This window comes from Talpa occidentalis, unplaced genomic scaffold (genome assembly GCF_014898055.3).
Source record: "Talpa occidentalis isolate TD23 unplaced genomic scaffold, MPIMG_talOcc4v2.1 talOcc4.3, whole genome shotgun sequence".
Classification (NCBI taxonomy): Eukaryota; Metazoa; Chordata; class Mammalia; order Eulipotyphla; family Talpidae; genus Talpa; species Talpa occidentalis.
In genome coordinates this window covers 136,856,191-136,907,160 of record NW_023603184.1, presented here as the reverse complement: position 1 = coordinate 136,907,160, position 50,970 = coordinate 136,856,191, and the positions used below count along the sequence as shown (strand labels likewise).

At 52.6% G+C, this 50,970-nt stretch overlaps 4 protein-coding genes across 5 annotated transcripts; 2 read left to right on the top strand and 2 right to left on the bottom strand.

The window, feature by feature from the left end:
• Nucleotides 1–30,648: 30,648 nt before the first annotated feature.
• TMBIM1 (transmembrane BAX inhibitor motif containing 1) lies at nt 30,649–38,849 on the top strand. The gene is made up of 11 exons (XM_037524025.2): nt 30,649–30,871; nt 32,368–32,459; nt 32,903–32,967; nt 33,161–33,214; nt 33,702–33,752; nt 34,279–34,318; nt 34,545–34,582; nt 34,725–34,812; nt 35,131–35,226; nt 36,087–36,140; nt 36,522–38,849. The coding sequence occupies exons 1-11, from the start codon at nt 30,682–30,684 to the stop codon at nt 36,666–36,668; spliced, it is 915 nt and encodes a 304-aa protein (XP_037379922.1). The 5' UTR covers nt 30,649–30,681; the 3' UTR covers nt 36,669–38,849.
• On the bottom strand, nt 38,745–41,799 carry LOC119256201 (probable hydrolase PNKD). The gene is made up of 3 exons (XM_037524026.2): nt 41,590–41,799; nt 40,673–40,841; nt 38,745–39,653 (listed from the first exon to the last, which is right to left on the bottom strand). The coding sequence occupies exons 1-3, from the start codon at nt 41,654–41,656 to the stop codon at nt 39,461–39,463; spliced, it is 429 nt and encodes a 142-aa protein (XP_037379923.1). The 5' UTR covers nt 41,657–41,799; the 3' UTR covers nt 38,745–39,460.
• A 204-nt stretch (nt 41,800–42,003) lies between these two features.
• Nucleotides 42,004–47,312, top strand: AAMP (angio associated migratory cell protein). 2 transcript variants are annotated; one of them, XM_037524023.2, is made up of 11 exons: nt 42,004–42,225; nt 42,654–42,809; nt 43,505–43,624; nt 44,107–44,246; nt 44,894–45,038; nt 45,328–45,411; nt 45,513–45,628; nt 45,768–45,871; nt 45,992–46,082; nt 46,285–46,439; nt 46,839–47,312. In XM_037524023.2, exons 1-11 carry the CDS (start codon nt 42,105–42,107, stop codon nt 46,912–46,914), a joined length of 1,308 nt encoding a protein of 435 aa, XP_037379920.1. In that variant the 5' UTR covers nt 42,004–42,104; the 3' UTR covers nt 46,915–47,312. The 2 variants fall into 2 exon arrangements, with proteins under 2 accessions (XP_037379920.1, XP_037379919.1); XM_037524022.2 differs by having other exon boundaries at nt 42,651–42,809.
• Nucleotides 47,313–47,651: 339 nt separating this feature from the next.
• GPBAR1 (G protein-coupled bile acid receptor 1) lies at nt 47,652–48,691 on the bottom strand. Its single transcript, XM_037524021.1, is given in 2 exon segments — nt 47,652–48,205; nt 48,208–48,691. Coding segments are annotated over 2 exon segments (990 nt in total). The 3' UTR covers nt 47,652–47,699.
• Nucleotides 48,692–50,970: the final 2,279 nt, after the last annotated feature.

The window sequence follows — 50,970 nt, the reverse complement described above, 5'->3', positions numbered from 1 at the left end:
GGAGTTGGGGGGGCAGATGGCTGGGGAGGGAAGCAAGGAAGTCCTGCTTGTTTTCTACCCTGTGTCCTGTATGCTGACCTGAGAGAGGCTAGATAACCTGACTCCAAAACACACATTTCCTCTCTCTGATATTCTCTGATTACATATTTGATCAAGAGACTGAGCCCTCAGTGTGGAGATTATACCAAGTATAAGATAATGTATGTAAAAAGAGTTGAAAACTGACCCCTGCACCTCAAAGTCAAGAGATACAGCTTAAATTACCCCCAAACTGAATTGGAATCCCAACACCTAATCCTGAGTTTCATTCAGAAACCCCAGGCAGATGGGGTTTTTCTCAAGTGGGTACATCTTGATCACGGGAGCCAGAACCTATAACCTGCTTCCTCCTCCTCTTCGTCTTCTTTTTTTTTTTAAAGATTTATTTATGCGGACAAGAGCTGGGGTGCAGGCCAAAGATGAGGGGTGGGGGAGAAGTGTGTGTGAGAAGACTCACCAGAGACAGAGTGTGGAACAGAACAGGTAGATCTACTGAAATACACTGCTGAGGGGAGCAGTGGGCGAGACAGGAGAGGTCTGCTGTGCCATGTGGGTCACCTCCCTGGCCAGGGATTGAACTTGTGCTGCAGTGACTGCGGATAGCTTCAGAGTACTGTGACTTAACCAGGGAGGGCTACCAGGGAGGCCCCTTCCTCTGTCTTCTTACCCACAGTGCAGCTTCTTCTCAGTGCCTGACTCATAACGGACTCTAAAAAAATTCAGATAGAATTGAATTAAATTTCCCACTGTGCCTGCTGCTGAGGAGTCTGAGGAATGAGAAGATGGATAAGCTAATTTGCAGAAAGCCCTTCTAGGACAAGGGAGTTGTTTTGTTTTGTTTTGTTTTTTAGTTTAATTTTTTTTTTTTTAATACTGGGAGTTTGTGTCTTTACATGCAAAGTGAAGAATTATGAAGCATCATCAAAAGTCATTGCAGGGCCTCCCAGGTGGCGCAGCTGTTGAGCGCTGGGTTGCGAAGCTGCCCGCAGCCTCTGCGGCGCCGGTTCGATCCCCGGCTGCTCCCCGGCCACCGGAGGAGGGTCCCACATGGTGCGCAGACCTCTCCTGCCGCCCGCTGCTCCCCTCAGCAGTGTACTTCGGTCCTTCTGCCTGTTCTGCTCCCTGCTCTGGCTCTGGTGAATTCTCTCACCCTCCCGGCTTCTGACTGTACCCAGTGCATGTATAAACCAAACAAACAAACAAACAAATAGATAAATAAATAAGACATGCCTCTAGAAAATTTAAAAAAAAAAAAAAAAGTCATTGCAAACACACCTTTCTCCTGGTAAGTCTGTGCCAGGCATTATATTGAGAAATTAACACAACCCCTGTCATCTGAAACAGGAAATGCAGGCTTAGGCATGGCCTGCAGAGAATACAAAGGTGACTGAATCCTAAATCTCAAGCCACAAGTTAATAAGATTACAGATAATGATCCAAGATACATATTATGAAATATACCCAGCACAGGACTGGGAATAAGGATTATGGGTGGGTGTTTTAGGAGACACACACAGGCTCAGGACTCACACATCCTCCCCTTGCCTGGACTGTTCTGGAAGACTTCCAACATCTGTTTCAAATCTGCTTTAGTTTCACCTCCTCACCCATGAGAATCTTCCCAATGGACATCCACCTCATTATTTACCATCTCCTTTATTTTATATTCTATAAGATCTACTAGCTTGTATTTCCCTGAATCCATTATATTGTTTCCACATCTTTGTGCCTGTGCACATGTTGTGCCTTCTGCATGGAGGGCTGTTTATCCTGTGCACAAAGACTCAGATCAGGTGTGTTCTCTTCAAGAAAGCTTTATTTGCCTTTCTACCCCCTCCCCTGATACCCTCCCCCCACCACGAGCCTAAGCATGTCCCTCTATTCCAACTCTAGGTCTTGGATGTATGGCCATTATTCAATTCATTACCTAGGCTCTGTATTTTTTGTTTGCACATCTATCTATCTCAAGACTAGAATCTCCAGGACTTTGCTGTTTTTCATAAGAGTAAGAACTGTGATTACAATGATTCATCTTTGAATCTCCAGTGTCTGTCACATTGTCAGATATACTAAATACTAGCAAATGTTCTTTGAAATGCCCACTCTGATGGGCATCTGTCTCTTCAGCCTCCTCAGATGCTGCTTCCCTTACCCCCAAAGACCAGCCACCCTGTTCTTCAAATGTGCCAAGCTCTTTCCCAGCTCAGGGTCTTTGCTTATACTCCCTCCACTTGGAACATTCTTTCCTGGTTCTTTGACAGCTGGCAGCTTCTCATCTTTTGGGTCTTGACTCAAAGGCCAACTCCTCTGATAGGGAAATAACCTGTATTTTAAGCTGATTGGTGGTTATGTGGCTTATAGCCAAGTCCAGTGTCAGGAGATACTTGACAATGTCTGGAGGTGTTTTTGATTGACACGCTGGGGGTGAGGTGGGGTGGGGACGTGCTACTGACATCTGGTAGGTAGAGGCCAGAGTGCTGCGAAACATCCTACAATGCTCAGAACATTTCCGATCACAACCAGCCCCAAATGTCAGTAGCACGGTTGAAAAACCCTGGCACACGCAGATGTGAAAACCACCAAGTTGTCCACTAAAAAAGTATGTGCTCATCATATGTAAGTTTCACATCAAATGCAAGGGAAAATTCTGGCCTTTCTGAGAGCCTTCCCCCACCGCTTGTCACTCTCCGTGATCCTACTCCACCGCCTTCCTTCACAGCACTTTCCACAACCTGGTGCTATTTTATGCTGTCACCCAACTGGAATTTGAAGCCATGAAGTTAGGACAGGACCTGCCTGTCTCCACATCGCTGTATTCCCAGTGGCATGCGCGACGCCTGGCCCAGAGCTGGGGTCCAGTTAGGCATTTGTCAAACCAATGAGTGAATTATAGAATCAAAGCATGAATGAATGACAATCTGACTATAGCCTCTGAGCACTGTGACTGCCAGCAGACGGCAGCACCCTTGTTCTGACCGGTGGGTTGGGTCCCTGCTGGGATCTCCTCAGGGGTCATCCCCCACTCTGGAGGGCAAGTCATGAACAGGGAGTCAGAACAAGCCCGTGTCTCACAACAGCAGGGAAGGATAGAGAAGAGCCATGTCTGAGGAGCCCACACACTCCAGGTTGTTGGTCACAACCTCACCTCTTCCCCTGAGCAGCGTGGGTGGAGGGGGTACCATGGAGGGCAAGTTCACCTCAGTGCCTCTCCCAGGGGAGACCCATTAATAACCGGAGTCAGGTGACTGGCGGTCTTGCAGTCTGGCTAGTGATGAAGTGGCTTTAGAGCTTAACTCATAAAGAGCAAGTTCCCTTTCAGGTCCGGGGCTGGGGAGGGGGTGCTCGAGTTGGCCCCCGGTCCACTCATATTCCAGTCTCTGTCCCTGGTGTCTGAGTCTTGCCTTCCCAAACTGGCCTGCGAGCTTCCCTGAGGATGGAGAGCCCACCTTCTTCTCCTCAGAGCCGGATGCCTGGTGCTCGTCTGGCATCAGGAAACCGTAAGTATTGGTGATGATGGTGATGATGATGGCGACCATGATGATGGCACAATCATGAAGGAGCTGAGATGGTTGGAGCTGTTTGAATGTCAGAGAAAAGAGAAATTGTGTTGGAGGAGGGTGGGAAAGTTAGTCCAACTCAGAGAAATGAGGTAATTACACCAAGTGGTGGTAAGGTTAACCTGGCCCCCCTTGGGACACCCCCGCTCGCACCCATCCAGCCCCTCACCTGTTGCCCCACCCCCAGTTCACCATCCCCTTGTGGGCTTCCCTCTGAGGCCCTGTGGTGTACACCCTGGAAGCCTGGGTGGAAACAGATGCCCCTCACACCCACTGCCCTCCGCACCCTGCCCTGGCCCCACAGAATAGGACCCTCCCTCCCAGTCCCTCTTTTCTTCCTGCTGTCCTGCTTCTGGAGGGGAAACCTTTGCCGCCTACGTTTGTCACGTGCTATTCCAGGTTGAGTTTATTGCTCTCCTATTCCAGGTCAAGTTCATTGCTTCTCCTACCTCATTTATAAATTCTCCCCACCCCTCTCATCAGTCCAACCACTGATGAAACCCAGACTCAGAAGAGTCAGGCACTGGTGTCTAGTCTTCCTGCCGCCATCTGGTAATTCCAACTAGTGTGCTTCACATCCGACATCTTAGCTCGCTGCTTCTCAAACCTTAGGGAGCCTAAGTGTATGAAACCTGGTGTCTGAATCCTGCCTTCCCAAACTGGCCCCTGAGCTTCCCTTAAATGGAGAGCCTGCTTCATCTGCAATCACTCAGGGAGCTTGTTACCATACGGAATCCTGTACCCCTCCCCAAGGGATTCAGGCTCAGTCCATGTGGCTGGGGCCCAAGAGTCTGCATTGGGTGATTCTGAACTCCGCCTTGGGCTCAGTTCCTGACCTCAATTCCAAGACTGTCAATGCAATTCAACAGCCTACGCATATATTCACACCCTGGCTTCCCTTGAAGTGTCTCTACTTCTGAAAACCTAATTTCCAGTGTCCATTTATTTCTGGCCCCCTTGTCTCTATTCCGCATGCTCCTCCATCTCCAGGGCCTCCAGCCCTCCAGCACCTCCTGCCCAAGTTTCTTCCCTCCTAGTGTGAACTTGGGTTCAGTCCCTTAGACCATGCAGCCATCAGCTCCTTCACCAACCTTGTGCCACCAACCTTAGCCTAGCAACCTCCAGACCTGCCTACACCAGCCTGACCATCCACCTTTTCTTCTCCAATCTCCTGGACAGGGCCAGAGAAAATGGTGGTCCTGTGTGAATCAGAATCCAATTCAGGCCTCCCTGGGGTTTCCAATACCAATGCTTGGCAATGCTTTTACTTTGCTATGGTGTCCTCTCATTATCCACAGTTGCTATTGAAACCTCAGACCCAGCTCTAATTCCTTTGCTTTCAGCCAATATCCATCTCAGAGGAAATAATTTCTGTACACACCATTCCTTAAAAATTTTGCTACTGGGCAAATTTTGCTCCCTGGTGGCGCCGTGGGTTTAGTGCAGCGCTGTGAAGCTGTCCACAGCCTCTGCAGCATGGGTTCTAGTCCCAGTCGGCCAGGGAGATACCCACATGGCGTGGCAGACCTCTCCTGCCTCACCCACTGCTCCCCTCAGCAGTGTCTTCAGTCAGTCTGCCTGTTGTGGTCCCCGCTCTGTCTCTGGTGAATCCTCTCACCCTCCCGCGACTCTGGCCTGTACCTCAGTTCTTGTATAAATAAATATAAATCTTTAAAAAAAAAAACTTGCTACCGGGCCTCCCCGGTGGCGCAGCGGTTGAGCTCTGGGTTGCGAAGGTTGCGGTGCCGGTTCCATCCCCGGCTGCTCCCCGGCCACCAGAGGAGGGTCCCACATGGCGCGCAGACCTCTCCTGCCGCCCGCTGCTCCCCTCAGCAGTGTACTTCGGTCCTTCTGCCTGCTCTGCTCCCCGCTCTGGCTCTGGTGAATTCTCTCACCCTCCCGCGCTTCTGACTGTACCCAGTGCATGTATAAACAAAACAAACAAACAAACAAACAAATAAATAAAACATGCCTCTATAAAAAAAAAAAAAACAACTTGCTACTTAGATATAAATTGTTAAGGGCTGTGCTTTAGCCCCTCCGCCTATGAGCAAACTCCAGTATCTCCCCGACTTAACAACTTCCTTGACCCTCTCCAGACTCCGTTCTACCTTTATCTCAACACAGCCTAGTTTCCTAAAAGGCAGTCTCTGTGGGTGCGGTCAATGGCATTTCTGTTCTCAATTCTTCATGTCTCCTTGAAAACACACCCTTTACCGTGTGACTCTGTGCCGATAGGGGTGATACATCTCTTCACGCCCCTGATAATGGCTGTGGTCTCGTTACTTTCTTGGCCAATGGAGTATCAGCAGACACAATACAAGCAGAGGTCTTAAGCGTGTGGCTGAACTTGGTCTCTATGTGAGTACCTTTTGCCATGAGACCATCCCTGAGGTAGCTGTGGGTGTAAGGACATGATGAAATGACACATGGAGCCCACCTGACCCCACTCAGCTTGGGAACCGGCCCAGCCGAGCAGAACCAGCTTAAGAAGGGCTGAAACTCAGTCTGCCACAGACACAAGAGTGAAAAACATGCATATTATTGTATGCCTCTTGGCTTTGCATTTGCCTCTCAGTGTTGCATTTGCTCGTTAATGCAGCACTATCCAACAATAGCTGACAGAGACAGTGGGAAGCAGAAAAATTAGTTACTGATGGTGCAGAAAAGAGCTGGTACTTGAATAACATTAGCTATTTGGAAAAGAGCAATTTAGACCTGTGCCTCGCAGAGTCCACCAAAACACTCTGGTGAGTTAACATGTTAAGACATAAAATTAAGCCATACAAAGTTAGAAGAAAATTAAATACATATCAATCTCTGGATAGTGATGGTGAAGATTTTCTCAAGCTGTGGTTAACAGCAAAAGAGCTGTTCTCATTTTCTTTAATAGGCATCTATTACTCTTAAGCTCAGACAAAAAGCAACTGGAGACTTAACAAGAAAAAGAATTGCTATTCTTTTGACTACTTCAAAAAATTTAAGCTTTCTAGTATTTGTTAAAAAGCACAATATGAACAAAAGAAAAGGTCGAAAACTTGTGGAAGATATTTGCCTTAAATTCGTCAGAGTTAACCTACTTCATATATAAAGACCTTAATAATTGATAAAACAAAAAAACCCCAGTAATAAAGAATAAAGGAATAAGTGTAGCTGGTATCTATATATCAACTCAAGCCTTAAGAGAATCAAGAAAACGAAAGCTAATCAATGAGATGGTTTTGATCTATCAAAACAGCAAAGATTTTAAAAATAGTTATAAAATTCTAAAGGTTTCTCAGAGTATGGGAAAATGGGTGTTCAGGGTATTGGCAGGCCCAGTTTTCTAGAAAGCAATGTTCAGTATTCATCATATATGAAATGTTCATATCCTTTGACTCAGTACTTCTGTTTTAGAGCTCTATCTATACCAAAAATCTGCCTCCAGGGAAATAATCTGAAATGTACACAATGATGAGACAGTGTAAACAGCCGACAGGTCTAGCACAGGGTTTTGTGAACCTCTGTGTCTCTATGAAAGGGTATTATAATTAGAACCCAGTGCAATATGTGATCCCGATAGGACCCTAGATCAGAAAAAGGACACAAGGGAGACAACTGGAAAATTTGAATAAAGATTGTAGAGAGATTATTAGAATTGCGTCAATGTTAATTTCCTGGTTTTTTTTTTTAAAGATTTATTTTATTTATTTATGCATACAAGAACTGGGGTGTAGGCCAGAGGTGCAGAGTGTGTGTGTGTGAGAGGATTCACCAGAGACAGGGTGGGGAGCAGAATAGGTGAATCTACTGAAATACACTGCTGAGGGGAGCAGGTGGTCAGACAGGAGAGGTCTGCTACACCACATGTAGGTCAGCTCCCTGGCTGGGATCAAACTCATGCTGCAAGTGGCTGGCGATAGCTTGATAGCTGAGACTCTAACCCCTGTGTCATCAGGAGACCCAATTTCCTGGTTTTGATACTGATGCTATAGTTAAGTGGGATGTCAACATTTGGGCAAGCTAGATGGGAGATGTACAGGACCTTCTTGTACTTTTTAAAAAATATTTTATAAATCTAAAAATAATTTCAAATTAAAAAGTAAAAAAGAGAGTGGGCCTCCCCGGTGGCGCAGTGGTTGAGCGCTGGGTTGCGAAGCTGCCGGCGACCTCTGCGGCGCCGGTTCGATCCCCGGCTGCTCCCCAGCCACCTGAGGAGGGTCCCACATGGCGCGCAGACCTCTCCTGCTGCCCGCTGCTCCCCTCAGCAGTGTGCTTCGGTCTTTCTGCCTGCTCTGCTCCCCGCTCTGGCTCTGGTGAATTCTCTCACCCTCCCGCACTTCTGACTATACCCAGTGCATGTATAAACCAAACAAACAAACAAACAAATAAATAAAACATGCCTCTATTTTAAAAAAAAAACAAAAAAAACTTTAAAAAAAGTAAAAAAGAGAGAATACAAATAGACTTGTATTCATATTGATGAAAGTTTTTTTTTTAATATATAATACAGGTGTGGCAGATACTGGTGGCCAATTAGTACCCAATCTCCACAACCTTCTTTTCCCCTGTTAATCCCTCTCCTATGAACAGCTCCAAGCGAGCCCCTTCCTTGCCCTGGTAGGTGGATCTCATTGGTCCAAGCTAATTGGTTCACTCATTGCCTAGCCAAGTGATTGGTTCCACCTCAGGAATGTGATACAGTTCTTACCATCAGGTAATATTAGCAAATATTTAAATAGCACAAATCATGTGCCAGAAACTGTTCTAAGTATTTTGTTAAGATGAACTCTCAGCAAACCTATGCATCATATATGGTTATAATTCCCAATGCACAGATAAGAACACTGAAGCTCTGAGCGATCAAATCAGTTGCTCCATGTTGCACAAATATGAACTGGGGTGAGAAACTGGCTGGAAGCCTTTTAGGAAGGTTTTCCTAGTTGCTAAAATGGTATGAACAGTACAGTACTCTTTTCTTGCTCCAGGATGCTATCATCCGCCTGTGGTGGCTGGCACTACAGCGGCCATTTGACTTGAGGGAGCCGCCTGTGAGGATATTCCAACACAGTGAAGATGACAGAACAAAAGTGAGGTTAGAATCCCTGTCCTCACAGACATAAATGTGCCCCTGAATTAACCAGGGTTACCCTGCCCCTGGACTTCTAGTTAAGTGACATAAAAATTATCTTTATTAAGTCACTTATAGTTGGGTTTTCCAAGATTTACAGCAAAAACCACCCAACTATGGGTAAATTTAATTTTTTAATAAACAGTGGGGGAAAACAGGAGATGGAATTATATTTGGTATATTTGAAAATTTTGTATAATTGATGTGTGCTATAAACAAAAATGCTTAGAAAAAAGTCTAAAGTGTTACAGTGATGGCTTTTGATGGTCTCACCAGAAATCACTTGTTTTCTTTTTTAAACTTTGTTTTTATTTATTTGTTTGTTTGTTTGTTTGTTTGTTTATACATATAAGCACTGGGTACAGTCAGAAGCACGGGAGGGTGAGAGAATTCACCAGAGCGGGGAGCAGAGCAGGCAGAGGGACTGAGGTACACTGCTGAGGGGAGCAGCGGGCGGCAGGAGAGGTCTGCGTGGCCGGGGATCGAACCGGTGCCGCATAGCCTGCGGGCAGCTTCGCAACCCAGCACTCAACCGCTGTGCCACCAGGAAGGCCCTCTTTTTTTTAACTTTGAAAGTATGTTCTGACCGCCTGTAATAAGAACGTATCACTATAAAAGATACTATTTTATTAAAACGAAGTTCCTTGCTGCCTCTACTTTTCATTCATTTCCCGTTCATTTTCAGGACCCTCAACGGACCTTCTGCCCTCACCACTCATCCTAACTTGCCAGTGACCCTTTGAGCACCAGGCCTATCTGCCGCTGTTCAGTCCTTGTCACTTACCTCTGGGCAGGGCCTTCTCTCTCTCTCTTTTTTTTTCTTAATTTTTTTATGCATACTGGGGTACAGGCCAGAGGTATGGGGGGGAGGATTCACCAGAGAGAGTGGGGAGCAGAACAGGCAGACAAACTGAAACACACTGCTGAGGGGAGCAGTGGGTGACTAAGAAGAGGTCTGCTGTGCCATGTGGGTAGCTCCCTGGCTGGCCGGGGATCAAACTCATGCTGTAGTTGCTGTGGATATCCTCATAGGTTGAATCTTAACCCCTTGTGCCACCAGGGAGGCCCAAGGGTAGAGCCTTCTCTTTCCCTTCTGGTCCCTTTCACAGCCTCCTCCAGTTCTCCTCCCACACTCACTACAAGCTTTGCTTTCTGCTGTCACCACTCACTCCGGGGTTCACTACTCATCCCTTTTCTCTTCCCGCTCTATGTGCACTGCTTCCCCCGCCGTCAGGCACCACTCAGTATACAACTCACTACTCCCAAAGGAAGAAGCCACCCAGGATTCCCTCGCCAGGCCTGGATCTAAATGCCCAGTCTTTTTTTTTTTTTTAAAGATTTATTTATTTATTTATACATACAAGCACTGGGTACAGTCAGAAGCGCGGGAGGGTGAGAGAACTCACCAGAGCCAGAGCGGGGAGCAGAGCAGGCAGAAGGACCGAAGTACACCGCTGAGGGGAGCAGCGGGCGGCAGGAGAGGTCTGCATGCCATGTGGAACCCTCCGCTGGTGGCCGGGGAGCAGCCGGGGATCGAACCGGCACCGCAGAGGCTGCGGGCAGCCTCGCAACCCAGCGCTTAACCGCTGCCCCACCGGGAAGGCCCTAAATGCCCAGTCTTTTGTGGTGACTTCGGGTGCAGTGGGGCAGATGTAAGTGGGCCACAGTCTCTTTCTCTGCAAAGGGACCGGTCATCGGCAGGGGGGCTGTTTTAAGTAGTCGCTATGACTGCCCTGTTTATTCCAGGCACTCAGGAAGTGTTCGTCAGTGTTATTGTGTCTCGTGTTACATCAGAGTGTCTAGTCTTTGTGGTTGCTCAAAAAAAACATTTTAGGAATAAATGTCCAGGGTGAGATCCTTCCCCTCCACCTCCCACTGTTGTGACCCAGATGTGGGCCCTTAAGCCCTAACATCTGGCTCCTGGCTGGCACCTCCAGCCCCATCCATTTACACAGTTATCAGACCAAGACTGCAGAAGCCCAGCTCTGAATTGGGTGGGCCCCTGCTGAAAGCTCGATCTAGCAATATGCACGGCGTCTGTTTGTGCTCGCATTCTGCTCCACGTGACCTCTCAGTCGACCTGCGCTGTCCTAGGTGTCTTGTCTCCTGACACCTGCCCTGCCAGAGAAACCCTGCAGAAATCTAATACACTCCCAGGAGTAAGTATAACTAATTAAGGCTGGGATTCTCAGTCTGGGGAGTTTGGCAGGCTCCCCCAGGGGAGGAAGGATGAAGCATGAGTTCGTCCCCAGGGAAACTACTATACCCAACTTCTGAATACAAATCTTTTTTTTTTTTTTTTTAAAGATTTATTTATTTATTTATACAAGCACTGGGAATAGTCAGTAGCACGGGAGGATGAGAGAATGCACCAGAGCCAGAGGGGAGAGCAGAGCAGGCAGACTGACGAAGTACACTGCTGAGGGGAGCAGCAGGTGGCAGGAGAGGTCTGTGCACCATGTGGGACCCTCGCCCAGCGGCCTGGGATCGAACCTGCGCTGCCGAGGCCGCGGGCAGCTTCGCAACCCAGCGCTCAACGGCTGCGCCACCACGGAGGCCCCTGAATACAAATCTTTTGAAGCTAAAAATAAATTCAACCTCCTCTTTGAAGCCCTTTCTGATGACCACATACCCATGCACTGCCTGGTCATGATTCTGTCTCCAGACCTGGTAACGTGCCTTCCATGTAACAGTCAAAAACAGAAAGGAATGGTTTGAAGAGCAACTGTGTGATAAATGAAGTTACTGGGGTTTTTTGCACCCTCCAGCTGCTAGTGTGGATGCCCTGGGCCAAGGGGTGTGGGTGCAGGCACGCACCTTTGATTATGGACACCTGGGCCCAAATTGCACAGGCACGTGCATGTATAAATGTTCACATCGGTGCCTAGAGGTGAGGGCTAAAGGCAGCAGTGGTAGCGCGGAGCGGAGGACCGCTCTGAGGCAAGACCATGACTGAGAACGCCAGAGAAAGTGGGAAGATTCGTGGTGGGGCTGGGGGGCTTCTGAGCCTCCAGGCTTCCTTGCCTTGCCTGCTTCCCCCCACACACCCCCGCCTCCCAACCTGGTGTGCCTGTGTACCTGATTCCCTGAGAGAGCCTTAAAGCCTGTAAAAATCCACCAAGAACTCCAGGACTTTCTTTATTCACCTGCCCAAAGCCACAGTGAACCTGCCCTATGCCTGCTGCCTCTAGAGCAACCCTCACTACTCTGTGCTTTGAACGGTGGAGGAACCCAGTGGGGGAGTCACTACATCTCATTTATAGGACTGTGGCCTCCCTGAAGGTGGAAGATGCCCTGTCTTCTCACCCTGCTTCCCAGCACCTTGCTTGACCCAAGCAGGTAATAAGGATTTGCTCAGTTTCAGAAGAACAGCATGAGTGTGTGTGATTGTTTTTGCTCTAGGCATGCGCCAAATCCTGGCGTGTGATATTTCTTTCTTTTAATGACTCCAAGGACGGTATCAACCTAGTGCGCCTGTATACCTGGCACATATCAGAGATGACCTCATATCAGAGATGAACAAACTGAGCCCTGGAGAGGTTAAATGTCGTACCCCATAACAGAGCTACTGAGTGACAGAGTCAGAATGTAACCCTGGTTTTATCTGACCCCAAAGTCCACCTCTTTCCACTGAGAGTGTGGCCAGCCTGGGGAGGGAGCAGATCAGTTAGAGTCTGCTAGGAACAGATGACACATTCACACTGGTAACCAGAGGAGACTCTATAAAAGGGCTACTCCAGCAGGCCGTGGGCAGGACACAGAAGCACAGGGAGCACGCAGTTCCCCAGGGCCAGTGAATGTGGGTTCTGTCACCACCTCTAGGCCTCATGGAACTTGGAGGGAGAGGGCTGTGTGGATAGGGCCACCAGACTAGGCCGTGACCTTTGGGTGAGGGATGAGCAGGGCCTGGTGACCCTTCAGGGAGGGAGAAAGAGGACAAATGCCCCACCCTGCTGGCCCCCTGTCCCATGGCACTCTCCAAGGGCCGAACTCAACTGAAGCCAGAGACCAGAGTCTAGTGAGTTACCCACATAGGCCAGCTCCCAGCACAAAGGAGAGAGTGGGAGGAGTGTAGGGGCAAATGGAAGATGAGGCCAAAGATCTGTGGGTATGGGTGTCCATAGTGTGTGTGGTGGGGTACCTGACCTCAGAGGCAGAGGCTGGCCATCCCTTTCATCCTATGATGGAGACAGCACCCCACAGCCTCCCGCTCTCAGTCTCAGCCTCCAGCACATTCTCCATGAGGAGCTTGGGTATTTCCTTAAAATACAGCCCAGATTGTGTCCCTCCCCAGCTCAACAGCTTCCCTTAAGGTTTAAAATGTAAAGTGCTTAAAGGCCCAAGAGGTCCTGAGGGTCTGGCTCTGCCTGCCTCCTCTAAGGCCGTGTAGTGGTGCTCACTACTCTCCAGCCACATGGTCCTCTTGAAGTTTCTGGAACACCCAAGCTCTTTCAGGCTAACTTTTGAAGGGTGGCCTTCACACACTTGTTCTTACAGTAGAGAATGGTCACAGCGTGTACATCTGTACACCCTCACCACCTACATATCAAACACACACACACACACACACACACACACACACACACAGTGCCATCTTCTTAGGCTGCTCTTACTTGGATGCCAGTGTCTCAGAGCAGCTTCCTGGCCCCTTCAATCTAAATGAGCCATCATGAGCTACTCCAAGGAGGGTCCATTTCTCCTCAGCACCCTTGTTACCATTTGTATCAATACATTCATTTGTGAGATCAGTTGTTAGTACGCATATAAATACCTACTGAAGACAAAACTAAACTATGCAAATGAAAACAGTTACAGAAAACTATAGTCGTGCTTATATTCTCGTTTTTTTTCCTCTAATTTTTTTTTTCATCTTAACAGTTTTCAATGAATGTCTTATATAAGACGACTTTGTTCCTTCCTTGTATTGGCCTGTTTCCTCTCCTAGTTACTTCCTTTTCTAGTTGGCTTTGTGTTCTGGGATCTCTTTGTGTCCCTGCCCATTTTTGGTGTAGCGATGACCCCTTGCTGGGGGCGAGGCGTGTGGCGCTCCGGCTGCACTTGTCCGGTGGAGATGGCACATTTCTTCCCGCAAACCTGGACACTTGGTCCTTGCGCAGCCTGAACTTCATCCTCCTTCCTGATGGGCATGCATCGGACAAGGTACTTTTGTCCCAGCTCTTTAGAAAGAGGGGAAGCGTATCTTCCTATGAAGGTGGGGAGGTGCACGGAAATGCCTTTCAGTTCTTGCCTGGTCAGAGGTCACATGGTGGTTGGTTGACCTTCATTTTTGGCTACTGGCGCTTCAACAAGTGACAAAAGTCACGTGTTTTTGTTTTGTTCCTTTAATGCTGGGATGACCCACTTACTTGATTTCACTGAGGTTTCATGACCAGGGGTATGAATAATACTGCGTGATCTTCCACCTACCTCGAAAATTGTTAGGATTCCCGCTTTTCTTACTAAGCAATTCTAGCCAGCTCCTGCCCCCTAGTGGTCCTATTGGGAACTGATTGTGGCTTCCTAGAAGTCAATTTTTGACTTGGGTATTAAAGTCTTTCAGTAAAAGTACTGAGTACCGGCCCCAGGACTACCTCCGGAGAGTGGGGTGCAAGATGAATTATGGCACGGAGCCTGACCCCTGGGCCTACCCCCAGTTGATTACCACTATAATTTCTATAGATCTGTGTTGTCCAGTGTTGTAGCCCCTGTGGCCATGGAATATTTGAAATATGACTAGGCCAACTGAGAAAATGGAGTTTAGTGTTATTTAATTTTAATTAATTTGAGTTTAACTATAAAAAAACCCATACTTGATTCAATTACTGGAGGACACTAGAATATTCTTGGAACAATCTGGGTATGTGAATCTGCTTTTTCAATTGCACAGCTAGATAAAGATTCAATCTGATGAAAATTTACCATCCAAATGAAGATGTGCTGTCTGTATAAAATATACCCCAGATTTCAAAGACTGAGCAGTAAAAAAAAAAAGCCCACAAATAATTTTTAAAATAGAGTGAATGTTGAACCAGTAATATTTTAAAAAATATGTTGGTTAAATAAATACACTATTTTAATTCCACTTATTTCTTTTTATTTATTAAGTGAGGCTACAGGAAAGTTTTAAATTACTAATGTGGCTCATAAGCTATTTCTATTGCATAGCAATCACAAGGCTGGAGTTTCTTCTGTATTCCTCCTTCAGCTACTCTGCATCCTGTACCCTTGATGGAGATGGAGGAAGCTGCTAGAATCCTCATTGGGACTGGGGATTAGGTGTTAAATGTTGGGCATATTAAGGCAGAGACACCAATGACCTCACTCACACCAGTAACGGCAGCATCACCTGGAACTCATTAGAAATGCAGATTCCCAGGAATTGCCCCAACCTCCAACAGAGCTTTTGCTTCAATAAGATCCCCACCCCACCTGACTTGTTCTCACATTTAAGTTTAAGAAGCAGTCACCTGTTAGGGAGCCAAGTGACCTACTGGTGGCAGGTCTCTGCTTTTTAATTTATTATTATTATTATTATTTTTGCTCAGCTGACAAGGAAACAAAGTCAAGGGTGAGAGTGTGGCTGTATAGAAGGTGATGGAGTTTTGAAGAGATTGGAGCAAGTGTGGAGCAATTAATGTCAATTTAAGTGGGTGAGTAAAGCCTAAGTCTTTATAAGCTCAAAGTGAGATCATTAGGTGCCTGCGTGTGGGGTGCAGAGCAGTGGTTTCACCTGCTAAGTTCCAGGGGCAGGCAGAGAGGGCACAGGAGTGAGGGGTATTCTCATGGTGGGCTAAGCTGATTTAGGAAGGAAATGAGGCCGGGAGGGATGGGGAAGAGAAGGTAAGATGCACAGATGTGGCCAAGAGTTGTGGATTTTGGAGTCCCTGGGCTGCAGAGAGCACAGGGTGCTTGAAATCGAAGTTATAGAAGAGTGCAGTTATGGTAAGGAGTGGCTCTAGGGCAGCTATTACCTGGGCTGGATTCTTGGAGTGAGGAATTGCTTAGGCAAAAGCAAGTGAAGGGCCTCCCTGGGGGTTAAAGTCTCAGTGCTATCAAGCTATCACCAACCACAACTGCATGGATCCAGGCCAGGGAGCTAACCCACGTGGTATAGTAGACCTCTCCTGTCTCACCTGCTGCTCCCCTCAGCAGTGTATTTCAATAGATCCACCTGTTCTGCTCCCCACTCTGTTTCTGGTGAATCTTCTCACCCCCTGCACCTCTGGCCTATTTCCCAATTCTTTTATGCATAAATAAATAAAAATCTTTAAAAAGATTAAAAAAAAAAAAAAAAAAGCAAATGAAAGTAGGAGGGACTTCCAGAGCTACGATTTCCCCAACAAGCCAGGATGAGCATGATGACTGGCCAGGCCAAAGACTATGGTGGCAGAGGTCTTTGTGTGTGTGAGAGAGCACAGCTGGAACCTAGGCTTCTGAACTACGCAAATCCATCCATTCCTTGAGGTCCTGTTTATCCTCCCAATGTAATCACATGACGGTTGAAATGAGATTGTGTTCATCACTGTATCACTGGGTTTCTCTCTCACTAACAACAGTAACAATCGAGTCTTTGCTATGTGCCAACCACTTGAAAACTATTTTCAATCCTTACCACTCTTTATAGATAAGAGTGCTAAGGCTCAGAGACCTTAAGCAAGGTGCTCTGTGTCACACAGCCACTACATGATGTGAACAAAAGCCAGATCTGCTTAGCACCAAAGCTAACTGATAATCAAATTCATCTGGGAGGTGTTTGTTTCTGCCTCCCCTGAAGATTCAAATTCAGAAATCTGAAAAATGTCTCCCTGGGGCATCTGCATGTTTCCACAAGCCTCTGAAATCACAGGGGTGATTCCAATGGTCAGGCGAGATGGGGAAGTATTACCCGTGCCCTGGCTATGGCACAGCAGATGCCAGGTGGTTCCAGGGCCCAGCCTTCACACAGTTCCCAGGGACACATCCTCAAGAGGAGGAGCTCTGACCTAACCTGGCTAGTGATCTAGTGACCGACCCAGGTATGGTAGCTAGCAACACTCCCTCTTGCCACCATCAATGCTTTTTATAGATGATTTTATCTGAGGCTTCCAAAGTCTTAGGAGGTAGGAGAGCGCAGTGGCCATTCAGGCAAGGTTAGGACAAAATCCTCCCTCCTGGGGCCTCTGAATCCACCATTCTTTCCACTACCTATTTCTTTGGCAAGGTAGTAAATAATGTTTATGAATAATAAGGTAATTAAAAAAAAATTCATTTATTCATACAAGAACTGCGGTATAGGCCAGAGGTGCCGGGGGGTGAAGGTATGGGCCAGAGGTGCCAGGGGTGGGGGGTGAGAGTGTTAGGGGGAAATGACTGGAATTGTTAGGGGGAAATGATGTCCTGAGTTAATCCCATACAGGCTTTGTGGATTCTACCCCCACTCCAGACTAAAGCCATCAGGACATTGGGAAAGACAAATCCCATCACCACCAAGGGAGGGTGGCAGGGACCTGAGGGTGGAGTAGCCAGGTGGAGTAGCCTGGGTAGCCAGGTTGGATATAAAAACCAAACACATGGGCCTTGGGCTCTCTCTGGCTTGCGATCGCTCGCCTCCTGGCTTCACGGCTCCTGGCTGGCGGCCAACTCTGAGAGCGCCATTTTGGGATTCCTGGTCGGCGGATTGGGTAGGACTCATTTAAAACTTTGTCTCCCACTTTTCTCCCTGAGCTGTACATTTCCTCATTTCCCCTTCCCTTGTAAATAAACCTTTTATTAACCTTTCACGTGTGCCTGCAGTAGAGCATTGATAAGTCCTTTTAAGTGCGCGGGTGAGGACCCACAGTCAGGCACCCCGTTTTGTATCGGGGTTGCTCTACGAGAGGATTCACCAGAGACAGAGTGGGGAGCAGAACAGGCAGACTGACTGAAATACACTGCTGAGGGGAGCAGCGGGCGAGACAGGAGAGGTCTGCTATGCCATGTGGGTAGTTCCTTGGCTGGGAGTGGGGATTGATCTCATGCTGCAGAGGCTGTGGATAGCTTCAGAGTGCTGTGCTTAACCCTTTGTGTCACCAGGGAGGCCCTAATAAGATAATTTTTAGCAGAAAGAGCTTTAAGGCCTCCCTCTCCCCCATACATCTGTCACTCATGCCAGAGAACTTAGAGGGCCAGCGTTCTTTCAGTTCAACGGATAATGGGGCAGAGCTGTGTTGAGGTCTGGGGATGAATGAGACTTTGTCCTTATCTCCAGTGGGGGAGGAACAGACATATTTACCCCAGGCTGGGTTAAAAGCTTCAATTCAGTAAATACAAAGTCTGCAGGGGGAAGAGGGGAGATGGGAAACTTCTTTGAGTAGGTTAGAGATAAATAAAAGGAACTTTCTTGGGTGGAGTGAAACATAACTAAGTAATCAAGAACACTGCAGGAGGCATTTGTAGGGCAGATTGGTGGAGCCCTGGCATGGCCTGGCAGGAGGCTTGGCAGCAGAGAAAGTTCTGTGGAGCCACTGCTCACTTTCCCCTGGCTCCACCTGGGGCCTGCTCCAGGGGCCAATGCCTTCCAATCTCCCTCTCATCAATCACTCAGTTTTGGTTGCTCTCTCTAAAATAAACATCAGCCTGATTCCTTTCATTCCTCCACCCACTTCCTGATGCCTCTAACTCGACTTTCCTCTCAGGACAGGGTGGCCAGAAAAATACAATGACTGCTAAATTAGAACTTCAGAAAATTAACACATTTTTAGTGTAAGTATTCCCAAATAGGGCCTCCCTGGTGGCGCTAGGGGTTAAGCACAACACTGTGAAGTTGTCTGCAGCTTCTGCAGCATGAGTTCAATTCCAGCTGGCCAGGGAGCTACCCACATGGCTAAGCAGACCTCTCCTGTCTCACCTGCTGCTCCCCTCAGCAGTGTATTTTAATAGATCTGCCTGCTCTGCTCCCCACTCTGTCTCTGGTGAATCCTCTCACCCCCCACCCCCGCACCTCTGGTCTGTACCCCAGTTCTTATATGCATAAATAAATAAATCTTAAAAAAAAAAGTATTCCCAAATATTGTATGGGATGATGGGAATGCAAGAAGATATTCATTGTTTGTCTGAAGTTCAAATTTAAGTGATCTTTCCTGCATCTTTATTTGCTGAAGTTGGCAGTCCTACCCCAGGGGCACCACCAAGCCTGCCCTACTCTCCTACTTCCCTCTAGAGGATCTCCCACTGGCCTCCAGAGGCAAAACCTCCATTCCTGGCTCCTAATTCTTAACCACTCCCACCCTCCACCCTCCTAGGATTCTGGGACAAAGGGCCCTAAGGCCCTTGCTTCAGGCTCACTTTCCTTTACCTGGAGAACCTGTTAGGGGGAAATGATGTCCTGAGCTAATCCCATACAGGCTTTGTGGATTCCACCCCCACTCCAGACTAAAGCCATCAAGACATTGGGAAAGACAAATCCCATCACCACCAAGGGGAAGGTGGCTGGGACCTGAGGGTGGAGTTGGGCAGCCAGGTTGGATATAAAAACCAAACGCGTGGGCCTTGGGGGGCTCGCTATCTCTTGCCTCCTGGCTTTAGCGCTCCTGGCTGGCGGCCAGCTCTCAGAGTGCCATTTTGGGATTCCTGATCGGCGGATCGGGTAGGACTCATTTAAAGCTTTGTCTCCCACTTTTCTCCCTGAGCTGTACATTTCCTCATTTCCCCTTCCCTTGTAAATAAACCTTTCATTAGCCTTTCGCGTGTGCCTGCAGTAGAGCATTGATAAGTCCTTTTAAGCGCGCGGGTGAGGACCCACAGTCAGGCACCCCGTTTTGTATCGGGGCTGCTCTACAACAAACCTTCCTCCTGTCCCTCCACTGGCTAGGTTGACTCCTAGCCCCCAACACTCTCCTGCGAGGATCCTTCCCGACTTCACCCCTCATGCTGGGCTCCAGCTCCTTTCTCTGGATTCCCACGGAAGTCACTGAACAATTCGTTCCAGCGCTTGTCAAACAAAATTGTGATGATCTAGTCTTACCATCTCCCTCAGACTGAGAACTTCTTGCATAAAGGCAGTGTGCTTCAGCTCTGTCATCTCCAGAGCCAGGAAATCTTGTCTGCTTGGCAAATAGAGGGGCTTGATGACCAGCTAAGGGTCTTACGTCCCTCATCCCTTTGCCCAGGACTAAGAAGGGGCCCAGGGAAGACTTCATTTATTGAATGCCTGTTTGACTGTTGCTCGGGCCAGGTGCTTCAGATGTTCTTGGAGGAATATTATCTGATTCTATGATCAGAAAATGGGTTCAGGATAAAGGGCTGTAGCAAGGCTGGTGTGGGGCTTGTTGGTGTGGGGAGTGTCTCCACACTCCACAGTGGCTGGGGCAGATGTTGTTAGGGGAAAAGGATGTCCTAAGCTAATTCCATACAGGCTTTGTGGACTCCACCCCCACTCCAGACCAAAGCCATCAGGACATTGGGAAAGGCTGCTCTGTAACAATGTGAGGCCCTGGTGATTACTGGCTGGAAAACTAATCTCCTTGCAGACTTTTGGCAGTTCTAGAAATAGGGTACTTTCTGGAGAAGTACATAGAGCAGTCCAAGTACATAGAGCAGAAGGGACATGAGATTCTACAGGCCTATGCTGTCACCTAGGGCTATTCTGCCAGCAAGGGGGAGCTAGAAATTGAACAGAGCTGTGTTTGCTTGGTGAGCTCACCTTCTGGCAGAGGCCTTCTCAGGAGGTCTGTGGGCTATTAGGAAATGAGCCTCCATTGAAGGGTTAACTCCATTTACGTCACATGTAGCTGCACAAACAAACAGAGCATGCGTGGGGGAAGGTATTTTTTAAAATATTTCTATTTTAATTGGGCTAAAATATACATCAAAGTGGTAACTTTGATTAGTATGTTTACTGGAGCATACCACTTGCACTTAGGCTTAGCAAGCAAGTTTCCACAGAAGTCCTGGGGCAACCCCTCCTTCCTGTCTTGCTCTGGACTGGCTTTGGGGGATAATAATGTAAGGAAAAGTGCTTAGGAAGTGGTTTGAAGTCAGGAGAGGCTCAGGTTGGCTCAGTTGTCTATCTGAGGCCACTTCTAAATGCAGTGACTTGCTGCCCTCTCCATCCAAACAAGAAAAGTACCTACAAGCTTGAAAGACATTGAGTGATAGTGTTGATTTGTGGCTATTAGCATGATAAGCACCTTCAATAAAGTCATTCAGTATCTTTACCCTTGGCTTAACAGACAAAACAAGGACTTTGGAACCACACAAGGTATGTGTAGGGGGTGGGGTGGGGAGGGTTGTTCAAAACTTCCCAGAATCCATTTCCTCCACTGTAAAAGGAGCTGGTAGTGCCTCCGCCCTCACTGGCTAAGGGTTGAAAATGGGTGCAAAGGCCCCAGCTCCACCTGTGAAGCAAAAGTCATCTCCACCCCAGGCCAGGCCTTTGACCCTCACACTTGTTTTCCTGGTTGATGTAATTTCTAGAAGGAGATATTTTAGTTTCCAGGGACAGAGAATCTAGTTGCCTCTCTAAGTTTGAAAATGCACTGAAAAGTGCATTTGGCTTAGAAGCATAGAACTGTCAAGGATGCTCACCATGGGTTAGGGCTAGTGGTTAAAAAAAGGGAGGGCCTCCCTGGTGGCACAAAGGGGTTAAGCACAGCACTATGAAGCTATCCACAGCCTCTGCAGAGTTCGATCCCTGGCCGGCAGGGGCGCTGACCCACATGGCACAGCAGGCCTCTCCTGTCTCACTTGCTGCTGCCCTCAGCAGTGTTTTCAGTCAGTCCGCCTGTTCTGCTCCCCACTCTGTTTCTGGTGCATCCTCTCACCCCCACCCCCCACCTCTGGCCTGTAGCCCAGTTCTTATATGCATAAACATACAAATCTTTTTTTAAAAAAGGGAAACAATGACATTGTGCTTCAGTGGGAAGTTAATTTAGTAAGTCAGCAGGCTAGGCCATGGAATACTTTGCATACTTTGCGTTATTAAAAATATACTTTTGAAGAATATTTGCTGATAGAAAAATGTTTTATGATAAAAAGTAAAGAAAAGTCATAAATAAAACTTATCAAAACATATGACCCCCCTTCCCCCCCACCCCCCCTCCCCTGCCTCCGAAGAAAACAACTGAAGTGCGTAGATGCAGAAGCAAAGCGGCCCCAGAAGCAAGCGCTTCCTGCTGGCGGTCTGGGGGGTGGAAACAAGTGATTTTCTTCCTGTTTTTCAGAGTTTTCAGTTTCCATCAACGATCACCGACTCCCTTAAACTTGAAACACCCCGTAAGCCGCCGTCCGGGCGCGGCGGGCGCGGGCGGCGGGGGCGGGCGGGCGGGTCGAGCCCCAGCGCCCCCTGGCGGCGCCCCGAGGCCCGCCCCACGGCCGGACGCGGGGCGGGGGCGCGGGGCGCGCCAGACCAGGCCGGCGGCGGTCGAGGCGCGCTCTGCCCGCGGTCGGAAACGCGCCAGCGGAGCGGCCAGGCAAGTCGAGGGCCGGGGCGCGGGGCGGGGGGCGGTGGGAGGTGGGCACCGCCGCCGGGGCCGGGCGGCGCGGCACCGGGACCCCAAACTTTTGGAGCGCGCGGCGGGCGAGGCGCCGGACCCGGAGCCGCGGCTGGAGCGGGCGCTGCGCCCCGGCGGGGTCCCGCCCGCCCCCCAGCGCTTCCCCGCGGCGGGCGGCGCCAGCCCTGCCCGGAGCCCGCGCGGGCCGGGGGTTCAGGCCGCCGTCTGCCCGGCGAGGCGGCCGCAGGGCGTGTCCAGGCGAGGGGGGCTGTGGGGGGGGGAGGCCCGGCCGCCGGAGCCCGAGCCCCTGGGTGGACAGGTGAATGGCCGGGGGGAGGGGAGCCCCCGCCGAGGCCTGGGGAGGGCCGGGGAGAGCCCGCCCTGTCCTTGGCGCGGCGAGCGCCGCCACTTTGCCCTCACCCTGCCCCGCTTCTAGCCACCGCCCGTGGCTGGGTCCGGAAAGCCACAGCGAAGCTGTCCTCGCGGCCCCTTTGGGTTAGCGTAAAAGCCAAGCAGGAGAACGGAGAAAGGGCTCGCGAGCGGGGACTGGGGTGGAGCCAGGGCACAGCGCGGGGAAATTCTAGGAAGGCCCTTGGTGGCCTGGGCCCTGATCTTGTGGGCCCTGCGTCAGCTCTTGTCCTCCATGTGGCGGGGTGTGTGTTGTGTGTGTGTGTGTGTTGGGGGGTGTTCTACTTGAGGATCCTGGACATGGGATAAGTGGGGGTAGGCCTGGGAGCCAGGGTCAGAACGAGATGTCATGGAAGGTCCCCCAGGTATCCAGTTCTCTGGGGCTCTGAAATATTCATTGCTGAGCTTTGGTTTCAAAGCTGGCGCCTCTGGCCTGGCCAGCGGTGGCCGGGGGAGCCAGCTGCTTCCTTGGACTGCTTTGTCTGGGGGTAAGGGAGCAGCCATATTTCCTCCTCACCTGCCGGCTTTCCCTGCCTCTCTGGTCCTGAGAACCCAAGCAGTCCCAGTTCGTAGTGTACAAAGTAGTGATGGGACCACAGTCTCGAGCCCTGACTTCTCTGTCTTCTAGTGCTGTGACCTCAGGGCTTCACTTGTAAAAATGGGCATGGTAGAGAGGTAATGACTGGTTACACCTTACGCGTGGGGAGACATGCGTGTCATGAGCTGGGGTAATAGTCACCTCAGCTCAGCCTCCTCCCCTGGGAACAGGGGCCTCAGCTAGAAGCTGGCCACTTCAGAGCTCTTCTGTACCCCAAACTTCTCAACCTGGTCCCGTTGGAAGGAGCAGAAGCCCCAGAGAAGGGAAGCTCTGGGAATTCCCTCTCTGGGAATAAGGCCTCTCTGCTAACAAGATGGCTAACCCTGATGCGGGCTATCTGAAACATTCTGTTGGGAACACTGTGAAGGGGGTGGCCTTGACAAAACCTTCCAGCCCTAAGATTCCCGGATTCTGGGTCTAAACCTGGTAGAAAGGCTATCCAGAAGTCCACCCCGCCACAGTACTGGAACCAGGGAGGAATGAGTCCTTATGTTTGTATCTAATGCTTTATATACTGCTTCCCGTTACATGGCGGTGATGCTAGGGGATGCCAGCCTCCTGGTTCTATGCTAGATGATGTCCCCTAGCCCTTGGCAGCAAATTCCACCGTGGAGATTATAGTAGCAGTTGTCTAGGAATGGGGGCAGAAGGGAAAAGATCCTTTAGAGAATCCTGGCATGGAGCTGAGTCCGAGGTGAATGGGCATGCCTGGTACTTTACACGACTGCTCTGACGGGCAGGGTGAGGGCTTTTCTGATATGAGGAGTTAGGACAAGGATCCTTTACAGGGTCAGGTCTCTCTGTAAAACAAAGGTGCTGCTGGAGCAGCATCCCACAGGATATTGACTAGGTATGGCCTGCTAAAAATGATTCAGGTTTAAGGAATTTTAAGGAACACTAGATTAAACAAAATGGAAGAGGTTTGCTCACTACAGACCCTCTCGGAGACTGAAGTTCACCGTGCCTTGTGAATTTCCAAAAGGGGAGCTGATTGTTTCTCAGGCTCAATCTGTTTTCATAGGTGCTCCGAGGCCAAGTTCCTTAGAGTCTGGGAAATGCCTGGCCAGTTGACTCCAGCTTTCTACTTGCTGGTTCCGGCAGCTAGTCCCTCCTCTCTCCCATGTGGCAAAGGAGGCCAGGGAAGTCATTTGCCTGCATTCTCACAACTAGACAGTGGCAGAAGTAGAATCTGAACCAGGGTCTCTCGACTTTCCTGCCTTGTACTCATTCTTGGCTACCAGGTGGTGTTTCTCTGCCAACTCTGGGGGGATGAGATACTGGCAGTTTGGGAGGACAGGGAGCTGTGGCCACCTCCGTAGACCCTGCCGTGAGCTTCTGCCCCTGCCCTGTCCTCAGGCCACTACTGTTTCACAACAGGTAGTACCCAGAAATTCTTTAGGAGGCGGGTCATCCTGCCCTGAAGTCTTCCGGTTTGGCTGTTCATTCAGAATCAGAGACTGGTGGAATAGGAGTGGAAGTCGATGGCTGGGTTTAGGATACCTCTGACTCACACAGTAAAGTCAGGGCCAGAGCCAGGACAAGAGCTCAGCTCCCTGCGTCCTCGCCAGGGCTGGGTTTAGATGACTCTCATCCAGGGAAAAGGAATTGGTAACAACAACAAAGGTCTTTATGGCCTAAGCTGCCCCAGGTGATGGTCTGTTCAGATAGGTGACAGATTTGCGGGGCGGGGGGGGGGGGGGGGGGTGTGCCTCAGGGGCCTCTGCTGCCTGCTATAACAGCACAGGGCACAAACTTTAAAGTTAGACATCAGGTCTGGGTTCAGACTTTTCTCTGCCTTTGCCTGCTCGGGACCTTACTTCTGTTTGCCTCTGACAGCCAGTTTTCCCTCTGTAGGCAGGAGATAAACACACACCTCCTAGCTCTTTGTGAGGATCAGAGGGGCTAAGTACACAGCACTGACTGATGTAGGTGGTCCTTTTCCTTTCCTGCCCACCCCAGGAAAGGGTGTGAACTGCTTCTCCCTTATGGGCTGTTAATGCTCTATCTCTCCTGCCTCCTAATCTTGAGGTTCAGCCGAAGAAGAGGCAGAGGAGGTAGATAGGAGCCCAATTCCTGGCTTCTCTCCCTCCAGGCCGGTGGACCACTGACTGCGCTGGGGTCTTGAGATTAGCTGCACTGAGGAGACAGTTTCGCTCTCAGAGGAGGATGATGGGGGAGCTGGGCCAGCCCAGGAAACTGCAGCACACCTCTCAGCCTCTGACACAGGCTGCCCTGGCTGGAGCCTGGGGCCTGGGAGGGAAGTCTTGGTTGGAGGTCTTATCTCTTTCTGAGCAGGAGGACACTGGGGATTAGATGATGTCTTCTGTCTTCCTGCCTCCTCAGTGCCTACATGTGTGCTGACCTCTACTCCGACAGACAGTGGGCAGGGCTGGAAGTGACGTTTCTAACCCATGACCCCGAGGGCTTGGTGTGGGCTGGGGCAGGAACGTTCTTGGTGCTGGGGTTTCCTTGTCTGTGAAGTGACCAGATGATTTTGAAAGTTCCTTCCTACTGTGACATTTGGGTTTTTAGACCTTCTCAGTGTCATCTCTTAATCTCAGGCCAGGCTGACAGATGGACAAGTTGATTCTGGGTCCCTTGGCCCATGTGCATCAAGCCTGGTGATTTGCCCTGACACCCCTGGGTGTATCTTTTTACTCTGCCCTGCTGGCTAGATGCTGGGGCAGGAGGGTGAAGTGTTTTCTTGGGGTGGCCCTGGGGCAGAGCTGGGAAGTTGGGGTAGGTAAAGGAAAAGGGAGGGAAGGAGCGCCAGAGGAGACCTCTGCCCAGCACTCCTGCGCCTGTGGGCGGGGTTTCCTGAGAAGCAGCTCTGAGCTATTCTTTCCATTCTGGCTCTGGGCATCAGTTCCTGGCAGGGAAGAGGGCAGGCTGCCTGGACCAGTCAGCTGCTCCTTTCTGCCCTGTCTCCAACAGCACCCTCTTGCTGTAACCCCAGTAGCTCAGTTCTCTTGGAAATTCCAGAGCCTTAACCCTTCAGACACCCCCCAGGGGAGCAAGAGCCTAGTTGGAAGTCAGTGAGCTGGGGGTTGGGGGGGTAGGGGTGGCCACTCAGAGCCAGCTCCAGGGAAAGGAGATGCTTCTCTGAGGCTGTGTCTGAAAACCTTCATAGCCATCAAGTCCTGGTTTGAGTCTACCCACTTCTGCTGCTGTGATCACTGGGCCTGGGGTCCTGCAGGAGAAAGAAGGGGTTCTGGCTCCTTCCTGATGGGGCATTGGTATCATGAGAAAGGGGAGCAAGCTTAGTCCCTCACTGGGCAAGGATGTGGCCAAGTTGGACTGGATAACAGGTGTGCAAGCAGAACAGCCTTGCTCCCTGTGGCTGGAGTGTGTTCAAGTCCAAGCTGAACGCCTACTATGTGTTAGGAAAATCCAGGCTTCCAAAGGGGAACTTGAGAGATTCTTCTAGTCTCTGGAGGCTGTGAGCCCTCGAACAAGTTACCAGCAGAGCCCAGGTGACCTGGTTCCTGGCTTCTAGTCTTTGGGCATCAATTAGCCTCATTCTGTCTCTGGATCTTCTCTCTCTCTCTCCCCTTCTCCTTCTACTCTACATTCTTCTCAGGCTTCTACCATTTGCCAGAGTTACGAATGTAAACATTGACCACTTGCTCCTTTTCCTGCTCCCGAGGCAGATGCCAGCCCAAAACCTCATGCCTGGCTGAGGCCTGGATAGAGTGCAAATGGCCAGGACCCGCATGTAGGCTGGGCAGCAGCCAGGGAACAGGCTCAGAAGTTGCCAAGGCCAGCAGCCCCAGGCCGAGGCTCCTGCTGTCTACCACTGCTCAGAAGTGAGTGTGGCTGAGCTTAGCCACATCCCTGCTGGGCCAGATCGCTCCCTTTCCCCTGTGCCCAGGCCTCTACACCAGAGAGCTGGGATGTCCTGGAGCCCCAGGCCCGGCTTTATGACCAGGACAGGTCACTCCACCTCCCTGCACTGACTGTCAGCTGGTAGAGCAAGGGGGTGGCCTGCCACACCACCCGAGTTTCCCTTCAGTGCTGGTGTTTATGATCCTTTTGTGCCAAGTTGGGAACTGAAGCATCCTGGCGGGTGCTGGCGACCACTGGCTGTACCAGCCTTCTGTGGTCAGGAGAGGGTCTTAGACAGGAAGCCCCGAGCAGTGGTGAGAAGTTAGTATGTCCGGATATGGGCTTAGGAGGGAGGAAGGATGGGCTCTGCACTTGGTCTTGACTTCCTGGTACCCTAGCTCAGTGACTAATTTTCATAAGCTTCTACTACATTTGTAAATAGGGGTAAGGACCTTCTCCACCCTGCTGGCTATTGTGAGAAGTTAATGGAATATTTACTAAAAACAGGCAACATTTCCTGTCTGCCAGATACCAGGCACCATTCCAAGCATTCTGTGTGCATTTTCTCATTGACGTTTTACAGTCTGTAAATCTGGCGGTACTCTTACGGTGGTAAGCCCATTTTCCACATGGAAAGGCTGAGGCACAGTGACGTGTGGCAGGTAGTCAGTTCCGATCTCTGGTGAGCAAGGACTGGTAGCTGAGTCCCCAGGGAACAGGGCTATGACCTGCTGGGTGCCAGCAGGCAGGTCTACTGGTGAATTCCTCTGAAACCAGAAAAGTCAGAGGGAGGGGCCCAGGAGCCTGTGAGTCAGCAGTCACTGCACTGGACCGGAACCCTGTTGTCCTCATGGCCTATTCAAGGCTTACCTTGTTTTCCCTCATCCACCCCGCCCCCTGTGGTGGCAGCCCCCTGGGTCTGGGGAAGAGACCTGTTTGCCCTGCTTGGCTCAGAGGAATGAGGGAGAGGCAGCTGGCCTGCAAAGACCAGGCCTGGTGAGTCTGGCTCCTCAGTCTGAGCTAGAAGTGAACTCAGACATCTGGCCCACTCCACCTATTACACGGAGTTGCCCCCTAAAGAGGCAACAGGACCAGTCATGGTGACATCATTGGTGGCCCAGCTGGGGCTTCCACTCACAGGGCCTTTCCTGCCAGTGTCTCTCGGGTGGTGTTGAGCCTGTTCACCTGTGTACACACCCGATGGTGGCAGTCTGACAGGCCCAGGGTGCCGGTGATAATGACAGAGCCCTCCCTCAAAGGCCCTTGCCCATGCCTTTCCCTGCTGAGAGGAAGCCATTCTCTTGGTTAAAAAGGGGTCTTTGGGGCCTCCCTGGTGGCGCAAGGGGTTGAGCTACGCACTGTGAAGCAATCCGCAGCCTCTGCAGCAAGAGTTCGATCCCCGGCCGGCCAGGGAGCTGCCCACATGGCGAGGCAGACCTCTCCTGTTTCACCCGCTGCTCCCCTCAGTGTATTTTGGTCCATCTGCCTGTTCTGTTCCCCACTCTGTCTCTGATGAATCCTTTCACTCACCCCCCTGCATTTCTGGCCTGTACCCCAGCTCTTGTATGCATAAATAATCTTTAAAAAAAAAAGGGGGGGGAATCTTTGGAGAGGACCGGTAGAGAGGTCTAGGGAGAAGGACCCTCTTGCCTAGGTATAGAGAACTCAATTTTCCTTTCTGTTTTAAAAGTCTATTCAGGAGATTTCACACATTTTAACTATTTAGGATTATTTTTCTGCCCTAACATAAGCCTGAAACATTTCCAAAGACAGTTTGTATTTCTGTTCCCTAGACTCACAACGCTTAGCTTTTAGTCCTCGCAGCTCTTGGGGCACCCCACCCCTGATGTAGGGCCTTCTCCATCCGCTGCTGATGGCCTGGTTTCTGGTGTCACACCCTCACTGCCAAGAAGGTCTTTTTTATTCCTGACCTAACACATTCCTGCTCTGGTTTGGGTCCATTTACTCTAGGAAGATGGAAAATAACCTATTTAGAGACCTAGCCTGTTATTCTATCCTTCCTCCACACCCATGTATCCCCTTCCCCTCTCTGAATCATCCCTGAGAAAAGAGATAAGACAATTCTTTATCTGATCCCTGAATGGTGCAGGGTGCCCTAAAAAGTGAAAGCAGTTCTCTTTCTCAGCAGAGGCTCTGAGGAGGTCTGTTGACCTGGATTTGGGGGTGCTTCTTCCCTGGGGACTCCAAAAGTCTATCCCTTGGGGGAGGTGGTGGCCCTGTCAAGGGCTCAGACTTTGTCTGGGCTGGTCCCTTCCAGGGTCCAAAGGGTGTCCCAGGGCCTCCTTCTTATCTCTTCCCAAGCCCTCAGCTCTGCCTCCTCCGTGGGGAACACTGGGCCAGAAGGGCATTTGTTGGCAAAAGAGGCATAAAGAGCATTGCAGGGCCTCCCCTGGTGGCGCAGCAGTTGAGTGCTGGGCTGCCAGGCTGCCCGCAGCCTCTGCAGCGCTGGTTCGTTCCCCGGCCGCAGGCAAGGGTCCCACAAAAAAAAAAAAAAAAAAAAAAGAGCATTGCAGCGTATAAAGAACATGTACCTAGGTGCCTGAAGGCCTCCATTCTAGTTGTCCTTAACCTGGTAGTTCTGTGATCCTGGGGAATCACCTCACTGCCCTAGGCCGTGAGCATTTGGTGCTGTACGACCTGGAAGTCTCCTTGAGCTCTGTTTCTAAACCTGCCTCTTCCTGGCCTCTCAGCTCTCCCCTGGCTGAGGGGCTCTTCCAGCTGCAGAGAAGGTATTGATTGGATCTTGTGGCCTAGCTCCTCAGGGCCCTCCCTTGCCCATTGGCCATGGCTCCTAGGGGGGAGACAGGCAGGAATCACAGGGATACCTCAGTGTTCAAAAGCTGTGTCTCTCCTTAAGGAGGCTCTGAGGTGCCACGCACTTCAGGAAAAGCCATGAAGTTAATGGCTGTGGTCACAGGCTGCTACACGCTGCCACAGGCCTATCATGCACCTCAGCTGGTATTTGAAGGAACCAGAAAGTCTTGTCTCAGCCCTGCCCTTTTGTGCAGCCTCCCAGCCTTAGTGGCCAGCACCCACTCGCCCAGCCTCTCAGGCGTCCCCTGACTCAGCCTGCCCTGGCCTGGAGTTCACAGCCCTTGTACCAACCTTGTCCTCCGCCTCCTCCCCCACCCTCCACTTTGGGCCCTGGCTCCTCCCCAGCTCTGCCTTTCAGGCCTGTGTTCCTGCCAGCTGCCATGGGGGCTGGGCTGACCCCTTCAGTGGATCCCAGCTGGCCCTGTGACTCACCGGGAGGCTTCACTGGAGCCATCCAGCTTCTTCTCTGGAAGGCTTTCTTAAATGAGAACAGTGGAGTTCCCAGGCCTCTGCTGTCATCTCTCACCCACTGATGCTTAGCCTCTGCTCTGTGCTCCCGCTACAAACCCCCCTCCTCCTGCTTTCCTAGGTCAGGAAGCTGCCCAGTCAGGATGGTGGACAGAGAGCTGGCATGCTGGCAGAGGAGCAGGGGCTAAGCTGGTGGGCAGGTGGTGAGGTGGGCAGGGAATGACACTGAGGGACGGAGAAAATACGAGGGGCGCCTCAACACGGGAGCCCCAACACGAAGGCAGGCAGCCCTCACAGGGCTGATTGAGCAGGGCGGAACTACTCGTGACTGTTTTTCTATTCTCCCATTTTAGGTCTCAGCAGTGGGGGTCTCCCCTCAGCCCTTGAGGAACCATGTCCAACCCCAGCGCACCCCCTCCGTATGATGACCGCAACCCCCTGTACCCTGGCTCTCCACCACAGGGGGGCTATGGGCAGCCCGGTGGGTATCCTCCCTACCCTGCCTATCCCCAGCCTGGCTACGGTCACCCTGCTGGCTACCCACAGCCTATGCCCCCCATCCATCCGATGCCCATGAACTACGGTGAGTCCCTGCAGGTGGGTGTAGGGTGGGTGGGAGGGAACGGCACTAGTATTGTAGCACCAAGGCCACCCTGGGCCTTCCTTGTCTCTTAACTTCCTCTTTAATTCCTTTCTCGTCTTCTTTTTAGACCTCTCCATCCATTTCCCCATCTTTGTTACCTCCCTACTTCTCCCCTCAGTACCTAGCCCCTGCTAGCTCCCCCTTTATTCAACCTTTTAACCAATTGCTAGCCCCCCCTTTATTCAACCAGGAGACTCAGCCCGTGAGACACACCTGAACTTGCAGGTCAGGAGGGAAAATGGCCGGGTGAAGTGATTCATTGCTTCAGAGCAGTTACCTTAGCAGACCACCCCCATTTCCTAACTGGGCAGTTGCCATCCCACCCAGACTTGTCTCTTAAGAGCTGCCTTTGGAAGCCAAAGCACTTAAAAAAAAAAAAGAAAGAAATTGTTGGTGTGTTGCAAATCCTTATCCATTAAGGTATCCTCTGACTTTTGCAAACATCTAGAAATCTTTTGGATGGTTGATAAAGATCATGGTATGTAAGTGCTATATTCGGTCAAAAGTTAGATGAGATTAGGGTCTCCCTCGTGGCACAGGGGTTAAAGACACAGCGCTGTCAAGCTATTGCCAGCCACTGCAGCATGAGTTCAATCCCCAGGCCGCCAGGGAGCTACCCACATGGCACAGCAGACCTCTCCTGTCTCGCCTGCTGCTCCCCTCAGCAGTGTATTTCAGTAGATTCGCCTTCGCCTGTTTCACCTGTTCTGCTCCCTACTCTGGTGAATCCTCTCACCACCACCACCACCCCCCGCACCTCTAGCCTACATCCCAGTTCTTATATGCATAAATAAATCAATCTTTAAAAAAAATGAGATTCGGATGTAGTGGATTGTTCCTGGCTGGCTCACATGGGAATTTTGAAAGCAGCTCCTGAAGAAGCCTTCCGGAGTGTTCCTGCAGCAGCCTGGCGCCTGGAACTCAGCTAGTGCCCGTCTGTACACGTCATGGTAGCTGCGCACATCCCTCACCATCAGTCGTGCGGGCCCTGTGCTCGCTGCCTCTAACACGGCTGTTTTCCCAAGTCCCGCTATTTGTTTGGCCTTGACAGCGAGGCCTGACATAGCTCATGGTGTTAACAGGCTGTCCTTCAGCCTCTGTGCACCTTGTTTCTGCCTCCCTTTTCCTGCCTTTCCATCCTGGAGTCCCCTGCGCTGACCCGTGCTCCTCTGATGCTCCAGCTGTGCCTGCCTGAGCATCCGTGTGTGGGTGGGGAATGCGTGCTGATGGAATGGCTCACACCTAAGCCCCCTTGCGATGGGCACATTGCTCTATAGGGGGTCCAGGCCAGTTCTGAGGGCAACCAAGGCCTCTGGCTTGGGCAAGGAGTTCTGTCTTTTGGCTGGAGATCTGAGACTGAGACAGTGTCATGGAGACTTTGGGATTGAGGCTTCATGTCCCCGGTCCCCAAGTAGTCATGTGTGATCTGTCCCCAGGCCCAGGTTACGATGGGGAGAGAGCAGTGAGCGACAGCTTTGGGCCTGGAGAGTGGGATGACAGGAAAGTCCGGCACGCCTTCATCCGAAAGGTGAGCTATGGGCTTGGAGGCAGGGTCCCAAGGGCTCTGGGGAGGGGGAGCACTCATTGCCATGCAGATTTGCTGCTGCCTTAACCCTCTTCCTGTCACATCTGCACTGCAGGAGACCCCACAAATGTCAGACTAAACCTGCAAATGCAGAGGCCGTACCAGGGAGTGTAATGAGGCAGGGGAAGGAGTGATCCCAAGCTCTGAGGGTGTGGCTGGTAGCTGAGTCAGACTGCTCAGGGTTTGGGTTAGGGGCTGACCATTAGGCCCGGCTGCAGCTGAGGAGGGCTCTGTACTAGGAAGAGCAGATCTTAACAAAAGATGGGGCAAGGGGAGGGTGGTAGGGTCTTTGGGCTCCTGGGTCCTGGACCCAGCTGCTTCCTGGGGAGGGGGAGGGGCAGGGCGGAGGTTGGTGACCGTGCTGCCCCCTGCTGGCTGTGTTCCAGGTTTACACCATCATCTCCATCCAGCTGCTCATCACAGTGGCCATCATCGCTGTCTTCACCTTTGTGTGAGTCTCTGGGGTCCTGGGCCTAGGGCTTGGGGTCATATGCTGGGAGTGTAGGGTGGGTGAGTCCTTTTCTTAGGTGGAGGGGAAGAGGAGTTGGGATGGGGCCACTGAGGAAGGAGTACAGGCTGCTGGGTAGGACACAAAAAGGAGGTGACAATCGGTGTGACTCCTCTGGTCTTCCCCTGCTCCACAGGACGCCGGTCGGCGAATTTGTGAGGAAAAACGTGGCTGTCTACTATGTATCCTAGTGAGTCTGTGTTGCTCTGCTCAGGGCAAGGAGACGGAATTGGGGGTAGGGGTTGGTGGTTTCCATTTTTCCATTTCCAGTTGGCCAGTCCTCGGGGCAGGGATCAAAATGCTTTTTTGACCCCAGGCCCTTTAAGTTGGTAAGTGTGTTGGGAAGCATGGGTGTGTGCGACCACCAATAAGGGTCACAGAGTCACAGAATCCCAGAGCAGAGGGTGGGAACTGGTGGTGTCATGCACACTGCAAATGGTCCCCATGTCCACTGGCCTATCTGCTGTGGCTGCTCAACACTCCCCTGGCCCAAACCCCTGTCAGAGGCTCTCAGTGGCCCTGGCTGGGGGTAACTTGTCCACTAGGCAGCTTTCCCTCAGACTAGCAAACAGCTCTGTGAGCCTCCAACCTGCCACTGGGGAGTGTTCCAGGTGGGCTGGGAGGGAACGACGGGCAGGTTGGGCCTATAGACTACTTCCCCATCTCTTTCTCCCCAGCGTTGTCTTCATAGTCACCTACATGACCCTTATCTGCTGCCAGGGACCCAGGTGAGTCGCTGAGATTTAGACAGTGAGAAGGGAGGGGTGGGGAGGGGAGCCAGTATTTGGGAAGAAAGGGGATCCTTATGGCAGCTGAATGGCACTGCAGCAGTGACCATGATGATGAGGATGACAGTAATTACTGCCAGGTGTGCACAAGGACCTGTGCGTGCAGGATCCAGCTAGTTACCATTCTTATAGCACCTCTGCAAGATATGTAGCATTTTAGCCACTTAACAAACAGGAAGAACCTAAGGCCCAAAGAGGCTGAGTAACTTTTTCACAGTCACACAGGTAGAGTAAGGGTTGCAAACAAACCTAGGTTTTTGTGGCTCCACAGCCCAGGTCTGTGTCCCTGCCTGGTGCTGTTCCTACATAGAACTCCTGAACAGGTACCAAAGGTTGTGCCAGCCTCCCCTCTGCCAAATCAAGGCCTAACCTTTAGGCACAGGAGCCAGGAACTTCTCTGCAGGGGCCCCTGACACCACGCCCTGGTCAGCTGTGAGTCACTTAATGATGGTTTGTTTCCCTTCAGGCGCCGTTTCCCATGGAACATCATCCTGCTGACCCTCTTTGTAAGTCTAGAAGAGTTGAGGGAGGGTGTGGAGGTGGTGTGAGGGAGGGAGATCCCAGGGAAGGAGGGGGAACGCCAGTGGAAGGTGTGGCCGGGCCTGGTCTCCTAGGTGTCTGCCTCCTTCCTCCCCAATTCTGTGCTCAGTCCTGGGGGGGCCAGCAAGGCCATGCTGCCAAAGTCCCACCTCGTCTTAACGTTTTCCATTCTTGTCTCTGTCCTTCCCTCAGACTTTGGCCATGGGCTTCATGACGGGCACCATTTCTAGGTACCTTCAGGGGCAAGTCGCCACGCGCCTGGGAAGCGTGTTACGGGGCTGTGGAGCATCCCTGGGCTGGCGGGCATCTGCATGGGGGGACTTTGGGCAGAGTCCTTCTGTCGCTGCCTTATCTTAATTCCTTCTCCCCCAGTATGTATAGCACCAAAGCTGTCATCATTGCCATGATCATCACTGCGGTGGTGTCCATTTCAGTCACCGTCTTCTGCTTCCAGACCAAGGTGAGGGCATGGAGGGCTCTGCCCTGGCTGTCTCACCTCCTTCCTTGTCCAGGGCTCCCCTTTTGGGCTTGTTACTTGAGCAGGCCTGGGAGGGCTCACACCCCTACACACCAGGGATTTCCCTTAGACATCCTATTCCCCTTCCTCTCAGATCTGCACCTACGAAACAGCTGCTTGTGCCTCTCAGTTGATCATCATGGCTATGCCCATGTCTCCCCTCTTGCCACAGAGGCAGCCCTGGTGGGGGGGCAGGGCAAGTCTGATGGGATTATGGTTGTGGCACCTGTCTAACTGGGGCACCTTCTCCCTTCCCTACAGGTGGACTTCACCTCGTGCACAGGTCTCTTCTGTGTCCTGGGGATTGTGATGATGGTGACTGGGATTGTCACTGCCATTGTGCTGTCCTTCAAATATGTGAGTGTCCCAGAAGAGCTAGGGTCAGTGAACCAGTGCTCAGGGCAGATGTTTTCATATGATGTGGTGTATCAGTCCCTCACCCTGGCCCTACAGGCCCTTGGGCAGGCCCTGACCTCCTGACCCTCTCGACTGGCTAGCAAAGAGACCCATGCTGAAGTGCTCTGGGTAGCGAGTAGAATTCTTATGGGAAGCAGCGGATTAGGTCTGACATTTGAGATAGGCAGCAGGCCAGGTGAGCGACCGAGAAGATGAGCTTGGGTGGAAGGGCCTTTGGGCTCACAGTAGCCCACTACTTTTCTATCCCAGTCTCTAAGCAAGAGACTTTAGGCTGAAAGGAGGATTATGGCTGAGAGGGGAGAACAGGGCTGTCCCCTGGGCTGGCTCTGCTCTTCTGTGGACAGCACCTGGGGGTGCTCCCTGGTTCTGATTGATCATGGTGGTTGGGGGGGCTACCCGCAAGGCTGGGCTGATTCATCATAGTGATTGGGGGTTTCCCCCAAGGCTAGAATGTTGATTACAACTGAGGGAACAAAGATGGGGCTCTTCAACCTGCTGTACAGGGGTGTGAGCCCTCCCAGGTGGCTTGCCCCTGCCAGCACTATGACTCTACCACCGTCTTTCTTCCAGAAATCTAGTGGACGCCCCTGTACCTTAAGTGAGATTGGTTTTATATAGCCATTGGAGGATGGCCTGTCTTCTCCGCAGACATGTTACCATTCTTAGCCTCTCCCCAGATCTGGAAGGGAGAAGTAGGCCTTTCTGGCATTCCCACCCAAATGCCGGGGGAGCTGGCTGGAGGGCCTGCCTTGGCCACGCTTGGCTAAGATTTCTAACACCATCCCTGTCCTCCTCCTCAGATGTACTGGCTCCACATGGTCTATGCTGCTCTGGGGGCCATTTGTTTCACCTTGGTGAGTAAGGCCTGCCCCCTCTAGGACGGGGAGCTGAGGGGATGGCGGGGAGGACCTGAGCAAGTGGAGCATGAATTCAGGCAGTTTGGGAGGCAGGGAATAGAGCCATAGCCTCGCTTCCCGCTCCCCACTGTCAGAGGTTGTGCTGGTTTTCTGGGCATTCCTGCCATCTTGTGTTCACCTGCCTGCTCTTAGAACCCCAGCAGGCGTGTAAGAGACAGTGTGTCTCCCTCCCTTTTTAGACTGAACCACTTGAAGGTAGCCATGGGTGTGCTGTGCATTAATGGGTCTTCCAAGCACACTGCATGGCACAGACTCTTGGGACAGAGCTGCTGCCCACAGAGCCTGAGGTCCTCACTTATGGCTTCCCTGCCCCTGCAGTTCCTGGCGTACGACACGCAGCTGGTCCTGGGGAACCGGAAGCACACCATCAGCCCAGAGGACTACATCACTGGCGCCCTGCAGATCTACACAGACATCATCTATATCTTCACCTTTGTGCTGCAGCTGCTGGGGGATCGCAATTAAGGAGCACCCCAACCTGCATCACCTTGGGCTCTCCCTCCCCTGGAAGGCTGGGCCCTACGACTGGGGTCTGGGTCTCAGACCTTTCTCCTTCCCCTCATGTAATATGCCTCTTTTCCTTTCTGTCCTGGCCTGGGAGACCTCTGTGGCTGTAGATGTGCAGGGACCTGGCAGGGGTTAAGGACCTAACTCCCTCACCTTGGGCAGGGACTAGGCTGAAGATGTGCCTTCTCCCTTCACCACCACACGACACTAGATTCTTCTGAATCGCTAGGGTTAGAAGGGGAGGGATGAAAAGAGCCAGTTCTACAGCTGAAAGGGAATATGAGTGGTAGAAGTGACTTCAAGAGGGTGAGGCTTCCATCTCTGACAGGCTTCTTCTGGCCTCCGGAGCTAGAGCTTTTTCCTCTCTCACCCCCCAGCTAAACCAGAGAGCTCTGTCCCCAGCCTCCTGGACAGGCCGTTATCCTGTACTTCTGTGGCAACCTGTGGTGCCTTCCAGCTCAGGAAGGTGGAAAAGATCAGTGCCTGTGGGTCTCCCCTGCTTCAGCCCCATCTTCTTTCAATGGCATGTATATACTCTTTATCAGGGTGAGGGGTAGGGAGGAAGAGCAGAGTGAGCATGGTCAAGCAGAGGGCCCAGCAATATTAGCCCTGGGCTTTGTGGCTGTGGAGAGGGCAATGCAGATTCACTTTCAGCCATTTGGTCCCTATTCTTCAAAGCTGCCTGGGGCTTCCTGGGTGCCTCAAGATTTCTAGTCAGAGGGACCGCTGGCTTCCTGGACTCAGGGGCAAAGATCAGGAGAGGGGGTGGTGGTGTGTAGGATCCTAAGTGTGGCCAGGAAGTAACTAGGGTGAAGACACACTAGGGGTGGAAGCAGGGAAGATGCTTTGGGTTCCCCACGCCCAGCCTCAGAGCTGTGGTATCCATGGAAGCTTCTGTGTGCTTTCCTCCTGCTCACTGGGGGAAGGCCCTGACAGGAAGGAGACTTCCTCTCTGTTAACTCATGCTGGGGGGTTTTAGACTTGAGCCCCATCTCTCCAGCCAGCTACTACTTCCTTTGTGACACCAAGTGCCTCAAGCTGGAGTGGGGAAGGTGGACAAGGGTCACTTTTTTGGGTTAGGATGGAAACCAGGTCAGCCCAAGGGTATAATTAGGACTTCTCTGTTAAGTACTTGGTCCTAAATATATCATGCAAAATTCATAATTAGAAATATAATAAAGTTTTATGTTCAGAAGTTAAGACCCTGTTCAGCTCTGGTTTTCAGCATTTGAAAGGTATGTGCCTGGAAGAATGAATCTGGCCCTGCCCAAAGCAGGTGAGGCCTACCTTTGAGTTCTGGTTGGTTCTCTCCCATCTTTTCTAAGATAATGAAATAACATTGCCCCTGTGCTGTCTGCGCTGGAGACAATAGGCTCAGGGGCAGGGCTGCCAGCTGTACTCCTGGGCCTGCCTAGATGCTCAAACAGCTGTGGCTGGGGCAGCACGTGACCTTTTCTTTGCCACGGACCCTTCTCAATATCTGGACTCTTGGGGAAAGGCTACTGGTCTGCTTTCATGTCATTTCTGCCCCCTCAGGATCCCAAATAACTCAGTTTGGGGAGAGCAGAGGTCCCTTACCTAATAGACTCAATACTTTTGGGTTCTTTATTTGGTAGGGAGAATTGGTAAGGTGAATAAAATGCTATTTGGGGGAGATAAACATGGTTTGTAACTTGGATGGTTTGAAAGATTGAGTACAGCTGACTCCTTTGAGAAGCTACCCTTTGGAGTACCTCAATGGGGAGTAAAGGGTTAAAACTGCAAACCCTCAAGCATGGCCCCAGAACCACACTTTAACCCATAGAGTAATACAATGTTCTGGTTGGCCAGGTGTCCACTGAAATTTCTAAGGAATTGTAAAAGATAATACTGGAGGTCTCCTGACATCAACCACATGGTCCTTTGACCTGGGAGGCCCAGACACCCTGTCACGACCTATGGGATGAAAACTTGTGACACTAAAATATTACTTGCTGTTTTTCACCATTCTCAAGTAAGCAGTGGACTTTCTAACATTACTAAATGAATGGAAAGCAGATAGTCTGAGAACCTAGGTTGTCTTTTATTAAAGGATCTGTGTTAGTAGCTCATGTATTTATAAATTTTAATAAAGATGAAAAATTCAAGAGAGCTGTAGACATTTTCCCCACAAGGCTGTATGTATACATACAATTTTACATGTGGGGATGGGGTGGGGTGGGACCCTAGATTCAGACTTAGAATCTTTGCCTTAGACCTTCCCATTACAAATAAGGAAACTGAGGCCCAGAGAGGCTGAGTCATTTGGATTCAGGCAAAAGTAGTGCTTTTTCTCCTCCACCCCCTGAATGCCCTCTTTGATTCTCAATTATTTGTTCAAGGTTGAGTGGGACTCCACCCTCCTGACCAGCAGTTCTGAGGGTTTGGTCCACAGGGCTTGAGCCCAGGCTAGTGCTTTAAATCTAGTTTCTCCAATCATCCAATACTCTGAGCACTTCAGTGAGAGGGAGCACATAGTAACCGGTCCCACCCTCTGCCACTCCCCTCCCAAGGGACTCACAAACCCAGTCCTGTTTCCTTTACACTCAATTTTATTTATCTTTGGCTGGCTGCTTCGGAGGGAAGGGACAGGGCCAGGAGCTGGCAGCAGCCTGGGCTTCATGCGCCCTCTGGTGGAATTCAGAGGCAAGGATCAGAATTGAAGTCAAACCCAAAGGGCTTCTGGCTCAAGAGGCCACAGTCAACAGTCTAGGGGAGGGCTACAGTGTTCCTCAGGCCTGCACCCCGGACTCAGTTCCACGATTCGGGGCATGTTGGGAGGAGGACCTGAACCTCTGGCTCTCATACTCGCCCGTGTTGGATGCCCGCATGTTCTGCCGAGCCTTCATCTGCTTCAAACGGTCCTTGTCCACTTCCCGCTTGGTGAGGATGAAGAGGAGGATACCACAGGGGAAGCCGATGGCCCTAAGGGTGGGGAAATGTGCATGGGGTTTGGGGAGGGGCCAAGCCTGAGCCAGAGGAGCTGGGGGGAATTTCATACCACCTTCATCAATCTCATGAACATTGAAATACCTCTTGTGTCAGCCCTACACAAATCAGATCCTGCCAGTGCTAACAGCTCTCTACCACTTCTGGTGGTAAGGCACACACTCTTAGGCAAGTCCAAACTCTGAAGCAAGGCACGAAAGGCCCCATGTGCTTGGGTTTCTGCCCACATCTTCATTCCTTTCCCCTATATCCTGACACTCTTCAACATGAGCCCACACTGGCTGTGCCTGATCTCCACACTGCCCATCTTCAAGTTTTGGTAAAGGTTCCGTCTGTCTGAACTGCCCCATACTCCCTCCCTTACTCCCCTTTTTCATCTGAGTAATTGCTACTGGGAGGCACTTTGGGGGGTATGGGGGGAAAGAGCATGGAATCACAAGACCTGGTAAGAATCTTAGCTGAGTCTCAGTTTCCTCATTAGTGAAATGGGGATGTAATACTCATTTCAAAAAAAACTAAAACATTACATTGTCAAGTACTGGCACACCTCAGGTGCTGAAGAAGATGTTAATTTCCCCTTCCATTCCCTTTAGATACAGGTAGATAATAGGTATTAAGGTCAGCGTCAAATAAACGTATTGAACACCTCCTAGGTGCTACTGTACGACTAATACAATCTCACATCATCATCTCAATTATCTCAAAGATTTCAACTGGACCTCTCCCCAAGCTCCCCAAAAAGTGGATGAAGCCAGGAATTCAAATTAGATTAGCTCAGTTTACTCCACTCCACAGAAAACCCACTGTCTATTCAATTGCACATACCTTCCCCTGACCACCCCCCCCATTCCTCTGAGATTCCAGTCCCCACACCCAGCATTTCTGTCCACACTACATTGGATTCAGTTTACCATCTGAAACTTGGAAAAGCTGGGTCCCGCCACCCCCCCTTGGAAACACTCCCCATGGTGGGCAAAGGGTAAGTTCACACTCACCAGGCTAGTCCCACAGCTTTCATGGGGTTCTTGCCCCTCTTCCTGGGAATATATTCCAGCTCAGGGGACAGGGGTTCAGGTTCCTCCTTGCACTCTGGGGAGTTGTGGCTTTGCAGTGCCCGGGTCCTATTCTGGGAAGCCTTGTTAGACGTGGCTCCTGAGAGAATCCCTGCGGATGGAGATAAAGAAGGTCAGTAAGAGAAGATGGGAAGAAAGCACCATGAGAAGAGGTTGAGATCGGAAGGAGAGTGACTGCATTTTGGAGTAACAAGTGCCAGGGAGAATACAAAGGGAAACGAGAAAATCGCCACCGAGGTGGCACCTTTGGAAGCCACTTCCACGTCACTGCGGGCTCATCGCCCTGGTGCCGGGCGAGCGAGATTCGCTGTTCATCTCCTCAGACCACAGGATGGGAAGGACTGCAGTGGGACTCATACGAGACGTATGAAGAAAATCCAAGAAAAGGTTTTCGAACTGCAGAATGTCAGCAATGGAAGGGAACTTAAAGGTAGTCTACCCACCCCCTCATTTTATAGAAGAAGAAACTGAAGCCCCAAGAGAGGAACTGCTTCGCCCAAGGTCAAACGGCTAATTATCCGAGGATAGAACCCAAGCCTCCAGAAGCTCAGGGCTCTTTCCTCTGCACTGCGGTGAGTGTGAAACACCTGGAGCGCGGGAGTCTACAAGGCTTCCTTGGGGCTCCTTCTCGAAGCCAGACCCCGGAGGTGTCTCGTAACCCGAAGGCAGGGGGATGGACCGGGTGACCTCTAGAGAGCATCTTGCAGCCCCCAGGCTCTTTAAGATCCTGCCGAGGGAACGGCAGGAATGGACAGCCCTAACCTTCAGCTGTCGCCCGTTACGGTGTGAAAAAAAGGGGTCCTCCTGCAGTATTGCCCTCCCGGGGTCCCTCTCCTTACCCCGGAGGACGCGGGCATTTCTCGCCCCCCGGCCCTTCAGCGCCGTAGCAGCTACCACCGCCGCCATGTTCAGATCCCACCCCCTTTCACCGCGCTCCCCGCCGGGAATTGTAGTTTGCGTAAGGGGCCTCCCCCGCTCCTTCCGTCCTGACTACAAACCAAAAACTACATCCCCCAGAAGCCCGCGGAGCGGACCCGGGAGAACTACTCTTCCCAGGAGACCACGGAGACGCGCACGCTCGCTTGTTTCCCTCCTGTTGGGGGCGGAGCCACATCGGGAGGAGTTTGGGTTCTCTCCGCCACGCCCCGGCCCCGTCTCCCAACTCTGCCCTGTGATTGGTGGGCCCGCCAGTCATTCCCTTTCGCTATTGGCCGAAAGGCCGCCGCTCTTCCTGCCGGGGAGTCGCCTACGCCTACTTCCTCCCGGGAGGAGGGGCTCGAGTTCCCCGTCGTCGCGCAGAGCTGACTCTGGGAGGCGTTTGGGCCCGGAGAAGTGGATCGGCCGCTTTCGCCGCATGGAGTCCGAATCGGAAAGCGGAGCCGCCGCTGACACCCCTCCACTGGAGACCCTGAGCTTCCATGGTGATGAAGAGATTATCGAGGTGGTAGAACTGGATCCCGGTCCGCCGGACCCGGGTGAGAACTGCCGCTCCTCAGGCCATGGGACAGGAGGCGCTCACCCCTGGCCTCTGACCCCTACCTCTCCCCCTCCCCTCCGCACCTCACCGGTCGTTCCTACCGACATCTCCCTCCCTCTCTCCCTCCCCCCGGCCCCTCCCCCACACTTAGTTCTCCGGCCTGACCGGGGTGGGGGTTCCCTTGACGCCTCCTCCGGCCCTTCCCCTCACACACCCCCTTCCCATCATCCCCTCTGTGCTCCCTTCCCACACGGTCTCTTGCTAAGCCCCGGTCCTTCGCCCTCCCCGATCCACATGTCGCCTCCTCCCGGTTTCATTCCACCTGTCAGACCTCACCTTACTCTCTTGCCACATGTCCCCCCACACCTCTCCCCTGGCCTCTCATCGCCTGCTAAGCCCCATCTTTTAACCCTGTCCCCAAAGCAGATGATCTGGCCCAGGAGATGGAAGATGTAGACTTCGAGGAAGAGGAGGAAGAGGAAGAGGGCAATGAGGAGGGCTGGGTCCTGGAGCCCCAGGATGGGGTGGTCGGCAGCATGGAGGGTCCAGACGACAGTGAGGTCACCTTCGCATTGCACTCAGGTAAGTCTCGGGAGAGATCCGTCTTAAACTCGGTGCAGGTGGGCAGTGAGCACAGTCATCATCGAGATGGAGCACTAGGAGGGATGCAGAGATGGGAGATGCTGGCTTTGTGGCCTGAGGGGATGGAGAAGAGCGTGGCTCCTGGGGAGTTCAAAGCTACCTCTGCTACTTGATGGCTCATGATCTCTGTTAACCTCTCTGGTCTTAGTTTTCTTTTAAAAAGCTACTTTTGGTAAAAGTTAATAAGTCATCTGAGTATGAATTAGAAGTAAGAGTGCCTTTTTGAGCATATTTTATGTAATATCCCAAATATTACCTCTTGATAAGAAGTCAGTGTGTGGAGCACTCCTCACTCACCCAGCCTGGCAGCCTCCCCTGCTGAATGCTGTAAGCCTTGCCCAGAGGCTCTCTTGTTATCAGTGCGGGGGGGGGGGTGGGGTGGGGGGTGACGGGGGGGGGGGGCCCTCGAAGGGAGCAGCTCAGTAGAGGGATCTGCCCTGGTGAAGGACTCAGAGCTTGGGGAGGAATTTCTCCAACATCCTGATGCTTGACACTTAGAAGAACTTGGATGCCCCCCTTTTCAGGAGGAAAGCACAGTTTGGGCTGGAAGGGGTGGTTCCCCGAGGTCCTGAAGGGCACAACCCTAGGTGGGAGGCCTGACCCCTCTCTTACTCATTACATATCTCTTTGGATAGCTTCTGTGTTTTGTGTGAGCCTGGACCCCAAGACCAACACCTTGGCAGTGACGGGGGGTGAAGATGACAAAGCCTTTGTGTGGCGGCTCAGCGATGGGGAGCTGCTCTTCGAGTGTGCAGGTAAGGGGGGCCTGGGTGAGATCCTGCCCCTTGGGCAGTCCCAGGGGGTGGGCCTGTATCCATCAGCCATTCCTTGAGCCCTGTTTGTGTCAGCCCTGTGCTGGGTCCCAGTGCCCCAAAGATGAATCACATAGTCTGTTGTGGGCACAGGAGAGGGAGGCGCTCTCCAAGGAGCACCTTGGAGAGCTTGGCCAAGGAAGTCTGGGAAAGGCCTAGAAGACATAGCATTGAAATAGGAGTATTTGGGCACAACGGAGTGGGTATTTCAGGTAGAGGTGCAGAATGCATAGGACAGGTAAGGCATAGGCCTGGGCTACACTTGGTTCAGTGAGGGGCCAGCACTGTCTCCCTTGGGGAGGCCTGGGGGTGTAGATTCCTGGAGTGGTGGTGAGTTTGGTCACTTGCTCTGCTGGGGCTCACCCTTTTCCCCCCCAGCTGGACCTTTCTAGGGGCCAAGTACCTGACTGCACTTTTCTCTGCAGGCCATAAAGACTCTGTGACATGTGCAGGTTTCAGCCACGATTCTACTTTAGTGGCCACAGGGGACATGAGTGGCCTCTTGAAAGTGTGGCAGGTGGACACCAAGGAGGAGGTCTGGTCTTTTGAGGCAGGAGACCTGGAGGTGAGAGCATCAGAGTGATTTAATTCTGGGGGTCTTGGGGGTCTAGTCCCACATATGCCAGCTAAGGTACCTCTGAGTCAGTGCATCCCCAAAGACTAGAATTTCTGTATCTGTTATCTGGAACGCCCCCACTAACTTTGGAAGTAGGGAAAACTTGGGTGGGGCTGAAAAAAAAAGTAAAATGAAAAGTTTTTTACTTTTAAGACCTGGAAATTAGACCACACATCTGCGGCCACCCAGCCAGGCTGCCAGGAGAAAGAGAGGGGAGACTGAGCATGTGCAAGAGCTCAGAGGGGCCTGGCCTTCTGCTTTTGATTGGGATCAAGGGTAGGGGGTCTCGGCTTTTGTGGCTCACTCCTTATTGGCAAATTTAAAACATAAAATTTAAAGCTTCGGACGAGACAGAAAAAGATGAAAATAAACACAAGTGGCCCAAATGGCCAGTTATTTAGACTAAGCCATGAGGCAAAGACCTCGTGGGGGGTTGGGTGTGGGGAGACCGCTTGGCTGGGTAGCGGCTGCCAAGGTGTTTATTCGAGCTCGTCCTTTCTGACGTGCATGCGTCGGCATCAGCGTTTAGCCAAGCATTGGGATTACAAAAATCACAAGCTGTTAGGGCTTACACTACCCTCTTCCTCTCTGCCCAGTGGATGGAGTGGCATCCTCGGGCACCTATCCTACTGGCGGGCACGGCTGACGGCAATACCTGGATGTGGAAGGTCCCAAATGGTGACTGCAAGACCTTCCAGGGCCCCAACTGCCCCGCCACCTGTGGTCGCGTCCTCCCCGATGGTAAGAGCAGCTCCCCCGAGTGTCCTTTGCTGGATGCAGAGAGCTTGGCCCCAAGCTCTCGCCCCTCCCGAGGCCTCTTCTGGGCCACAGCTGGCAAACCGGGCTGCCCCTTGAGCACCAGCCTGGGCGCGGTGCAGACAGCTCCCCCTTTCCCGCCCTGGGTTGGGGCTCCTCTGCTGTGCCCTCGCGCAGTGTGTCCGTTCCTGGCTTGCCCACCTCCTCCCTGTCCTGCGCCGGGTGTGTCTGACTGTGCCTTCTAGCCTTTCTTCATCTGCCTCTGACCCCTTAGGAAAGAGAGCTGTGGTCGGCTATGAAGATGGGACCATCAGGGTTTGGGACCTGAAGCAGGGAAACCCCATCCATGTATTAAAAGGTATGGGCGGGGGAGCGGAGGAGGTGTCGGCCTGGGCCTTTCAGGACGGGGTAGGACTTGGGACAGAATGAAGTCTGACTTGCGCCCCTGCTCCGTCCTAGGGACTGAGGGTCACCAGGGCCCTCTGACCTGTGTTGCCACCAACCCGGATGGCAGCCTGATCCTAACCGGCTCTGTGGACTGCCAGGCCAAGCTGGTCAGTGCCACCACTGGCAAGGTGAGTGGGGCCTGGAGCCTGGCTGCAGAGCCCTCCGCTCACTGCTGCTTCTCCCCGTCCTCACTCACCCCTCTGCCTTTCTTCTTGCAAGAGGACTCAGGCCCCAGGCCCTTCTCTGATGGTCTCTTTCGGCTCACAGGTGGTCGGTGTTTTCAGACCCGAGACGGTGGCCTCCCAGCCCAACCTGGGAGAAGGGGAGGAGAGCGAATCCAACTCCGTGGAGTCCCTGGGCTTCTGCAGTGTGTGAGTGTGAGCAGGGCCTCAGCCTGTAGACAAGAGGGAGGGGGGACCAGGGAAGAGTGGGTAATGGGCACATGAGTCTGGGCTCCTCCTTGAGCCTTGCTGGTGCTCCCCTTTGCCCAGGATGCCACTGGCAGCTGTTGGCTACCTGGATGGGACCTTGGCCATCTATGACCTGTCAACGCAGACCCTCAGGCACCAGTGTCAGCACCAGGTACAGGCAGCCTGGACCCATGGCTGTGGGGAAGCCCAGGCCCGAGGGAGAATTTCCCCCAGACGTGGCTGCCGCTTGATCCTTCTCCGTGGCGTGTCGTGTCCACCCCCACCCCCGCCCCATCCCCCATGAGCATTAGGAGCAGATGCCTCGACTCTCCTGCCCCTGACACCTGTGCCCTCACACTTGTACCCTGGTGCAGTCGGGTATCGTGCAGCTGCTGTGGGAGGCGGGCACCGCTGTGGTTTACACCTGCAGCCTGGATGGCATCGTGCGCCTCTGGGATGCCCGGACTGGCCGCCTGCTCACTGACTACCGGGGCCATACGGCCGAGATTCTGGACTTTGCTCTCAGCAAGTATGTGAATTGGCCTAGGTGGGGGAGGGTCTGTGTGTGTATTGGGAAGGTGGGACTAGCACAGGGAGGGCCACGGCATCCTTGGGGTGTGGGAGGGAGGGGATTCCTGAGGGGAGCAGGGACCTGAGGCCTGGGCATGGCCTGTGAGGGAGGAGTTCTGGGAAGCCTGAGGCCCTTGTTCCGGTGGCCAGTAACCTCTCGAGTCTCAGTCCTGGGGCTGAAGGACTGGAGCTGGGACTCGCCTCTGGCTTCAGCAAATGTGTTCTCAGCATGGGTGTGTCCGTGCAGGGCTGGAGGGCTCAGCCCTAGAATTGAGGATGTGCTGGAGTCCACCTCATGGTGGACTTGGGGCTGCACCCCACATCCCTAGCTCCTTCAGTCTGTGCTTTCTGTTTCCAGAGATGCCTCCCTGGTGGTGACCACATCAGGAGACCACAAAGCAAAAGTATTTTGTGTCCAGAGACCTGACCGCTAGTGACCGCCGCCTCTGCTCCGTGTCTGGTGTTGAGGGGACACCCCCACCACCAGCAGAGGCGCTGGGGTACCTGGGAGGAGGAGGGGAGGGGCCTCAGACTACTTTCCAACCCCTTCAAACTGACTTGCCCCCTCTCTGTCCCTTTCTTCCCTTCAGAGACCCTCCCCAGGGCCCGTCTCCTTCCCCTCGTCCCCACCTGGCGGGTCCTTCAAGGGAGGTTCGACCTCTTTCTCTTTCACTTTTCATTTGCTGGTGTGAGCCATGGGGGGCGCGTATTTGTATGTGGGGAGTAGGTCTTGGCGGTTCCCGTTCTTTCCCTTCCCAGGTCTCTGGGGGTGGAAAGAAGGAAGAGATACTAGTTACAGATTTTAAAATGTAAATAAAATATACTTCCCAGAGACTGTGTCTGTGTGAATTTTGTAGCGACTGTACACAAGGAGCAACCAGGAGGGGCTTGTCAGGGCGAGGCCCCCCGGATGTGGGGGTTTCAGGTACTTCAGCTTGCCCCGTGTCCGGTGGTGGTTGTCCTCCGGCCATGGCTTGCCCGTCTGGAGCTGGGCTCTCCCTTGCCGCACGTATGGCTCCAGGTTCTTTCCGCAGCTGCCTACCTGCCTTTCCCTTCTGGGGCGTGGAATGAGATGACGTATGGGGCGGAGGAGTTTTATTTGATCAGGGTGGGGCCCAAAGGAGCAGGGTCTCATCCAGAGGAGGGGAGGCAAGTGGAGCCGGGTTTGGTGGTCAAGACGGATGGATTCTTCTGGTAGGAATGGGAACAGACCCTTCCTCTAGTGCAAGTCCAGGTCGACGCTGCTTTGACTGCTGGTGTGGTAGGCGGTGCCTCGGCCCGTATTGCCCCGGGAGGCCCTTTCCCGCAGCACCCGAAGCCACCGTCGAGCAGCCGCCCTCCAGGGGGCTGTGTAGCGCTGGTCACCCAGCCCCATGGCGACAGGCACAGCTGCTGCACTGGCACTGCCCAGGGAGATGAGGGACAGCAGGGTTCCCGGCCCCAGCGGTGGGCGCTGCTCATAGGCCAGGACCGAGAGGAGTAGGGTGGCCACGTAGGGGCCCCAGCACAGCCCAAAGAGCAATGTGGCCCCAGCCTGTGCCCTCGCCTGCCTCCACGTAAGGGTCCGGGCCAGGGCCGAGGGTGCACCTCGGCACACTGCCCGCTCAAGCCGGCGAATGTCCCGCAGCTGGCTGTGAGCAGCGGCCAACACCCGGGCAGAGAGGAGGGCGGCAGCACCCACGGCGGGCAGCAGGAGTCCATAGACTTCGAGGTAGAGGTAGGGGCTGGGAAGACGGACTGGGAGCTGCAGTTGGCACCAGGGGCCCAGTGGTTCCACCCCAGAGCAGGCAGGCTGGCAAAGAGCAAGGGGCCAGCCCAGGTAAGGAGCAGGGCCAGCCGAGTGCTCCCTCGGGGCCGCAGGGGCCTCAGCACTGCCATGTAGCGCTCCCCATGCACCAGCAGGAGGTTGGCCAGCAGGGAGAGGAAGGAGAAGTTGGGAGCCAGGTAGAGCAGGAGGCAGGACCAGTAACCCCGAAGGCTCTGGCTCCATAGTCCTGGCAGCAACGGCAGCGCCAGCCCCGTGAGCAGCCCGGCCAGCAGCAGGCTCAGGAAAAAGCAGCCAGCAGGTGGACTGCGCAGGTGGCGGTCCCTGGCGATGCCCAGAGCCAGGAGCAGGTTGGCAGCGACAATGAGGCTGGCCAGGGCCAGGGAGAGCCCCAAGGCCCCTTCAGGGATGGGGCTGGGCGTCTCCCCGGTGCTGTTTGGTGTCATCTCGGGCCTTGGGAGCGGGGAGGCCTGGAGCAGAAGCCAGCATGCCTGGAGGGAAAAAGGGGCAGCCAGGGTTAGGCTGGGGCTGCACTCAATCCTGAGGTTGCAGACCAGTGGACTGTGGACCATGTCCTGCTTGCCATACATGTTTTTCCCCCTCAACTAATTGCCAATTACAATTTTTCTAAAAATTTAGGTTTTTGCTTCTCTTAACTCAGGCAATATGCTATGTTTTGTGTGGCAGCGGCCATCTGGAGCTGAATGAGCTGCTTGCAACAGTTCCCCACTACCCCTGCCAGGCCCCCTTCACTCGTTTCTGTTATCTGTCTGGTCTGCTCCGGGTAGCTGTTTAGGCCTCAATTGACTGAAAGATGGAACCCACCCAAACCCAAAGCATTTTGTCCATCCTTGCCTCCGCCTGACCTGGCCTTGGAATTAGCTGAAAGGGAGGGCGGGGTCCAGCTGGCTGGTCGGCCAGGGGCCAGGGCTGGGTGCTAGGTGAGGGTCCTGTCCTCAGGTGCTTGTGGCCTGGTTGGCACCAGTGCATTCAAGATGGTCAGTTGCTAAGGATTGGGGATTAGGGCCGGGAGAAACAGGGCTCACGGAGCACTGGAGGTAGTGAGGAGGCCCAGGTAATGAGCGGCAAGTGGGGTGCCCTGTCCCCCACACCCATCCGCCCTTGATGCCCGTTCCAGTTCAGTGAGCAGCCTCCGGGTAGGACTTCCAGACCATAAACTTGACTCATCCGCACCACACTAGCAACAGGGTCCTTCCTGGGAACTGTGAGTGGGGAGAGGAATTGCTGGGGGAGGGTTGGGCCGTGAACGTGGAGATGCCTGGGCAAGGAGAGGGCACCCGCCACACCTTGGGGCTGAAACTGAGCCCACAGGAGAGGGAGGAGTCACTGGGCAAGGGCCTGGCTTCTCCGGCTCTGATCTGTCCTTCCCTTCCCTTGTCCGCTGTGATCTTAGTCCTTAGCCTCCGGCCACACCACTGCATCATGGCCACGGGGGAGGGGTCCTGGGCTGTGGGAACTACAGCTTCTGTCAACAGGGAAGCAGCTGCTGTTGCTAGGATTAAAGTCGATAAGGAAAGGGTTTCTACCCGCCCCTCCCCCAGGTCAGAGGCTCGGAGGCCCCAGGCCATCCCCCAGGAGATGCTGCCCCTCTAGCCCCACCTCCCCTCAGGACCCCAAGCCAGGTCATCCAGCAGCTGTACCCCATTCTCTCCCCTAAGCCCGAGTTTCCTGTTCCTCTGTCTCCCTCAGTGCCCTCCACTCGAGAGGTCTCTCCCTCAACAGCAGCCCTCCAGTTCCCCTTTGTCCCCTCACCATCAACTTCATTAAATCCCACAAGACTTCAGGTCCTTCAAGCCTGGATCCTGGGCTGGAGCACCCGGTCTTCCCCTGGGGTGAGTCTTCCCCATCCTGCCTCCGCCAGAGGAACAAGAAGGGCCAGATCAGGCCCCAGAGGTGACGTCCCGTGCTGTGCTGGCTGTGTGACCCGCGTGCCCCGGGGGCTCTGGTGCTTGGGCAGGCCACAACATCCCCATCTGAATCTAGGCCTGAGGTGTGGCCTGGGGTTGGTGTCCGAATACTCACATGGCTGTGGGGACAGGTGTTGCTTGCCCAGCCTGGACTTCCTCGGTGTGTCAGGCAATGGCCACAGTCAGGCCAGAGGGGCTTCTGACGATGTCTGCTGTCCAGGCCGGTGAGAGCATGGTGTCTCCACTCTTCAGGGACAGCAGGGCTCTCAGCTGCCCAGGCTCTGGCCCCGCCTGGGTTCCCCAGAGGGATGGAGGGCGGCCTGGCTCCACCTCCGGGGGCGGGACCTGACACACCCAGCGCCGCAGCCACTGGGAGGCCTTCCTCCTCAAGTATCCCCTCCCTGCAGCCCCAGTATCTCCCCTTCCCAGACACCCACCATAGCTCGCCACCTAGGTGGTGGCTCCCCTACCTAGGTCACCCCTCCTACCTGTCTCCCCCTCCCAGCAGCTTGAGACTCTCTTGTCTGCTGCCTAACTAATCTGAGAAATACATTTCAGTTAATGAATAATAATGAGTGAACCTGCCCCTCCCCACTCCCCACCCCAACCAATACATTTACATTTTATCCCCCTGAAGTGGCCAGCCAGCTGACAGCACACCCAGACCACAGACTCCAGGGTAGTACGTGGCGATGGAGGCAGTGGTGGGAGAGCTTGGGGCTGGAGGATCATCCTGTCACTGGTGGGCCCTTCAGCTTATAAGGCCAAACTTTGCCTCCCGGAATCTGAGTCACCCC

What these genes read in the sequence shown, in the direction of transcription:
- TMBIM1 (XM_037524025.2), top strand. Translation starts at nt 30,682, where the DNA reads ATGTCCAACCCCAGCGCACCCCCTCCGTATGATGACCGCAACCCCCTG. An exon ending in ATCGCTGTCTTCACCTTTGT is followed by an intron (nt 32,968 to 33,160) that starts GTGAGTCTCTGG and finishes CCTGCTCCACAG; the next exon opens with GACGCCGGTCGGCGAATTTG. An exon ending in GCTGTCTACTATGTATCCTA is followed by an intron (nt 33,215 to 33,701) that starts GTGAGTCTGTGT and finishes CTTTCTCCCCAG; the next exon opens with CGTTGTCTTCATAGTCACCT.
- LOC119256201 (XM_037524026.2), bottom strand. Translation starts at nt 41,656, where the DNA reads ATGGCGGCGGTGGTAGCTGCTACGGCGCTGAAGGGCCGGGGGGCGAGA. An exon ending in AAATGCCCGCGTCCTCCGGG is followed by an intron (nt 40,842 to 41,589) that starts GTAAGGAGAGGG and finishes CTCCATCCGCAG; the next exon opens with GGATTCTCTCAGGAGCCACG. An exon ending in AAAGCTGTGGGACTAGCCTG is followed by an intron (nt 39,654 to 40,672) that starts GTGAGTGTGAAC and finishes CCCCACCCTTAG; the next exon opens with GGCCATCGGCTTCCCCTGTG.
- AAMP (XM_037524022.2), top strand. Translation starts at nt 42,105, where the DNA reads ATGGAGTCCGAATCGGAAAGCGGAGCCGCCGCTGACACCCCTCCACTG. An exon ending in TCCCGGTCCGCCGGACCCGG is followed by an intron (nt 42,226 to 42,650) that starts GTGAGAACTGCC and finishes CTGTCCCCAAAG; the next exon opens with CAGATGATCTGGCCCAGGAG. An exon ending in TCAGTGCCACCACTGGCAAG is followed by an intron (nt 45,629 to 45,767) that starts GTGAGTGGGGCC and finishes TTCGGCTCACAG; the next exon opens with GTGGTCGGTGTTTTCAGACC.